Here is a 72,089-nt window from a genome sequence, read left to right as displayed (position 1 = left end):
TTGTGCAAAGCATGGAACTTCATTTTGTCCTTCAGCTAGCGCTAAAGAACCAATGCTATGATAGACAGGGACATGAACCTTAAAAGTATTTACACCTCTCCCACCATAATTAATAGTCTCATCGATATGGGCACCAAGAGACACAAATGCCAATGTATTATTATATCCCTGAATGTTTTGTAAGAACTGTCTACTTCTTCTTGTGGTTGAGCTCATCAAATCTTTCAATTCATTTGGTGGCTCATTCAAAGGAAGTAATCGAACTCTTCCATCATAGCATCAATATTTACCCACAAATGTTTGGATAGTCTTTCCTATGTTCTACCAAGCCTTTGCTCCACATTTGGAGAAAACAAAATCTAAGCTTCCTAAGTTGTGCAACACACACTTTTTGGATAGAACTGGTGCCCTACACTTGTGATGTAAAAGGAGAGAAGTTGGATATTCAAAGCAGATGGACAAACAATGCTTTTCCACTTTAGAATAGTTTCCCTCTCCTATGTTCATTGTTGTCCCAACATCAATGGCTTCAGAGTTCCTTCATGTACATCATGCATGCTCTACCTTTCATTGTACTCCAATAAAGTTCCAATAGTACTTTGTAGTGAATGCCTTGTTCTCTCTCGTGCTATTTGGTGTCTCGCCTTTCACGAATCATCACACAGTCGGCTACATCATGCATGACCATGTGATAATATACATGGTCTAGATACCATCTATGAAATCAGGTGCAAAAAGATCTCATATAAATATAATATAATTGCTATAATTTTGATCAGTCACTAAAAGGACATTCTTATGCATAATAAAAATCAATATAAACTGGGACATCTAATTATATCTTATAAACTAAATACATTTGACACATTGATAGTGACTAAATTAAAAAGTACAGTTTGATGAAGATATAGCATAGCATTACATATTTCTTCAATTAGGATTAGGTCGTTGAGAAACTTGACGCTGCTTTGGTCGAACTAATCTAGCCAAAGCACTTAATTTATTTGAGGTAGCTCAGATATTTGAAAGTCTTGAACTTCGAACCTTTGTCAAAGCACCCAGCTTGTTGATGATACTTCTCAATCTTGGCATGATTTGTCGTACAGTATTGTCTTGAATTTGTCCTTTTGATTCGTGTTGACTCCTTGAAGCCTCTTTTCAAAGATTCTCAATAGATGTCAATATCATCTTTTGAGAATCCTCAACTTTGGAAAGTTTCTGTCTCATGTATGCCTCACTCTCTAATCTCTGCAAGTTTGATGCTTTTGTCTCTTCTCGCAGTTTCCATAGTATCCCACTTTCAATCTCCAATGCAAAACTTAAAGTTTCAACCATATCAGAGACATTGGTTTGCATTGCCTCCATCCTATTGCAGGAGGCTTTGATCTCCAGCAAGGTTTCAATAATTTGCTTTTTAGAATTCCTCTCGACATTTTGAGCTGCTCTCTTAGCCGCACGCACATTGCGAATACGGAGAGATGAAAGCATCTCTCGTTCATTAGCTGATGCACTCTTCCTCCCGACATTTTGAGCTGCTCTCTTTGCTGCACGCACATTACGAATAGGAAGAGATGACAATATCTCCTCATCACCCGTTGATGCACTTACAACTATTCCAGAAGATATCAAGCCATTGGTTGCAATAACGAGTGGAATGGCACGACTAATCTCCATTTTACTATACACAAAAAACTACAGTGGTTGCAAAGAGAAATGTGACAACCAAAGAGAAAGGTTTGAATGCTTGTAAATTAAAAAATAACCCTCCTAGAATATTCACTTTTTAAGTGCTTTCTATATTAGAATATAAAAAAATACATCATCTCTATCTAGATGTGAAAAACAACAAAAGATTGCATGAGAAGTGGAAAACAAACCAAAATGCTCATGAATCACTTTTGTCAATAGATAAATTTTGCTCAATACATGATCAACCCCATTTACAGTTGAAAATGGAAAAACAGCATTTAGCGCTAGGATGCTTGAAAATAGGCTCCTTATGATTCTCTATCTTATCAGGTCCTACAATGCTCTTCAAAGCATCAATTTTGCTATAAACTTCAGATATAAAACAACAACCTAACTCTGAATCAAGGTAGAGGGCATATGGGTAACCCAAATTTATTCGAATTTGCAAAAGGCGTAGGTTGCAAAACCCTTGACTGGGATCATTCTGGATTCTAACAAACACCTGGTGAAAGGGTACCCCATCTTGAGTGATGGAAGTGCGATCGTAGGTTTTCGAAGCTTCTTCTATAGTAACACCTGGAAAGAAACCTCGAACAATGCTTTGAAAGAAGTCAGCTTTGTTTTCTGAAGAGTAGTGAATCGTTATATGATCCAATACTATCTCCATCGCTTCCAATCCATGACCAAAACATTCAGCAAATACCCTAGGTGCCATAAAGTTGTTAAGAAAAAAATAAGAGACATTGTAAGTGTAGTTGCACTAGGACTTCATCCACAAAACTTGACTTTATAGTATATCTCTTTAGATAAGTGCTCGAAGCGGTATAGATCTAGCTCTATTTCCCATCCCTCTCTCTTTCTCTCTCTCTCTCTCTCTCTCTCTCTCTCTCTCTCTCTCTCTCTCTCTCTCTCTCTCTGTGTGTGTGTGTATCTAAAATTTGTAGGGTTCGGAAGAAGCACTGGACCTTTCAATCACGTGTGTTATTCTCTCTATCTAACCCTTTTCGAAATCTATCTTGGTTTTATGTGATCTTCTATCCATGTGGTCACCTTTTGGTGATCAAACTGTGGTTTATTTTGAACTGTAATGCATATGTAATTGCATAAAGAGAGACGCCCTCATTTCGCATCATATGAAAAATAGACCAGTCCTTGTCCCTCTGGGACATGTCCCATTGTCAAAACACTTTAGAATAACAGGTTGAGTTCAAGACTCATAAAATAGAAATGTTTTTATTTCTATGATGCTAACATCATCTCCTCCCACAATTATCAAACACCACATGATGTATACAACAATCAAGTGTTTTATCTTATTGTTAAGAATAAGATGTTGATTATTCAAATGCCCTCTTGAATTTCATGCCTTCATTTCAAAACTCGTCAGAGTTCTTTATGAATAACAGTAGTTAAATGCTAGTGTCATGGCACTTACATCCTTGGGACCTTTTGAGACTATTCGTATGAAGAAGAAGAGAGTTTTAACGTCATATGAGAGTGACAAACTGGTTATGTTAATAATCACTGGAACAACATAGCTAGATTTGAAGCCCTATCATTAGATAGATCTTTCAATACTTCCATAGACATGACCCTAAAAACCTCTTCCTTATTAGGGTGAAAACAAAGATCCCATCTTGGTTCAGTATGAAGGTTCTCTTGGGATTGCCTTTTAAGTATCATGCCTTGATTTTCAAGACTACGCAAGAATTTCTAAGGTCTATTGGAATTGCTCTGGGCATTTACATCAAGCCCAAGATCTTTGAAAACCCTCTCTATGACATTAAAATCTACATCTTTGGATGGAATTGTCACTCACATTTAAATGTCCCTATGTCTCTCTCTCTCTCTCTCTCTCTCTCTCTCTCTCTCTCTCTCTCGTCTTTTATCTAGTCTAGGGGCACGTGTACTCTTTTGAGCACATTACCATTAGCAGAACATTTCATTTCATTGTCGTCTCTCTCTTTCTCTCTCCCACCTATTATTTTATTCACTTTGGTCTTTTTCTTCTCTCTTCCCCCCCCCCCCCCTGTGTGTGTGTGTGTGTGTGTGTGTCTGTGTGTGGTAGTGTAGTATGCACGCGTGTAAGTACCCTTCAAATTCAATTCATTTTCAACTCTTTGTCTCTCTATGTTTGTGTGTGTGTTTTATTTCTCTCTCTCTCTCTCTCTCTCTCTCTCTCTCCTTTTATTCTGTCTATGGTCACATTACCATAACATTTCATTTCACTGTCATCGCCCTCTTTCGCTTTGTCCCCATTTTTGTTTTACTCTTTGGTCTTTTTCCTCTCTCTCTCTCTCTCTCTCTCTCTCTCTCTCTCTCTCTCTCTACGGAGATCCAGATGCCACGATCGAGAAGTGGGGCTACATAGCATCGACCACGAGTACAACAAAGGATTTGAGCCATACTCTCTCAATAGCTAGAGTGCAAATGAGGATGGATTCTGGTAGTAGTAGTATTTTTGTTCTAGTCTTTTAGCACACAGACATGGTATCAGATTCACAGTTTTGTAACAGTTTGGACTCATTGGTGATTTTGGCCTTTTGAAGACATTAATATAACATCTCATTTCATTTTATTTCGTTTTCTCTATCTCTATCTTCAAAATTTTTGTAATAGTTTGGTCTCATAGGTCATTTTGGCCTTTTGGAGACGTTAATATCATTTCATTTCTTTCTCTTTATCTTGTATTTTTATGAATTAGTTTTTACCATAACATTAATTTGACAAAACATTTCTCTCTCTCTCTCTCTCTCTCTCTCTCTCTCTCTCTCTCTCTCTCTCGCAAGCAAATCATTCACAATTTTGTCACAGTTTTGTCTCACAGGTCATTTTTGTTACCATATACATGTGGTAGTGATGTTTGTGAACACACTAGGACCGCCGAGGCAATTTTTCCCTCTTTAGGAGGTTTTTTCCCCCGAACATTGTATATACGCCCATCACTCTAGGGCCATCTATCTTTCCATTGCACACTAAGTAACACACTCTCTATTGTGTGCCTTGAGCTTCCTTCGTCTTCTCCAAACTATGTGCGTTTCTCTGCAACCCTAATTCCAACAGTTGGTATCAGAGCAGGTTGCGCCCTCCAGGGCTTAGTCGCTAGCTGCTCTAGCACACGCCTGCTCACTTTCTTCGATTTCAGTGAGCTTTGGCAAGCATTCGCACGTCGACAAAAATTTCAGGAAAACTTGTAGAGCTTAATCTGCTCAGATTTTTTATTCGGGCTCATTTCGGCCTCCGTTTCCACTACAGGCAGTATTGCACATGCTATTTCGTCATTTTGTGCAGAATTTCTATAACTGCCGTTTTCTGCATAACAGGTGCCTCATAGTCTTCTACGGTTTGTGCTATATAGCACGCGTTGTTCCCGCTCCACTTCTCCTATTTTCGGGCAATTTTCACATCAGGTGCAACATTTACCATGGCTGACAACAACACAGATGTGTTCAAGATGTTTGTTGCCAAGGACAGGTTGGATGGGGACAACTACCCTATGTGGGCTTATATGATGCAACATGTTCTTGTGTCAAAGGGCGTCTGGAACATTGTGCAAGGCATTGATGTACGTCCTGGTTCTGAGGATGTAGGCGGTGTTGAGGATGTTGTAGGTCTTTCTGCAAGGATTGCTGCTATTAGAGTTGTTTTGCCTACGACGGAACAAGCTTGTTGGGATGTAAAGGATGCACAGGCTCATGCATTGATTGCGTTGTCTGTAAAGCGCACCATTGTTCCTCACATTCATTCAGCAAAATCTGCAAAACAGGCTTGGGATATTCTAGCAGGTCTTTATACAAGCCGCAATGAGGCTAAAATTGCTTTGCTTTGTAAAGAGCTGGAGTCGAAGATTATGCATGAGGAAGATGATATGGACACTTTTCTTGCTGGTGTTAAGGATATCAATGAGCAACTTATTTCTTCAGGTGAAGTCATTTCAGACAGTTCCCTTGTGCAGACTGTTCTTGATGCCTTACCAGATGCTTACCGAACTTTTGCTAGTACTTGGAGACTTATGACCCAAGGAAATCCTGAAGTTGTCAAGTTTGATGCATTATGCACATTGTTGTTGCAAGAGTCACTTTCTAGAAAAAACAGGACTAGGTAGCGTGCAGTTGAACAAGCTTTTATTGCTTCTCAAAGAAAGGGTGGTAATAGCAATGCAGCCACTTCTTATGGTTCTGCTGCGACGAGTGGCAAAAATTCTGTTCCTAATGCTTCTGCTGGCAACAATTCGTCTAGAAATTCTGGTGATAAGGGCAAAAAGAAGATGCGTTGCCACTATTGTAAAGCTAATGATCACTTGATCAAGTCGTGTCCTAAGTTGAAAGCCAAAGAGGCTAAGAAGAAAGAGGGTGGTTCCACTACAAATGCAGCCATTGTTGAGTCTTCTGTGAAAGGAGGGTTGTGTTGCTGATGTTGATGTAGAATGGGCTTTTAGCACAGAGTGCACTTACAATCCTGTTGTCCATGATGCATGCTTGTTAGTTGCTGCAGATTCACATGTGTGGTATTTCGACAGTGGTGGTACAAACCACATTACCTCACATCGTGAATTGTTTACCTCTCTTGAGTCTTCCCTCATGGGAATGCAGTCACTTGTGCCAACAATGCCTCTTCTCCGGTTCAGGGAGTTGGAAAGATTGTGCTTACTGCTGCAAATGGCAGTTCCTTCACACTTGTTGATGCACTTTATGTACCTGGGATCAAGAAGAATCTCTTGTCTGTATCCGCACTTGTTAGACTTCGACTTGTAGTCAAATTTGTGGATGATAGATGTACAATTCATGATCTCAATTTTGGTGATGAAATTGTTGGATCTGGCCTTTTGTGCCGTGGGTTGCATAAGCTCACTTTGTATGACAAGTGTGGACAAAATTTTGCAAATGCTGTTGCAGATTCAAGGGCTATTTCAGATGCAAAACTTTGGCATGCACATTTTGATCATCTGAATTTTGCCAGTTTGCTGCGTTTGCAGAAATTTGATATGGTTGCTTCTTTGCCGCCTCTTGAAGCACCTGTCAAACATGTTTGTGAAGGCTGTATTTTGGGTAAGATGCAACGTTCTAAGTTTCCAAAGGATGGTTCAGTTCGGGCCACATGCAGGTTGCAGCTTGTGCATAGTGATGTTTGTGGGCCCATGTAAACTCCGTCCTTGGGCAATTACCTTTACTTCGTGACTTTCATTGATGATTACTCCAGGCATGCATGGGTATTTCCGCTTAAAGCGAAGTCCGAAGTTTTTATGTGCTTCAAACAATTTCTGGCTATGGCTAAAAATGTCTCGAAATGTACTATGGGCACCCTCCGTTCCGATCGAGGGGGGAAGTATATGTCTCATGAATTTAATGCATTTTTGGCTAGTCGAAACACCAATGTACAGTGCCTTATACACCTCAACAAAATGGTGTTGCTGAGAGGAAACACAGGTCACTGACGGAAATGGCACGATGTATGGTCAAAAGTCAAGCTTTGCCGCATTCTTTTTGGCTTGAGGCCATCATGTGTGCCACTTATGTACTTAACAGGTGTCCTATGAAAGCTTTGTAGTCTATTACTCCATATGAAGCATGGCATGATAGAAACCCTTCTATTGAGCACCTGTGTGTTTTTGGATGTTTGGCATATGCTTTGGTGCCACAAACGCAGCGCAGAAAATTGGATGATAAGGCTGTCAAATGTATTTTTGTTGGTTATAGTGCTGAAAGCAAAGGTTACAGGTTATATCATCCGCAAACAAAATGTATTCTGGTTTCACGGGATGTAGTGTTTGTGGAAGATTCTGTTCAGCCCTTGCTGTCATGTACTAGAGACAGTAATGTAAGCTCACTGGACATTTATGACACTTTGTTGCCTCTTTTCAGTGGTGGAAATACGAATGTAATTTCCAATGAGGAAAATGTATAGCCTATGGGGGTTTCTGAAAATGTTACAAATCAGCCTATTACTCATGCAGATGTACATGATGGACTTGTGGAGGAAAGGGTTGAAAATGAGCAGGCTAGAGGTATGCCAAAATGGCTGGTGCACACTTTGCATGACAATAAATTGGATGCACCTTTGTCTAGTCGTACTCGTTCAGGCTCTCGCCATGCATCTTATGCATCAGATTGTCATGCTTTGGCTGTGTTTAACTTACATGATTTTGAGGAGCCTCTGTCTTTTGGTGAAGCACAAAATTCATAAAATTGGATGGCTGCCATGCAATCAAAATATGATGCACTTATAGAAAATGACACATGGACTTTATGTGATTTACCTCATGTGAAAAAAGGCCATTGGTACGAAGTGGGTTTACAAGTTGAAACGCAAGCCGAATGGTGAGATCGATCGTCATAAGGCTCGACTTGTTGCAAAGGGTTATGCACAACAAAAAGGCATAGATTATGAAGAGACTTTTGCTGCCACTTGTCGTATGACTACTGTGTGTTTTCTATGTGCATTGGCAGCTCATTTTGGTTGGGATGTTCATCAATCAGACATTGTTATTGCTTTCTTGAATGGTGACATATTTGAGGAAGTTTAAGTAACGCAGCCTCGCGGTTTTGTCATAAAAGGACAAGAGGACAAAGTGTGTACATGTAAGAAGGCTTTGTATGGGTTGAAGCAATCTCCTCGTGCTTGGTATGAGAAAGCTGACACTCATTTGGTTAAACGGGGCTTTCGTAACAGTCCAACAGAAAGCACATTGTATGTAAAGCGTGAGGGTGATGTACTTCTCATTATGGTTCTTTATGTCGATGATTTGCTAATCACTGGACCAAATGAGAGACATATTGCTGAATTTAAGGCTGATTTGAATGCTACTTTCAAGATGAAAGATTTGGGGCTCTTGCATCATTACTTGGGAATACAGTTTAAGTAGTGTGATGGTGGTATTGCCTTGTGTCAGAAAAGTTACATAGAGACATTGCTATGTAAGTTTGGACTTGAGGATTGCAAACCTATTGCCACTCCCATGGAAATAGGTTTGAAGTTGAGTCTACATGATGCTGGCGATCCTGCTGATGTCACTCTTTACCAAACTGCTGTTGGCTGCCTCATTTATGTATGCAACACGAGGCCAGATATTCAGTTTGCAGTCTCATAGGTCAACAGATTTATGCATAGCCCAGGGTCTAAGCATTGGCAGGCTGTCAAGAGGATTTTCCGCTACCTTAGTGGCACTTTACATCTTGGCTTGTTTTATTCCAAGGGGGGATCATTGCCGCAAGACTTACATGCTTTTTCGGACTCAGATTGGGCTGGTTGTTTTGACACGCGAGTGTCCACAAGTGGTTTTTGTTTCATGCTTGGGAGTTCATGTATATCATGGTTGAGCAAGAAGCAACCTACTGTGGCCACTTCGAGTTGTGAGGCTGAGTACAGGGCAGTCTTCACAGCTATGGTTGAGTGTGTATGGCTCAGACGCCTTATGGCTGATTTGGGTGTTGGACAGGACACTGCACTACCAACACTATCTACACTGACAGTCAGAGCGCATTGGCAGTTGCGAGGAACCTAGTTTTTCATGCTTGCACAAAGCACATTGAGGTGTATTACCACTTTGTCAGGGAGAGGCTCTCAGCAGGAGAGATCAACTTGGCTTATGTGCCAACACAGGACAACCTTGCAGATCTTTTCACAAAGGCATTGTCTCGTAAGAAGCTTGAAGCTTTCCGCAAAGCTTTGGGCTTACTCCTCTTTGTGGACTGATCATGTCCTCAGGGCATGGCACTTCCCTTTACTCATGTGCCAGCTCTCGTTCACTGCATCACTCCAGAGGGGGATTTGTTACCATATACATGTGGTAGTGATGTGTGTGAACACACTAGGACCGCCGGGGCATTTTTTCCCTCTTTAGGATGTTTTTCCCCCCGAGCATTGTATATATGCCCATCACTCTAGGGCTATCTATCTTTCCATTGCACATTAAGTAACACACTCTCTATTGTGTGCCTTGAGCTTCCTTCGTCTTCTCCAAGCTTTGTGTGTTTCTTTGCAACCCTAATTCCAACAATTTTGGCCTTTTAAAGACGTTAATATAACATTTCATTTCATTTCATTAACCTAATTTGTCTAAGTTCAGGTCAATTGTCATTTCCATTTCATTTCGTTCTCTCTATCTCTATCTTCACAATTTTTGTAATAGTTTGGTCTCATAGGTCTTTTGGCCTTTTGAAGACGTTAATATCATTTCATTTCTTTCTCTCTCTCTCTCTCGTATTTTTATGAATGAGCTTTTGCCATAACATTAATTTAACCAAACATTTCATTTCATTCATAATTTTGTAACAATTTGGTCGCATAGGTCATTTTGGCCTTTTAAAGATGTTAATATAACAGATCATTTCATTTCATTAACCTAGTTTACCTAAGTTCGGGTCAATTTTCATCTCTCCCTCTCTCTCTCTCTCCCTCTCTCTCTCTCTCTCTCTCTCTCTCTCTCTCTCTTTCATTCCATTTCATTTCATTCTCTCTATCTCTATCTTCACACTTTGTGTAACGGCTTGGTCTCATAGGCCATTTTACCCTTTTGAAGACAATATCATTTCATTTCTTTCTCTATATCTTGTATTTTTATGAGTTAGTTTTTACCTAACATTAATTTAACAAATCATTTCATTTCATTAACCTAATTTACCCAAGTTCGGGTCAAAACATTCACAATTTTGTAACATTTTAGTCTCATAAGTCATTTTGGCTTTTTAAAGACGTCAATATAACATTTCATTCCATTTCATAACCTAATTTCATTTCATTTCATTATCCTAATTTACCTAAGTTCGGGTCAATTGTCATCTCTCTCTCTCTCTCTCTCTCTTTGAGTGAATAAACAAATCAAATAATTAAATTGAAATTATAACTTAACCAAAACATTTACTTGGTTGAGCTACCTGGTTGAGCTTCACACACCTCGAGTCCACTCGTCTTGGCTTGTACACGTTGCTGTCTACAATAAAAAAGAGAATATTGAATATTGAATATTGAATCAAACTCATTAGAGTTGCTGAATATTGAATATTGACGGGGACAGAGAGAAAGAGAGCGAGAGGGTGCCCACAACTCGCAGAGCACCACCATGCAAGCAAGAGAGAGAGAGAGAGAGAGAGAGAGAGAGAGAGAGAGAGAGAGAGAGAGAGAGAGAGAGAGAGAGAGAGAGTTTTGCTGGACTGTGCCACGTCAATGGCGGGAGCAGAAGGGAGAGAGAGAGAGTGGGACTGCAACACGATAGACCACTGCGTTCTGCTGCGAGACGCACGTCACTTTGGCATTGGAGATATGCAAAGCCACGTACACGACGTGAGATGCAGAATGCAAAGTTCAAAGTGCAAGCATGGGCGATCGAGCTCGCGATTAGCGTTGGCGGCAGCGATGAGGTGTGGAGTATTGCATGCCAGCAGCGACGTGAGCGTGGCGCAGGTGCATGTGTCGAGCGTGCCGTCGCCGGTGGAGTGCAGTGAGGAGGGATGGTGCAAGGTGAGGAACTATCAGGGCGTGTGGATTGACAAAGACGCCTGCTTGGCAAGCAGAGTAGTGTACCCCTCAACCGAGGCAGAGCTCGTGAGAGCTGGTAGTTGTGGAGCAGGATATAACGGGGACAGAGAGAAAGAGAGCGAGAGGGTGCCCGCAGCTCGTAGAGCACCACCATGCAAGCAAGGGGGGAGAGAGAGAGAGAGAGAGAGAGAGAGAGAGAGAGAGAGAGAGAGAGAGAGAGAGAGAGAGAGAGAGAGAGAGAGAGAGAGAGAGAGAGAGCTAGACTGCGACATTGGTGAAGGTAGGGAGGAGGAGTACAAAGCAACGTGACGAAGTACGATGATGACAGGCCTTGGGACTGCGCGGAGGGAAAGTGTTCGTGGTGGGAGGAGAGAGCAGACATACCAAGGTGGAGAGCTGCTCGTCTGCGTCTTCTTCTTCTTCTTCTCTCTCTCTCTCTCTCTCTTTGTTGTACTTCACGGAGAGCAAGAAATGTGAGGTACTGAGATTCTCTCTCGATTGTACTGCACTGAGAGCAGGGAATGTGAGGTACTGAGGTTCCCTGCATAGCTTTCAAATTTCGGCCGTCGTACTTCAATTTACTTCAAAGCTAAGTAGAGCCACCACCAACGCAAAGCGCCGCAGTTTTTTTTTTTTTGCCCTACGCCTTCAGCTCGTAGAATTCGACACCTGATATTGGAGACCCTTCCGTCATATTATGTTAGTGGATGGGGTAGGGAAGTCCTCTTTACACGTGGCGCAAGCTGCGAGATGAAGGCTAGATTCCAAAAGAAGGAGGGAGAAAGAGAGAGGACACACGATAAAGAGGGGGAGAGAAATTAATATCAACATTTAAATAACATAGAAGTATGATGAAATGACATAGATAATTGGATTATAGAAACATTTCTAAAAAGTGACGGGGCTAAGCAATTTTGTGACAAAATTCAAATTATTATTGATAATAGTTCATGAAAATGACATTTTTTAATGGCATTTTTTTTCTTGCAACATTCTCTTGAACAAGTGTTAAGTGTGATATGTATATATGGATTTTTTTTGAAATGTATTTATTCAATATTAAGAATATCTAAATCTAATCCATAATAATAATACATGTCGCACTAAAGTAACAAGGTGATATTTGTATATTAAAAATCCAAAAAAATAAATTAAATCTTGATTATATATTTTTTCATTTAAAAGTGATTTATATATTTAAATTATAAATTATCTAAAAATATTTTTTTTATAATCAACAAAAATATGTTTTAAATTAAAAAATTAAAAAGAAAATCATTAGATCTTTAAATAAAGGGACCCATTTACAAACTAAACAAAGACAAAATAAAAAAATCAAGTAAATATTAAATGAAAAGACCAAATTACAATGATAAAAAAACTCACTTACATTATAAAAAAAAATATAATCTTTATAAAACTTTATTAAAAATAAAAATAAAAATCAAATAAACATTAAAGAGAAGATCAAATTACAATGATGAAAATACACATTTATATTATAAAAAAACATATAATATTTATAAGACTTTCTTTTCAACAAACAAAAAAGACAAGTGTCCACCATGGGCATCATGACTGCAAAATGTCACTATTTTTCCGCCACATATCTATAGCCTTATACACAGACCAATAGAATTCATTTTAGCCAAAGGAAAAAGGAAAGCATCTCTATAACCTTTGCCTTTTAGCCTGGACATACCAAAAAAGTACCACGTCGTAAGAGCTGTCTGGACTCTGGCACACTCCTTCCATAAACCATTCGTCGTAATTGCCAGATGCAGGTCCTTCAACCCATCTTCGGTGGCTTGATTATGTCCTGCAAAGCGCAGCGTGGCATCCTTCACAAGCAAACTTCTAGGCTCACTCAACATTGTCACGCCCAGATTCTCCCCGAACTCCCTTCGACACCTTCACCTTCAGCTATTTCCCCATTGTCATCCTCAAACTCGCCACCACTCCATGCTCTATTTAGTTTTGCTGCTTTGCCGGACTCTAAGCAGGAGAGCCCGCTTCCGTCACAGGATGTCTGCGCAAGGAAGGGCTTTTTGGAAAGCAAAGGAATTGCTCGGTTTCTCCTCCTCCTCGTCTCTGTGTTTTGGGGAACATATGGGCCAGCTGTTCGTTATGTGTATGCACAACCTCACCCACCGTCTCCCAGCATTTTGACTCTCGCTCGCAAAGGTACCGATTTTGTTGTATAGTCAGTGGCAATCTGGCTGATTACTCACAATCATATGCCTAAGTCAACTTAGGTGCACTTCTTAGCTCGAAGGTCTTGGTCCGCCTGGTCCACCAAGCCGAACTCTAGTCCCCGGTACTCCAAGTGACCGTGTATGCCTTGGTCCCCATCCTTGTAGACTGGCTACAGTGCTGTTATAGTCTGCCCCCAAATACTTTCTTGTGTTGTTCCTTTTCCTTTATGTAGCAGATTAAATTATTCTGTTTTAGCATTTTCGTATGTGTGTCTTTCAGTAGCCCTGGATGATGGTTTTCCAAGATCTTCCCTATTGGCCATTACAATGTAAGCTGCTTGAGTGTTAGCAAAATTGGTGCTTGTGTTGATTATATATTGTTGTGTTGTTCTCTGTGGGTTTAGCTGAAGTTTTCTGATTTCCAGCTTCCTATTGCATGTAGAAGTGGCTTAAATTTTTTTTTCCAAAACAATAAATTTTTCAAAAGATGTTTTATTAAACAATGCTTATGCAAAGTTTTCATAGCTAATTTGGTGCTAAATTAGTATATTACATATTATGATTTCAAAATTTGAATGGTCGAAAGTTGTCAGTATTTGTTATCACAAAATATTTTAAGGGTTCTTATATAACTTTTTGATGTCAAACTTATGTATTGTAAAGTAAATTCTCAAGAAATTAAATGACTTTTGTTAGTGGCTTAGCTACACACATTTTTCTTATTTAGCTCCCTTTGTTTGTTGTCATTTAGTATATTTGCTCTTACTTGGCAAATGCTAGCCGTTATCATGCTTATGGTCTATATAAAGTAGCTTTATACAAACCTGGACCTTCTCTTGTGCACCGATGATGTAAGTAGGGCGTTTTGATGACCAAACTTGTCTATTTGTGATTCCAAAATCATTAACTTGACAACAAAGGCTAACTTCAGGCTTTCTTTTGTAGCTGTGTCGGTGTTGTTTTTTCTCTGCTTCTTACCTCTGGAAACTTCATTTGCGGAACCTAAGCAAGTGGATGAAGAGCTTGCATCTCAAGAAGAAAACTTCTATGACCTCGATGGAGGAGGATCTTCCAACCAGGTCATCATTTTTCTTTCTTTATGCTATGTGCTTGGTGCAGCGTTGCAATATTTGCTAAAGTCATGACAGACTTCGATGTTGTGACAATAAAATTTGTTCAGCTGCCTGGATTTCTCACAGATGTTTTCGGAATAGAGTGGTTAGCAGCAATTGAACTAGGCTTATGGACATTCCTTGGCACTGCATGTCAGGTATGCTTGGGTCTACATGAAGGTTTTTGCGACAAATGCAACAATTTAAGTTTTGGCATTTAATTGCACGAACCGTAATAAATATATTCTGTTACCACAGACAGATGGTTTAGAGAATACTACTGCTACACGTGCTGGGTTTTTGCTGCAAAGTGTCACCGTGCTCGTACCCATCTTAAGTCCATTTTCTGGTGTTAGAGTTACACCAATTACGTGGCTTGCAACATTTCTGGCTTTGTTGGGCGTAACATGTATAAGCTTGCAGTCCCAATTCAGTGCTTCAGTGAGCACAATTTCAAGGTGGTTTTTTGCTTCCAGCTTTAGTGGGTGTTAAATTTTTTTTATAAGTACATGGATCATGTTGTTTCTGCTATGCATTTTAATTCAGACCCGAGATCTCACACTATCTCCTTCTGGCTTTGCTTTCAGAAATTTGCACAAGCAAACATTTGTACCCTTGCATTTGTGATGTAGGGTTCATTGGGTGAAGCGAGATCTGAAGAATTTTCAAATTTTTTATGGTTCAAACAAAGCATTCTTTCTGTGCATGCATTTGCTTTTGAACCCATTTATCCCATGGTTTGATGTCATCAGTACGTTTGCTAGAATATCCCCATATGCCCAACATATTTCCTTTGAATCCTTAGTCTATGCTAGCGTTGACAATGTCCTTGCATTACATTTGTGGAACTCATTGGACCACCCTTCAGTTAAAAGGATTAATTTTGTGAAGAAACATCTCTTCTTACAGAAAAGAAGGTTCAAAAGACTTTGATTTATGAGGAAATATTTAGAACAATGGGCACCCTTTTGGATGGTGCATTTGACATGCTAGATGCACATCAGTGTTCAGATAGGAGTCTAGTACTTCTCCGGATGACAGTAAGGCCCTACCATGGTTACTCGGAGGGGGAATTGTGAATACGTACTATTGATAAGATCATACATAATGCTGTGTTGACTTAGACATGCCTGAACTCTTTCTTTTTACCACAGTTAATCATGCCATTGGTTTGGGGTATTGCAAGAAAGAGATTGACTTAAGAGTCAATGTAGGAGAAAATTGATAACTACAGGAAAGTAGCTGGCATGCAGAAGAGAAAATAGTTGGAGTATGCAACAGTTTTTGAATTTAGGATCAACCAGAGTGCAATATCAAGGAGTTTGGTTCATCAAGTGGCACAATGCTGCTTTATCTGTAACTGCAGCAGGTAGCAAAGTACAGTGGAATATGGAGTGGGGTCATAGAGTTGGCGCAGTGCTGCTCGATATTGATGATAGCTAGTTTCAAATGTTTTTTTTTTTCTTTGGTTTGTTTGATTAGTATCATGTCTCTCAAAGCTTAAACTTTTGGCAGTATTTTTGACATATCAAAAGGAGATTTGGAGATACTGGCGGCAGCATTTTTTTATGCATTGTGTACAGTGCGGCTGGGTAGCTATGCTGCAAGAGTGCAGGCCATTCAGTTGAGCACAAAACTTATGCTCATCTCCACGCTTTTGGCTGCATCATGGGTTTTCCTCGATCACACAGGTTTTCCCCCCCCCCTCTCTCTCTCTCTCTCTCTCTCTCTCTCTCTCTCTCTCATGCAGGCATGTGCACACACTCAGCTCTCTAAATTGCAGACTTTGTATCAACAGGAAATGAACTACGTGATATTCCAAGTGGAAACATAGTATTGGCCATTATCTTCTCAGCTCTTGTCCCAGGAACCTTAGCTTCACTTGGTCAAACGATAGGGCAGAGATATGTTTCTGCTGCCGAAGCGCAGGTGAGCTGATAGCCTGGATGTGCATGGTAATTTGGACGTAAATTATTTGTCATGTGTCAAAAATTTGATCAGTGTGTCAAGGGGAAATGTGGTGTATGTGATTGTCTAGACACCTTCGTGTGTATGCACTTGCCCAATTTGAAAGCTTCAAGGAAAAGGAGAGAGAACAAAATAAAATGGAATTAAAGGAGTCTTGTCTATACACCTCCTCGAGACAACGCCCACTTGAAGGATAAAGATACTAGGCTAGCTAAGTGCTAACCACACCCCTCATTTGTATGGCAAGGTTGGTGCTATGCAATGTGGTAATTAAACAAGGTTGCTTGTTACACTCAAAGATCTTCGAGGATAATGCTCAATCAAGTGTAGTAGGCAGATAAGTACTAACCACACCCCTCATCTGTCCCTTGTTAGAATCCCTACGTAACCCTTTGTAGAGGAGGTTTCTTAAAACCACACAAAAATTTCTAAATCATAAGGCCCCAAAAGCTTGTTCCCATGTTCTTGGATCAGGAGGATCAATTTTTGTCAGTATCATCAAAAGGTTGCTCAGAGGCATTGACTAATGAGAGCTCTGCTCAAATCTCAGAAAAAGCTAAGTGAAGTTCTAAGAAGGCTGATGATGTGTGAAAATATACTTGATACATGCTCAGTGCTCACTCTTCAAGACAAAATTGCTTGCAAAAGAACCATGAACCGACCTTTGGCACCACCGCAAGGCGATAAAAGAAAAAATGGAACCAAACCCTTTTGTCTACGTTTCCTTGGAAATATTTGACACAAGGTTGTTGGGAACCTAACTTGTCTAGCACACCACATATAGAGTTCAAGAGAGGGATTTGGGAAAGAAAAGAACGACACCTTGTACTTCCGGCTCAGTTTGACCATTTGGAGAGGAAGAGAAAGAAGACCAAGGAGTTCAAGGACGGAGGATAGACAGTGAAGTTTGATACGTCCTTAGGCTTCAAGGATATCCATGGAGTCCTTGCTGTCATACAGCAGTTTGACATCGCTTTTTCTGGGAGGCCTTTTCTCACATGCCTCCAAGGTATGAAAGGCTGCGACATTTCTAGAAGGTAACGCCTTGACATGGTTGTCTACCCTATTGTTACACAGGGAAGAACCTAAAAGTGGATTAAATTCAAAAGAATCTTCACTTCAGCTTGGTTAACATAAGAGTAGGATGAGGATGTCATTACTGCTTGGCATCATTAGAGAATGGTCAAGAAAGACATCTTGGTTACATATTGCCAAAGGGTTTGGGATACCTCCTTGCCAATGGCTTCCTTTTGGAAGATCACTTTTAAGGATCAGCTAGAGCAGTTTTGCTGCGAACTCCCAAAAGGGATTCGGTGTTATTGTCTCAAGCAAAAGTCAGACTCCATTCAACGGCTCATGGGACATGCCAAGGAAGGTTTTGGGATGCATTCTGGCTTTCTGACCTATCTTGTAGACAAGCGAGTGTCCGCCTAAATAGGGCAAGATTCTTCCGATGGTAGCAAGAAGAAAAGAAAGCTGCAAAAGAAGAAACCCACAGGACTAAAACTATCAGTAGAGTAACGTGCCGAGTACTATAAAGAGGGTAAGTATTACAGTTGTGGGGAACAGGGGCACATTCTTACTAAGTGTCCTAACAAAGCACCAAAGGAATAGACTGAAGACAAACCAGGCTTTCAAATCGGCTGATGAGCGTGCAAAGAAAGGGAAGACAATGGTAGGACTAGTTTCAGATTTTGTGGGAGCGGCTTTAGATTCAGAGGACTGGAGTAAACTGAGTTGTAACAGGCTTGCAAAAAATCTTGTCATTCCTTTTTGAGGTCAGTCATATTTGACCCTTGATCATCATTCAATTCTTTCAAAAAGATTGGATTCGGACTCTCCTTTTAGTTTTACATCAAGTACAATCTCTTTGCCCTTCTCAATCTTCAAGATGGCTTTCCTTGCCCTATAATAGACCACGACACTGTTTTTGGGAAACCAAGGGATTCCTTGGAGGACGTCACACGCTTCCAAAGGCATGATGTAAAAGTCCTCGTGCCCTAAATACCCCTGACAATGCAAATGTAGTTTGCCAATGACAAGTGTAATGGCAACATCCCGTTCGGGTGCCTCTAGAACAGCCTCAACCAGTGGCCCCATTTCCTCGGGCGTAATTCCAAGTCAAGCCGCCGATTCGGTTGAAGTTGGCCTTGGCTTCTCGGTCTCGCACTTTGCCCCATGCTCTGCAAAGTTTGGTATTTTGGGTCATCTAATCAGGGACGACGGTCTCCACAAAATTTGGTACCAGTCCTGATATCATCTTTCCTTTTCTTCCGCGCTCGGCTATTGCTCTGTAACTTTGTGGCTTATCTTCTCGTGGTCCTCTAGTTCATCTTCTCAAGAATTCAATCCAACTCTTTCTACGAGTACAGTTCCACTTTTTTTGCACTCTCCTGTCATTTCAGCTTTCCTCCCGACTTAAGAGGAGAATTAACGGCCTCTCGCCATCTTGAGTAGATCTCATCAATTGGGTAATTCTTCAGGTGTTTCGCAAATCTTCGGTCCTTGGAGTATGAAACCGGCCGGTAGGGCGGTAGGCTTTTGGCTCTCACCCGAAATTCTTTATTTTAGACACACACAAAGGAACTTTACGAATAAGCCTGTGACTGGAATTCAACACTTCAAGACAAACCACGGCCTGGCAGCTAGAGCCCTACCAAGCAGACAACGACACCCTGTTGGCCCCAAAGATTGGCGCCCCTTTCGGTATTTCTTTATTCTTATTATACTTGAGAAAAACCTGTAAACTTCTACAAGCTGTCCCACTTTTATCGGGCTGAAATTCCTCTACTCCAACCCGATTTGGGCAACATGACCACAATAGACGTCTCCACGGACAAAATCCCAAGCAAACATAGACTTTCCACGCACTTTAGAGCTCTTTGCAAAACCTGGCGAAAAATTGCAGCTCGCTGAATACTCTGTTTTGCGCTCCGATTTGCGTGGCGATCACTTTTCTGGGTAGCCCTCCAGCTCTCGCACCTATAGGGTCACTTGCCCCTTGAATTAGATGAGATTCCTCACTGGAAATCTCTCTAAATTGTCTTGTACAAGCACCCAATGCTTTCCCGAGGCTCCCCTGACAAATAAACGATCTGAACGCTTCCACCTAACTCTCACTGAGCTGTCCAAACCTGTCCATGGCTGACCCAATTTCGCCAGCATAATGGCGCAAATATCTGTGTAGGTCAAAAGTATACATCAAGGACACTTTCCCTTGTGGAATGGAAGCTTTCCAGTGAGCTGCAAGTCAATTTCAGCATGCTGTAATTTTCTGTTTTGCCACTGTTAGGTGCCTACTGCCCTGTACACGCATCCCAAGGCCTTTCTGAGGCTCCCCTAGCAATTCCCTGCAGTTTAGGTGCGAAACCCTAAACCTGCAAAAAAACACAGCAGGCTGTTATTCTCTGTTTTGGACCGTTTCGAGCAGAGCGAGCACGTCTACGCGTCTCAGGTGCTCCCGCACGCAATGGGACAGTTCTCTTTCAAATCGGACGAGTTTTCACGCGAGAAAACTCTCCGTTTCTGCATTCCTTCGCGTTGGAACTGTGCGTACTTGAAGGGGATTAGCAATTAGCTAATCCGGTTCATGTACAAAAGGCTCTTGCCTTGGCAAACGTGCATAAACCCCCCATAATTGTACATGGTCATCTGAGAAGCCCAACTAGTGGGGCATTACCATATGTGCAAAAGGAGAGAGAGATGCGCGAGAGCAAATCCTCGCGCTACATAGAGCAAGGGAGAAGGCAAGCTTTCCTTTAAAGCTGCGATCACCTGCACTGACTACTCACACACACAATAGCACTTAATGGGTGAAAATCAGCCCCCTCTCTCAATTTGGGCGCCCCCTCTTCATGCAAATGTGGCAGATGCATCTGGAGCCGCCATGTGTCCACTTTGCCTCTTTTGAGTTAATACCCTAGTATCCACCAACTTATAAGTGTAGCGAGGGGCCTAAATGACTTTGAACTGAGCGTAGACACCCTTTCACTGTTCGGATTTGAGTGCCGATTGGCCCGACCAACTCGTGGTGACCTACCCTTCCCGACTGCGGGTGAAACTTTTAGCCGTCGGCCATTTCACACTGGCCATACAATGTCCGACCATTTGCAACTTCAAAAAGAGGGTCCCACAAATCAAACAAAAATCATCGGAAAGAAACCAACAACTTAAGTTAGCAATTGCCACGTCCTCGTGACAGAGTACTTGATCAATCTTTTCACACATGTGTCAACCTGCAGTTGACGTTTGTACTCCGCTCTGGCAAACTTTTCCGCCAAGAATTTGTCCAAATCTTCATTTGCGTTGGTTTTCAACTTTTCTTTGCCTACCCACCGAGAGGGGTTATCTGTTAGATTCACCGCGAGAACCCATGTGTAATCTGGGGTGGTTCTTTATGGCCTATGTCCTGTAAGACAGAGCGATGAAGACGCATGAAGTAAGGGTGGGAGTCTCTAATAAGTCCCGGGTGAGGGCACGAAAATCTTTCAAATACAGGTAACATTTCGACTGTTCTGTCATGTTCTCCTCGAGATCTGTGCGTGTTGTAGAAGAGATCGGATCCTCCGTAGAAGAAGAATCTTTGTGAGCTTTGATACGACTGTAATAGGCTTGGACACTCCAAGCGAGAAATGAATAGCAACACACGAACAGAAACTTCAAAATCACCGAACTTTAATAGAGAGAGAGAGAGAGAGGGATACAGGTAACATCTTGACTATTCTGTCATGTTCTCCTCGAGTATCCGTGTGTGTTGCAGAAGAGATCGGATCCTCCGTGGAAGAAGAATCTTTCTGAGCTCTGATACGACTATAATAGGCTTGGACACTCCAAGCGAGAAATGAATAGCAACACACGAACAGAAACTTCAAAATTACTGAACTTTAATATATATATATATATATATATATATATAGAGAGAGAGAGAGAGAGAGAGAGAGAGAGAGAGAGAGAGAGAGAGAGAGAGAGAGAGAGAGAGAGAGAGAGAGAGAGAGAGAGAGAGAGAGCCGACACTGCCCGACGTAGTTCCGTGCCCAGAGGTATTGGCCCCAGAGTCTTGCACCCCTACACCATCCAAGTTTGTCTGTAACCAACAAGGGCATCATTAATCCAATAGGCAGTTCATTTTTTGCAAGTAGATACATCATCACCATCCTTGTGTTTTGGACAATTCCACATCACCTAGGGGAGCCTCTCTCTTAAAAGTTGCCGTGGAGCAAGGTGGAAAGGTACGTATTCGGTACGTCTTGTACGTAATACCGAATCGATTTAAGGAGTTAGGTACGTTAAATTTGTATGGTTTTTTTTTGAAAGCCAAAAACCTACAATACAGTCTGTACTTGATAGTATATTCGTAAGTATCACTCCAGAGTCTAGGGATGTTAGTTCAGTGCTCTACAAACCAACTTCCAAGGCTTCCATAACTACACATCTGAGGCTTTCACACGAATACTAACGAGGGATGACTCCTAAGTCTTGACCATTGACCACTTGCTCGGCATGCAACATTCAAGAACAGATACAGTTCAAAGCTTCAGTCTCTCTCAAATATAAATACTCTAAAATTTGAAATTTAATAACAAACCACAAAGAACTCATGACTTACACATTGCATACTATAAGGTGCAGCGGAATGAACGTTTGAACTTTGCTCAAGATGAGTGCTCCGAACTGTGCTCAAGGTTCCTTTTGTTCTTATGGAAGGGAGAGCCTTCCGTTCTTAGTGAGAGTGCTATGATCACAAACAAAGTGAATGGACACTGTGCGTGCAGTGTATGAGACTGAGAGATAGAGAGAGAAGAGAGATACGACACCAGAGACGTAAAACCCTCCTCCGAAGGCCCCACTCTCGTCGGCGAGAGTGGTCTACTATTGATGGCACAAATTGGTACAAACTGAATGCATGGGACTCATGCAAGTCTAGGCTATGTCGGCGATGACGACGGTGATGACAAAACCGACCTAAGGCTGAAATCTGCAATCTTTATCTGCTGAATTCTGACTCTATGTCGATGGCGACGATGCGACGACGACGTGCTGAAAACGCAGATGCTGAAATCTGCGTTTTCCGGGCTGAATCTGTAAACTTCGATGGATCCCACCGTGCGACGAGGAACTGTTGCGGGAAGGTGAGATCTGCGAGGTTCGGGACTTGTTTTGCGAGTGCTAAAGGCTGAAAACTGAAAACGCTGGTCCTAGGGCTGATCTTGTCGCGATGATCTGCAAATATGCTGAGGTTGTGCTGCAAACCAAAAACGCTAGGGCTGAAATTGGTCCTGTTCGCCGGTGGTTCTGCAAATGTAAAACGCTAGGCTGATCTGCTGTGTCGTGATGACGCCGGGGCTGATTTGCTGTGCAAAAAACGCCAAGGCTGATCTGATGTAAAAACGCTAGGTCTTGCAATCTGCAAAACGCTAGGCCTTCTGATGGGGTTCTGTTGAGAAGTTGCCTGTTGAGCAAGGTGCTCCTGCTGCCTCTTCTGCCAGAAAGTGCTAGCGCTAGGTTTTTATTTATACAAACTTAGCAAAATTGCCCTACCTACTTTCCAACAAAAGTCACTTAAAAATAATAAGTGAAACATGTCAAAAATAGGGAAAATAGGCCTATGCACTGTAAAAATGGTACTGATGGGATCTGACTGGAATCTGATGGTCACGCTGTGTGCAACCAGAGGATATGCATCTAATCTAAGTGTCTGGACATGCACGGTCTACGAACAAACACAAAAGTGCCAGATTACTTCCTATTCTAGAGTGACTTGACTGAACTAAACCTTGATCATGCTGTAGCTTGTCCACGAACACATAGGGTTGGATGTGTCACGTGACATCCCCTCCTTTTCAAAGTGAGGTACTGGTACCGAACTGTATGGCGTCGAGGGAGATCGCCAATAACATCGGGAATCTTGGAAGGGACTCTTCGCCGGCCCACTCTGATGTGTGGGTCGTGCGATACTTGAACTTCATAAAGGTCTGCAACACTTGCTTCTTTTGGCCGCGCCGAAAGCGACAAAAGCTTCTGTAGCTCCTTCAATGCTTCAACTTCATCTATGGACGTAGGTCCACCTTCTTCAAGAATCTCCATGGCTGAAAATTCCTGAAACCATTTCCAACAAAAACATGAACATACCCATTCCCCGTAAAGTGAATGGAAAAAATCTTGTCTTCCTAAAAGACTGTGCATGGAATGTAGATGAACAAGGAGATGGAGTGCAAAACCGTTCACCACACACACGCAAACTATGAGATCAAATCTTTCTCTTTTGATCTAAAGCAATCAACTGTGGCAATTCACAACGGAAATGCCCATGCTTGGTGCTCATACTTTCATGTGCTCTTTCTACAACTGTGTCGTGCCAAGGAAGAGACATGAAATGTGACTTCCTTGAATGCATACTTTTTAGCTTTTCATGAACAATCCGCATACATCTGTGCTCATTCATGAGTGAAACGTGCTCAACGTACAATATGTCAGGCCTAGGAAAAGGGATCACATAAAGACGCTGACTAAAATATAGGAAATGATCACGAATGAAACACTCGAACAATGCGTGCGTATCAATCATGCGAACACATAATACTTCATGTGAGGGTTCTTTGGACCGAGACTCGAGAGCCAAGATCGGTTCTTCTTGAGGGGGTTCTTTGGACCTAGGCTCGATAGCCAAGATCGGTTCTTTGTGATTGATCGAATCTGCAATGAGTGCAACGAGGTTAGCTTCGCTAGAAAAAGCATCAACTAACTCATCATCCTTGTGAACAATCACAACATCTTCATGCAACTCATCCTGCTTGTGAGAAATCACATCTTGATCATGCAAATCATCATGCTTGTCAGTGTTATCGAAATCATCATGCTCATCATTGTCATTCAAATCATCATGCAAATCATTGGCATTCAAATCCTGTGTGTCATGCTTTGGAGAAGAAGAGATTGAGAGAGTCTCCTTTCTTCAAATCTCTTGCATCTGTGCCTGAACTTGAGAAAAGAGTCGCCAGAACTCTTGCTCACGCTCTATGACTGCCTTTCTTTCTGCTTTGCTTTCTGCGTGTCTGCGATCCATTTCTGCTTTTCTTTCCGCGTGTTTGCGATCCATTTCTGCTTTTCTTTCTTTGCATTCACGATCAAATTCTGCCATTCTTTGTGCATTTCTTGCTTCGCATTCTAACTTCCTTTCCATAAACATCTGCTCCAAAGCCTCCATAGGAGTTAGTGCAATCCTTGTCGTAGATGGGGAAAGGGGAGGGTCGGAAAAACCTCCTGGTGGGGAAAATTCTTCTTCGCCTCTCTCATGCTCATCACCTTCAAGCGAAGTATCCATTCCGCTTCGAGTGATGACCATCCACTGAAGTCGTGGGTTCTTATGGTCTTGGGTTCTTAAGTTCACAAGGAACTTGGGTTCTTGGGTTCTTGAGGGTCTTGAGGTTTTTGAGGTTTTCTTTCGTTTGCAATCTGTGTTTGAGAAGGATCTTCTCTTCACCCGAGTTCTACTCTTTTCCGCGGGCGCACCCCTTGGCGGCCTTGCGCTCACACCAAGGTTGCTTTTTCCCAACAGTCCGCTCTCAATGAGTGAAAAGAGACACAAGGGGAGGCTGGACAAGCCCTTCTTTCTTGGGATTCCTGTCACTCCTCGGAAGGCCCCACTCTCGTCGGCAAGAGTGGTCTACTATTGATGGCACAAATTGGTACAAACTGAATGCATGGGATTGATGCAAGTCTAGGCTATGTCGGCGATGACGACGGTTTGACGACGAAACCGACCTAAGGCTGAAATCTGCAATCTTTATCTGCTGAATTCTGACTCTATGTCGATGACGATGCCGATGGCGACGAAGCGACGACGACACGCTGAAAACGCAGATGCCGAAATCTGCGTTTTTCGGGCTGAATCTGTAAACTTCGATGGATCCCACTGTGCGGTGAGAAACTGCTGCGGGAAGGTGAGATTTGCGAGGTTCGGGACTTGTTCTGCGAGTGCTAAAGGCTGAAAACTGAAAACGCTGGTCCTAGGGCTGATCCTGTCGCGATGATCTGCAAAAACGCTGAGGTTGTGCTGCAAACCAAAAACGCTAGGGCTGAAATTGGTCCTTCTATCGCCGGTGGTTCTGCAAATGCAAAACGCTAGGCTGATCTGCCGTGTCGTGACGTCGGGGCTGATTTGCTGTGCACAAAACGCCAAGGCTGATCTGATGTAAAAACGCTAGGTCTTGGAATCTGCAAAACGCTAGGCCTTCTGATGGGGTTCTGCTGAGAAGTTTTTTGTTGAGCAAGGTGCTCCTGCTGCCTCTTCTGCCAGAAAGTGCTAGCGCTAGGTTTTTATTTATACAAACTTAGCAAAATTGCCCTACCTACTTTCCAACAAAAGTCACTTAAAAATAATAAGTGAAAAATGTCAAAAATAGAGAAAATAGGCCTATGCACTGTAAAAATGCTACTAATGGGATCTGACTGGAATCTGATGGTCATGCTGTGTGCAACCAGAGGATATGCATCTAATCCAAGTGTCTGGACATGCACGGTCTACGAACAGACTCACAAAAGTGCCAGATCACTTCCTATTCTAGACTGACTTGACTGAACTGAACCCTGATCATGTTGTAGCTTGTCCACGGACACATAGGGTTGGATGTGTCATGTGACACATACTATGCGACAGACAAGACTCAAAAGGCAATACAATTCATAAAAGTTTAAAGTAGTGGTATGACATACTACATAAACGGTAAATCATAATCTTGATTCTCATAAAAATACCAAAATGATAGAATCCATAAAACAAAAAGTACATCTAATGATTCAGAATAAACAAAGGTGGAACAAAGCACGAGTCCTGACTCAATAAAAAAGTAAACTAGGAAGCATGCTATGATGCTAGCAGCGGCAAAGTACATACTACATGGCAATTAAGATACTCAAACATCCCTATCGGCTTTTGAAGATGAGGAGGCCACGTCTCCTTCTGTCAAGACATCGCCCTCCTCATCAAACTCTGGTTCAACAATGGTGGGGTTTCCCTAAGCACGTGCCTCCAGCAGCTCAACTGGGTCATCCTCCTCCGCAGTCAGAATGAGATGCACTGTCTCATTCGCTCGACCACGACTACTACGTGCAGGCAACTTGCCTCTGCGAATGCTCTCCCGTGGTGCCCTCTGTGGATCTGCAACCTCGTGGCAAAGAGGGATGGCTAGGGGTCGTGCTCGTGATCTAGTGACCCGCCGATCCATGCTCTCAAGCTCTCTATGAAGCTCTCGAGAATCTCCTCCTGCTCATCTCAAATCCAACAATCTATCTCCTGTGCAGTAGGGTCAGGAACCATCTTCACTTTGAGTCGGATCTACCTGCTCAAAAGTATAAGTAGCCAAGTATTAACTTTAACATCGAGTCTCTCATAACCAAGACTCAAGTAACAATGATCTATTATTAAGACTTACCTGCTTGTGTGACCCCAAAGCATGAAAACTACGCGCGAGCTTCATGTTCGCTCGACAATAGACCAATTTCTCCAATTGCATAGTGCTTAAGTGGTATCGAATCTTCGTGTGTATGAGAGAGTAGACGCTCCAATTGCGCTCACAAGCTCCAACTGAGCAATCCTATAGACACATGTCATATACACAAGATAAAGGAATAAATGAAAACCACGAAAACACCGAGCGTAGTACGCACTGATTGGTTTATGCGAAAAATTAGAATACCTGTGAGAGAATACGTAGCGCAAGATTGCACAAGTTTGGAAGCCCGGCTCTTCCATAGTTTTGTAACCAAGTGAGCGGAAGCTTGGTAGCTTCCTGCCTCAAAGACACACTCCTCAAGAAAACGGTCCCAGATTGTTCATGTAGCTGCTCATCTCGTTGTCAAGGTCCAATTGCTCATCCTCATTGAATATCCGGTCTAGGTACTCTGATTGCAAGTTGAACAACCGCTCTCTGTAAAAAGCTCTGGAGTCTTGTAGAGAGGATGGAGTATAGCAGCCATCCCATGAATAGGACGTATATGAATAGGACGACTCATATACGTCCATCTACTCTCCACAATAGCGAGGATGTCATCGCGCCTGCAATTCACAAGACTTCACAGAAGACTTAAAACAAATACAACATCCAACTTTCCAAGGATCAAGCGAGACGGCCGAACCAAAATATAGTACCAATTTTCAAATGCATCGACTTATTGCTCTGATGTCACGGAGGTACATGTTGCTATGTGCTGCCTCATCTGCATGAATAGATGATACACAAGGCCAAGAGTCGACCCCTCCATGTCTGTCACACGCAAGAGAACATAGAGAGGCTGGAGAGCCACTGCCAAAGAGTGCACCTCTACCCAAAAGCTCTCATCAAGCACTTTTCTCTGTATGTACTTGGTAGGCTCAGTCTGCGCCGCATGGTGCATCAACCGTCACTTAGGGTCCACAAATGTCTGCAACAGTGGATCCCTCAACCTGTAAAGCCTCTGAAGTACTAGGTACATGTATGCAAACCTAGCCTTCGAGGACGCACCATGTCTAGTGTGCTGTGACTCCTGAATACGGCAAGTGCTTGATGTTTCTTGCGGAAGAAAGTAGTCATCTTTGATGCATTAGAAACAATAGGTTGTACCCAAGTCAACTTGCCAATATCCTCCTTGAGCAAGTCGAGGTAATGTGCAGCACATGGAGTCCAAACTATGCGAGGGAACTCCGCTTCAACCATCTCCCCCATGGCCTTGCATTTGGACGCTTTGTTCGAGACAACTTACAAAACCAATGACCATTATACGACCAATATCTTGTTAGCGCAAGAGATTTGACAAACTAAAAAACGCAAGAGATTCCACTCTCGAGAATGATAGAGTACCTGTCACAAACAGCTGACGTGTCAAAGCCCTGAAGAAAGGAGCCAACTTGCAGATGTCGGTGTCACGTGACACCAAGGTAGTACCGTACGTACGTACGGATGACATCCTTACGGTACGTCCGTACAGTACGGATCCGTACCGTACGGATTGCATCCGTACGGTGCAGTATTTAAAAAAAAAAAAATTTTGGGCAGCACGTGCGGCGTCCGTTGCAGCGATAGGGTAGCGTTTTATTTTTTGGGTAAAGCTCTTTACAGAGAGTGTGCGCTTCTATGAAAGTTGCAGAGCAAGTCTGTGAGCGCCTTTCTTGCGAAGAAAACACCATGCCTCGCGAAGCCAACCCCCTCTGGAACATTCACACTAATGTCATTGAGATTGTGAAGACTCCAGGGCAATCCGGATCAGGTACACGACTTTGGCAATGCAAGTACTGTGGGATGCAGAAGACTAGTACGGTCACTCGTGTCGTCGGGCACTTGACGGGAATAGGATGTACAGCCAATTGTGGAGCATGCAAGAAGGTGTCGCCTGCTGTAAAAGATCAACTAATTGCATGAAAATTTCCAGCAATGGCAGGAGTAAACAAAGGTAGGGGAAAACAATCTACACAAGATGCTCTTCATGATGCCCTTCTCGGAGACCTTGGGGACACGGACACTCAAGATCAAACGGTGGGAAGTAGTGAACCTAGTGCATAGGCTCAGTCTAACAGGAAGAGGGCTCGTGTCATGCAGGATGTTGAGGATGTGTTTTCTGAGGATGTTAATGATACGGAGGATGTCATAGGGCCTAGGCAGACCACCTTGCCCTCGCGTGTGCATACTCAATCTTGGCTCAAGGAGCGACAAAAGGTGGCGGAGATGGAGATTGCTCGCACTCTTATTGAGTGCAACATCTCCTTCAATGTATTGAGGTTGACCAATGGAAAAGGATGGTGAAGGCTATTGCTCAGGTTGGTTCCACAGAAACATGGACTGGCTTAGAGTACAAGAAAATGCGCACGACAATGCTTGATGAGCAAAAGGCTTTGATTGACAAGGCTTTGGTTCCAGTGAAGGCAGGATGGAAACAATTTGGGTGCACAATCATTTCAGATGGTTGGAGTGACATACGTCGACGACACATCATCAACATTCTTGTGTCATCTTGCCTTGGCACATATTTTTTTGCGAGCCGTGGATGCAGGGAAGGTAGGGGAACATATCACAGGTCAGTTCATTTACACGCACATTCGGCAGGCCATTAAAGACGTTGGCGCAGAGAATGTGGTACAGGTTGTCAGTGATAATGCATCAAATTGCAAAGCAATGGGTGACTTGATTTCAGCAGAGTTTCCATCCATAGTTTGGACCCCCTGTGCTGCACATTGCCTTGATTTACTCATGGAGGGGATAGGGAAACTCCCTTGGGTGCTGTCTATTGTGTCTGATGCAACAAAGATCACCACTTTCTTCCGCAAGAAGCACCAAGCACTTGCCATCTTTAGGAGCCACAGCCAGTTGGATATGGTACGGCCTTCAAAAACCAGGTTTGCCTATATGTATTTGGTGCTCCATAGGCTCTTCAAGCTAAGGGATTCCCTGATGCAAACAGTGGTGGATCCCAAATGGAGAGACATGCGCAATTCCCAACAGGAGAATTCTAAGTACATCCAGAGGCGTGTTCTTGATGAGAGCTTTTGGACAGAGGTGCAGTCTCTCACAGTGGCTTTGCAGCCTGTTCACGTGTTGCTGCGTGTCACGGATATGGAGGGGTCCACACTGGGGTTGGTTTACCATCTGTTCTTGCAGATGAAGAGCCACATTGCAGAGTGTCCTTCTTTGTCTCAGCAGCGGTATGTTTCCTTGATTGTATCATTGACAATTGTTGGCAATTGTTTTTTTTAGGTAGCTCGGAGCTGCTACACTGAGATGCTTCTTTTTTGATGGCTGTGTGCAGACGAGATGACATACTGGCTATTGTGGAGAGTCGGTGGACGTTCATGAGCCGTCCTATACATGGAATGGATACATGTCTCCATCCTCTCTACAAAAAGCCAGAACTATTCCATGATAGAGATTTGCTTGCAGTGCGCGATTCATACATCTCGTTGAGGTATGACGAGAACACACAACTGGAGATTGATGTTGAGATGACGAGCTTCATCAATAGCTTAGGTCCTTCCTTTGTGCGGCCAGTGGCACTGAGACAAGAGGCCACCAAGTTTCCTTTGACTTGGTGGCAGAGCTATGGGAGACAGGGTCTTCCCAAGCTTACGGATCTTGCATTACGCCTACTTTCGTAGGTAAATACTAAACCTAAACAATTGCCACTCTTGCAGGTAAATACTAAAAAACCCTAAATCATTGTAATTTCCCAATTGAAGGATTGCTCTGCGGGTGCTTGTGAGCGCAACTGGAGTGCCTACTCATTGATCCACACCAAAATACGCAATAGGCTAAGCACTGCGCAACTAGAGAGGTTGGTTTACTGTAGAGCCAACATGAAGCTTGTGCGAGCCTACCATGCTTTGGGGACACCAAAGCAGGTAATATTAAATATGTGGTTTTGTTAACTCGTCGATTTTACTTATGACGATATGATCGAACTCTTTGTAACGTACGTTCGGTTATTTCTATGAGCAGGTAGATCCCACGTAGGGTAAGATGGTGCCTGATCCCACTATAGAGAACATTGAGCAGTAGACGAGAGATGAGCAGGAGGAGATTCTTCGACTACTTCATAGAGAGTTGGAGAGTGTGGATCGGCGTGTGACCAGATCGCGAGCATGGGCATACAGCATTCCACTCCTAGAGCGAGCTCCAGATCCAGATATTGCACGACGTGAGAGCATTCGCAAAGGAAAGCTTCCTGTCCGCAAAGCACGAGGCCGTGCAAATGAGGCTGTTCGTCTCATTCACGCCACAGAGGAGGAGGATCTTGAGGATGTTGCAGAGCAGCCACAGGTGTCTATGGTTGTGGAGCTAGAGTACGATGACGAGGGCAATGTCTTGTCACATGGAGACATTCTCTCCTCTGCAGAGAGCTCATCTTCATCCGATGATGAGTTCTAGGCTAGTTGTCTTGGGAGACAGAGACTTGAGTCTCTTGATTGAGGACTCCATTGGGTTTTTTCTAGTATTATTCATGCTATGTATTAGTTTTAACTTTTGGCATTTGCACCTTGCTAGTTTATGAGCTTTTGTAGTTGGCATCAGACATTGGTCATGATTGCTATGTCATTCTCATTGGTCATGATTGATATGCCATTTTCATGCCGGGATGATTGTAGTGTTGAGTTTTGTATTTGCAGTATTATAATCATCATTAGTCAATCTTTGGATCTTCACTCTTGTATGATCATTGATGTACATTGTCTCTTACCTTACAATGCTATGTTGCTTTTGAGATTATGGTATCGAGTCTGTCATGCTATTACTGAAATCGGGTATTGTGTCCCATGTTCGTATCATGGACCATGGTAGGTCACTTGATTGATGTTTAATGCAGGTAGGCCTTTTCATTTAGCCATATAGATTGATAGTTTATATATTTGTAGGCTTCTTTTGTGAAATTTCAAATGTTTTTCCTAATTTTTAAGGGTTTTTTACCAATAGTGCGTATTTTTACGTACCTTAAACCTCAATCCATACAGGACTGCGTACCTTACGTACAATATTTTACGTTTGGTTCCACCTTGCGTGACACATCCCAACCCTATGTGTCCGTGGACAAGCTACACCACAACAGGGTTCAGTCAGTTCAGTCAAGTCTAGATTAGCAGTGACCTGGCACTTTTGTGAGTCTATTCGTAGACCGTGCATGCCCAGTCACTTAGCATAGATGCATATCCTCCGGTTGCACACATCATGATCATTGGAATTCCCATCAGAATCCAGTAGCATCAGTTAGGGGAATTTTCCAGTGCATTTAGCCTATTTTCCTATTTATTGGTATTTTCACTTATTACTTCGTTAGCGTAGCATGGATTTCAAAAAACTCCGCCTCTCAGTTACCCACGTGGCCAACGCTTAGGGCTAAAAAAAACCATGACTAAAAGCTACGCCGTGAAAAGCTACGCCGTCAACTTAAAAACTGCAGAAGCAGCTCGCAACAGAAGCAGTTCGCAGGCACAGAGGAAGTCCTTCACAGGGAGCAGACGGTTGTTGGAGAAGATAAAACACCCGGGTCCCGGTGCCTCAGTTACGTCGTTGCATGCAGCGCTTCAAAAATTATCCTACAGTTTTGCTTGGTAAAAGGTACTTCTTTGATCTGGTCGTTCTCATGACTTCTTCATTTAGAGAGATGCAACATGTTCAGTTTGAAGAACTCTAGTCATGCTCTCATGATTTGAAGTACAGACTTAAACCAAACATATTCACAATTTGGGTATGCAAAGATGCTCACGTTAGCCATCTGTTTCCATTATGTACAGATGTCGAACATTGGGGATAGTGTGTTACCAAGCTTTTTTTGTATTGTGTACAACTGTCTAGAAGGCTCAGCACCTGTACATAGTTGGAAACTTGGAAGAGACTTCAGACTTGCCGAAAATAGACTACGCCCTTGCTTTGTACCCATAGGTACACCAAGATTACCTATCATCTAGAATCAGGATATTTGAACTTGTTATGTCAATGACCACCTGCATCCTTAAGCCGGCCCTTCTATGCGACTTCTTAGTCCAAAAAAAATGCTTGTGAGACACACACACACACACAAGCACCTCATGACACAACTCATCTACAACAGTGTTCGGGAAAATTCATTTTCACAAACATACAAAAATCCCTCCAAGACAAATCTGAATCGGAAATTTTACAATACTAGCGAGTATTTTTACAAAATTAAGCTATTTTTCATGTATTTCCTTGGTCCGAGCCTGCAACTCGACAGAGAGCAGTACTCTCGTGGGACACAAAAGCCATGTGGTTGCATTCAAGGCTTTCCAATCAATCGGTCACAAGGCCAATCAGCTCTTGCACAATTTGTTCTCCCACTTTGCACCATACATCTCTCGAAAATTCATTGCTCTAGGGTTTGTGGCGATGATGCAGGGTGTGGTACTAGCGTTGATGCAATATGATCTACTGCATGTTGTCGGTAGGAGTAGTTGGAGGACCTCGAGGGCCATGGAGTACACAGATGGCGTTAGCAGACCTGGGCTAGTCACAGTGCACAACACTACTAGCAAATCCCTCATTGCTCCAGTGTTTGTGGCGATGATGCAGGGTGTGGTACTAGCGTTGATGCAACACGATCTACTGCATGCTGTCGGTAGGAGTAGTTGGAGGACCTCGAGGGCCATGGAGTACACAGATGGCGTTAGCAGACCAGGGCTAGTCACAGCGCACAACACTACTAGCAAATCCCTCTTATCAGCTCTAATTGTTTGCTTGGTGATTACTTGTTTCACAATGCTGCCAATTGTCCTGTAGATCTTCATTACTTGCTGGTGCATCTTGCTTCGATAACTTATTTGATGTTTTGTGACCATGTCCACCTTGTGCAGCGTCTAGGAGGGGAGAGTTATTATGCACGAGCAGGGGGTGTCCATGCTGAGGATAAAGAGGTCTCGCTAGAAGGAATGGCAGTAGTGTTCACGATAATAACTAGGCCTTCTCGCTCGTAGAAAAAAAGCCTACCTCGTCGACATAGCAAGAGCATTCTTCAATATCACAGATTCTGTAGGCCAAGCTCCTCCCTATTCATTCCAGCAGTAGAAGGTCGACAATGTCATTGTTTGCCTCGTCGCCATAATGAATTGACCTTCATCTGCAGTAAAGCCTGTGCGCCTTCCCGGTGTAGCAATCATAGCAGCTTTGTGTGTATGTCCACCTTCAACTGCCTTACTCAGCTCGTTTCTGCATGCGCAACTACTTATGGTCTAACTCTACCGTGGTTCACTGCAAACAGTTCAAGAGAAACTTCGACACATCTCCTCTGCATTTGCAACGACATATTCCAGCGTGCGGTGAGTAAGAAGTGCCACATTTTAATCTTGAACGCTAAGGACACAGTAAAAAGGAACACACCGAAAATTGCATGCTGCCGTGGGAATGGCACGTTCCCTCGTATTATAAAAATTGGGGAGGACTGTGCAAACTCCCCCGTGCAGGGACACCAACACGTTTTCTTTTTTTTCTATAACATAAGAAGTAAAGAACATATACAAATAATGAGATTATGCTTAGAACCTTCAACATTGTGCTATTACTTTTCTAACGCTTCGTACTTATTCTTTGCAAGGGACATTCAGGAAATCAGCTATCGCTTGCCTCTTCCCAGTTCGAAACCCCACAACAGCACAATCCAGCACCAGGTACATGGTTGTTTCAAACGCTTGAACCGTTCGTTGCTCGGACGTGACTAGTAAGTAAATATCACAAGGTTCTCATCGCATTGAATCATTAAGATTGAGTACGACTTAAGCCTCCAATGGACCATCATCGAAAGCATAGGATACACCTCAGCAGATCAAAAGCGAGACATCGCACTTCAATCAAGAGGAAGGCTAGATTTCTACCATGCTCACAATCATGGATTGATATCGTCAATTTAGTATACCGATGGAGTTCAGACGTTGCAGCGATATTCAGACCTTTAAGCATATGCTTTGTTTGTGGTGTAGTTTGTAAGCTCTAAAAAAATAACTAGAGTGACTTCTACTCCCTTGCGCTAACAAGATTTGTCGGAAAAAAACATAAGCACACTTCCTCCCCCCCCCCCCCCCCCCCCCTCTCTCGCTCTCTCTCTCTCTCTCTCTCTGCTTTCACTTCTATGTTCTTTTTACTAATCTATACTCTTCTTCAATGCTTCGATGCTTCTACCACTTCCGATTATACAAGCTGACGAAGCACTCTAGTTATTTTTAAGTGACTTTCCAACAAAAGTAGGTAGGGCAATTTTGCTAAGTTAATATATAAGCAAACCCAAGTTGGCACTTTCTGGCAGAAGAGGCAGCGGGAGCTTCCCGCTCAATAGGCAACTTCTCAGCAGTACCCCCCCACCATCAAGATCCATCGCCATCCTTGCCTAGCCTTGGCGTTTTTCCACAGCATCAGCATCGCCTGGAAGCTTCTACCTTCTGGCGCATTGTCCCCCCTTGCATGATCGCCCTACAATGCTAATTCAGCCAGCGTTTTTCATTTGCAGAAAAGCACCAAATCAGCCAGCGTTTTTCATGCAAAAACGCCAGCCCAACCTTCAGCTTCTCCAGCGTTTTCAACCCCATCTACGAAGGCTAGGGAATCTGCAGTTCAGCCTTGAAGAAAATGCAGGTTTTCAGCCTGTGACTGAGTAGCAGAACCATCCCAAGACGGTTGCAGATGATGCCCCATTTTCAGCCATAAAAACGCAGCCAAAACAGTCATTTTCAGCCATCGAACAGTCCCCGAAATCAGCGATTAGAAGATCCCAGATTTCAGCCATCAAGTCGTCGTCGTCATCACCGTCGTCGTCATCGGCATAGTCCCATTGCATCAGTCCATTGCATACGCATTGTACACCTTTGTGCAATCAAGTAGACCACTCTCGCCGACGAGAGTGGGGCCTTCGGAGGAGGGTTTTACAACCTCTCGGGTGTCGTATCTCTTCTCTCTCCTTCTCTCAGTCTCATTCACTTGCACGCACAATCCACTCACTTTGTTCGTGACCACAACAGTCTACAAGACGGAAAGCTCTCTCTTTCCCTAAGAACTAAAAGGAACCTTGAGCAAATAAAGATCACTAATCTTGAGAAAATACAACATTCATTCCGCTGCACCTAACATTGGTATTGGAGCTTTGGAAGTGTTCTGCATTACTCAAGGAAAGAACCACAATAATTTTTTTTGCTTGTTGTGATCGCATGAACCCAAGTTTACTTGGGCGTGGCGATTCCTAATCGTGTTTGGTTGAAGAGTGACAGGAATCCCAAGAAAGAAGGGCTTGTCTAGTCTCCCCTTGTGTCTCTTTTCACTCATTGAGAGCGGAGCGTGCACTTAGCGGCCGGCCAATCGACGTGAGGTGGGAAAAAGCAACCTTGGTGTGAGCGCAAGGCCGCCAAGGGGTGCGTCCGCAGAAAGGAGTAGAACTCGGGTGAAGAGAAGATCCTTCTCCAATGCGATTTGCAAGCGAAAGAACCCCTCAAGAACCCAAGATTCTCACGAATCAAGGACCTCAAGAACCTCAAGACCCTCAAGAAGCCAAGTTCCTCGCGAGCTTCAGACCCCAATATCATAGTGCCTGGTCGTCACCCGAAGCGGCATGGATACTTCGCATTCAGGTGATGAGCATGAGAGAGGCGACGAAGGATTTTCCCCACCAGGAGATTTTTCCAACCCTCCCCCTTTGCCATCTACGCCAGACCCTATGGAGGCAATGATGAAGCAAATATGGCAATGATGGATAGACAAGAAGACAAGCGCCTTGCGAGCGCGACGCAAGAAAAGAAAGAAAAGAACTAAGGAAGGAAGAAGCGGCAGCACGAAACGCAGCATTGGAGGCCAATCGTGCCGCTCATAGATTGGCCTTGGAGGCCGAGCATGAGGCTCAACGAGAGCTACGTACTCAAGAATTGATTGCCCAAGTCCTAGCCTCGAAGACCGAACCACCCAAAGATCGTGGAAGTTCGTCAGGTGGCGCCAGCCACGACGGGGATTCCAACCATCTAGTTACAGAAAAGTTGATTTTCAGTAATTATGACGGTAAGATGGATGCTACTTGTAATCTCATTGTTTGCATATATTTGATGAACGGGTTGTCACTCCGTCTATTTGTTTATCTACATTGCATACACAGTCTTTAGAGAAGACAAGATTTTTTTCCTTCACTTTACATGGAATGGGTATGTTCATGGTTTTGTGTTGGAGGTGGTTTCAGGAATTTTCAGCCATGAAGATTCTTGAGGACGGAAGAAGCAGGACTCGAGACGAAGTTGAAGCATCTAAGGAGCCACCGAAGACTTTGTGTCTCTTTCGGCGCGGCCCAAAGAAGAAAGCGTTGTTGACCTTTATGAAGTTCAAGTACCGCACGACCCACACATCAGAGTGGGCCGGCGAAGAGTCCCTTCCACGATTCCAGATCGCTCGACGCCATATAGTTCGGTACCAGTATCTCACTTTGAAAAGGAGGGGCTGTCACGTGTCACATCCCAACCCTTTGTGTCCGTGGACAAGCTACACCACAGCAGGGTTCTGTCAGTTCAGTCAAGTCTAGATTAGCAGTGATCTGGCACTTTTGTGAGTCTATTCGTAGACCATGCATGCCCAGTAAATTAGCATAGATGCATATCCTCCGGTTGCACACAACATGATGATCGGAATTCCCATCAGAATCCATTAGCATCAGTTAGGGGAATTTTCGAGTGCATTTAGCCTATTTTCCTATTTATTGGTATTTTCACTTATTATTTTTAAGCGACTTTCCAATAAAAGTAGGTAGGGCAATTTTGCTAAGTTAATATATAAGCAAACCCAAGTTAGCACTTTCTGGCAGAAGAGGCAGTAGGAGCTTCCCGCTCAACAGGCAACTTCTCAGCAGTCCCCCCCACCATCAAGATCCATCGCCATCCTTGCCTAGCCTTGGCGTTTTTCCACAGTATCAGCATCGCCTGGAAGCTTCTACCTTCTGGCGCATTGTCCCCCCTTGCATGATCGCCCTACAATGCTATTTCAGCCAGCGTTTTTCATTTGCAGAAAAGCACCAAATCAGCCAGCGTTTTTCATGCAAAAACGCCAGCCCAACCTAGCTTCTCCAGCGTTTTCAACCCCATCTACGAAGGCTAGGGAATCTGCAGTTCAGCCTTGAAGAAAATGCAGGTTTTCAGCCTGTGACTCAGTAGCAGAACCATCCCAAGACGGTTGCAGATGATGCCCCATTTTCAGCCATAAAAACGCAGCCAAAACAGTCATTTTCAGCCACCGAACAATCCCCGAAATCAGCGATTAGAAGATCCCAGATTTCAGCCATCAAGTTGTCGTCGTCATCACCGTCGTCGTCATCGGCATAGTCCCATTGCATTAGTCCATTGCATACGCATTGTACACCTTTGTGCAATCAAAGTAGACCACTCTCGCCGACGAGAGTGGGGCCTTCGGAGGAGGGTTTTACAACCTCTCGGGTGTCGTATCTCTTCTCTCTCCTTCTCTCAGTCTCATTCACTTGCACGCACAATCCACTCACTTTGTTCGTGACCACAACACTCTACAAGACGGAAAGCTCTCTCTTTTCCTAAGAACTAAAAGGAAATAAAGAACCTTGAGCAAATAAAGATCACTAATCTTGAGAAAATACAACATTCATTCCGCTGCACCTAAGAGTTGGCCGAGGGGCCTAAACCCTAAGAAGAACAAGTAAAAGAAGAAGAAGTCCTCCCAACTTATGGGGACCTCATTCGATGGGGCCCCAAGTGACATAAAGGATGCAGGACCCACACACAGAGAAAGAAGCGTAGAAACTGATGACGTGGCAGATTTTTCGAAAATTCCACTGACTGTTGTCGTGGCAGAACTGTATGGATTTTCGCTTTTCACGCTAGCAGTGCTGACGTGGCAGGACTGTACGGATTTTCGCAAATTACGTTGGCAGCTTTTTGGCATTGCTTTTGGACCAGAAGCTTTTGAGTTTTGAAGGCTTTTCACTGTAACTACTTTTTAGGCCAAGGGCCTTTAAATATGAGGTTAGGGCTCATTCTCTGGCATGCTTCCTGGAGAAGGTGCAGAGTCTGGGGTACTGGCTTGTACCGAGTTGATGCAATATAAAGAAATACTGAAAGGGGCGCTAAGGTTTGGGGCCAATACGCTGTGGGGTGGAATTTCGCCACTCCTGTTGCGTGTCGTCTCTCTCTCTCTCTCTCTCTCTCTCAGTTCAGTTGTTATTGAAGAGCTAAAAGTCTGTTTAGTCTGTTCTTTTCTATTGGCACGTGGTGCTTGTGTTGTGATCGTGGTATCAGAGCATCAGCTGTGCGCTTTTCTGAAAGCATACCGGTCCTACCAAAGAGCAGACAGAGCAAGATCGCACTTCCAAAGTTCATTGGAAATTTTAGCTTCGTGCTCCGACCTCGGACCTCTCAATCACTCTCACCCTTACTTCATCGCGCATCGGGCACGCTCCCGTCTTCACCGCTCATGTCTTATAGGGTAAGCCAAAAAGATCACTTGCAAGAGAAGGATCCAAGATTTGTTTTGAGTCACTGTTTTTCTCAATAGTAGTGCCATGCAGATGTTTATGTCTACAGCTACCAAGCCGCACACTCCAAGGACTTGGCAAGCTTTCAAGAAATTTTTTGCCCGAAGTTATATGGTTTCTGACATCTTCCTTCGGAGTGCAGCTTATGGCAGAGTGGGGTATCCTGAAATGCTTGCCATGGAAACCCTAGCAGATTATAACTTGAATTTTCTCGCCATCTCTTAGTAGATGTCTCTTCACGAGCAGATGACCTTGGAGATCCAGTGGATTGCTATCTTGGGACTACCATCGCCACCAAAGAAAACACTGTCTGTCCAAGAGCTGATGGACTATGCTGTGCTCTACGACCTTATGGAATGAACCTAACCCTAACTTTTGGTGCAAGTTGTAGGATGGAAAGTAAGTCGACTTTTTGAGCTTGACTGATGTCGAGATTGCTTTTTAAGTTTGAAATCTGTTTGAAAACTTGTTTGGTGATCTTGTTGGAATTTGTTTGAAATGGATGATATCTGTTTTGAACCTGTTTTGGTGCCAATTTGAAATTATTGACTCTGGTTTTAATACTGGTTTCATTGAAGCATGTGGCAACATCAACAACCAGCGGGCACTCATATTGTTTGATCCAGGCAGTACGGATAACTGCATCTCTACGAAGCTTGCCGAAGATCTCAATTTACAGCCCAACCGCTTAAGAGTTTCTCTATTCAAGCATCATCTTCTTTCAAAGGACAAACTCTAGTTCTACTCCTATTATAGGGAAGCTGAAGTTAAAGGTAGACAACTACAAAGATCAAGCATTTTTCTTATTAGCTTCACTCGAGGGATGTGATGTAATCCTGGGAATGCCTTGGCACTACAAGATGCACCCAATCCCTGATTGTAACAAACTTGGACACCCACGTCAAGATTCTCTCGCGACACGAGAGAGAATCACTTACAACACTTCACAACTTTAAAATCACAGTTCGATTTGGTTGACACGGCCCGGCGTAGTTCCCTGCCTAGAGAAATTGGCCCCAAAGACTAGCCCCTTTCGGTATTTCTTTTATATCAATCTTTGAGCAAAGTACAACTCCCGTAGGGTCCTCTGCTCTCAGACTTTGCGTGCAGATACTCTGAAGAGCGAGGCCCTTAGGGCTCTTTTATTCTTACTAGGGATGCCAAAAGTAGAGCCCTAAAAGCAATTAAACTCAAAAGCAACTAGTCCCTTAAAGCAATTTGTTCCAAAAGCAACTGATCCCGAAAATCTGTCCAGAAAAGCATCAACGCAAAATACGGAATTCCGTACAGCTATGCCAACGTAAAAAGCGGAAATCCGTTCAACTGTCCGTACGCCTGCCACGTCAGCATGTCAACGGATTTTGTGCTGTAAAATGCGGAGATCCGTACTGTGGCCACGTCAGCCTGCCACGTGTCACTGTGTGTGTCCGGACAGAAATGCCACGCCATCAATTTGTGACAGTGATTATGTTCAAAAAACCTTGCCTTTGATCATAAAGGAAAGCAATATGTTATATTTGCGAATGCAGGTGATTGGCATATTCCCATCGCCTACCACGTTGCAATCAAGATAGAAATGAAAAGTGTGTTTCAACGTACTTAATTTTTGCAAGAGAGAGATGTGTCTTTTTCACAACTATCTTCCTCTTTAGAGCAAAATAGAATTAAGTTGTTAGAAAGTTTTGAAGATTGTTTTGCAGATGAACTTTCAAATAAACTTCCACCTTTGCGACCTGAGGATCATACAATTGATTTGATCCCAGGGAGTTCTCCTCCCCCTAATAGAGTCAGTCTAATGCAGCAGGAGGAGATACTCAAACATGTTAATGAACTTTTGGAGAAGGGTTTAATAAGGCCTAGTACTTCTCCATATTGTTCACCTATCCTATTAGTACAGAACGAGGATGGCACATTTTGCATGTGCATAGATTATAGATCTTTAAACAAGATCACAGTCAAGAATCGATTCCCAATCTCCCAGATTGATGACATTCTTGATAAGTTACAAGGAGCAAGTGTTTTAAGTCGTATAGACTTGAAGAGCGGATATCATCAAATCCGCATTGCTCGTCAGGATGTGCATAAGACTTCATTTAGAACAACCTTTGGTTTATGAATTCTTAGTGTTGCCTTTTGGACTCACTAACGCACCCGCAACATTCAACAGAATGATGGATAGAATTTTCCATTCATATAGAAGATTTACAGCAGTCTTCTTTAATGACGTCTTAATCTTCTTAGAGACGGAAGAAGAACATTACAAACATCTCGCAACAGTATTTGAAGAATCACGCAAACACAAGTTATTTGTGAATGCTAAGAAAAGTGAATTCTTTTTAAAGAAATTCATTACTTGCGTCATATAGTATCTCACAATAAGGTGAGAATGGATTCTGACAAGATTCAAGCAATCGTAGAATGGCCTACTCCAACTATAGTGCATGCTTTTAACCTTCGTCTTGCAGTAAAAATCTGGTCAAAACCATGCTCCGAAAAAACCCTGAGCATCGCCCCACTGTGAGTTTCATTGATTTTTCGACATAAAATCAGTTAATTCTCTCTTTTGCCAGCCACCAAATATCTGAAAATAATGTACTCCTGCTTTCAGGCTTCTGAGCTACTGAAGAATCCTCATGTCAAACCTTATGTGGCAAAATGCAGACTTCAAAGCGGTCTCATCTTGGCTGGAACTCCAGAGCGAGCTCTGCGTAACTTTCATCTCGACGACGAAATCATCGACATAAGCCATGACACAAGCCTCTTTAGTAGCGATAGGGAGAACCTCTGTTCCTATTATTGGCGGTTCATTCGAGCTTTTTCTGCCATAATCAATCCTCTCCATGATTTGACAAAGAAGCGGATTCCATTCCATTGGGGACCTAGACAAAAACAAGCTTTTGAAAAGCTTAAGTATTTTACTCAATCACGGACCCGTCCTCACCGTCCCTGATCTACGCAAACCTTTTGAGGTGTACTGCGATGCATCTGGAGATTGTGTAGGAGCAGTTTTGAACCAAGAAGGTCTCGCCATAGCTTATGAAAGCCGACGCCTTAAAGACACAGAATTGCATGCTTCCATTTATGAGAAAGAGCTAATGGCAGTAATTCATGCTTTTTCTACATGGAAACATTATCTTTTAGGAGCTGATTTTGTAATAAAGACAGATCATCAATCTTTGCTATTTTCTCACATAGAGAAAGTTATAAGAAAAGCAGATGAGATGGGCCAACTTTCTTTCAATGTTTCTTTTTCAGATTTTGCACACTTCTGGAAACAAGAATGCTGTCGTAGATGCCCTCTCCAGACGTCCTAAGGCCGTTGCTTAAACAACTATTTATCATGAGGAACTAGAATCTCTTGGTGATATGTATCCTCACGATCCAAATTTTGCTACAATCTGGACCGATCTTCAAGCAAGACATTCAAGCCCACCTTATTCTATTAAAGGTAATACACTATACCATCAACAGACTATATGCATAGCTCAACCCTCACGAAAAAAGGTGATGGAAGAAGCACATAATTCTCTCTATGCAGGCCATCGAAGGATTTTTGCAACTACTAATGCTCTCGAAAGGTTTTTCTTTTGGCTAACACTCTGGGCGGACATTGAAAAATATGTTCGTGAGTGTTTAGTATGTCAAAAGTTGAAATATGACAGACATAAAGTTTATGGCAAGCTTCAGTCTCTCCTTGTGCCTGACACGCCATGGGAGAGTATTGCCATGGATTTTATTACAGACCTTCCTAAATCAAAGAATGGAAATGATGCAATCTGGACTAGTATAGACAGATTCAACGGCAAGCACATTTCCTTTCTGTTAAGAAAACAATCAAAGCTGATCACATGACTAGAATCTTTCTAGCTTAGATTTTTAAACATCATGGATTGCCAAAAACTATTGTCAGCGATAGATATCCTCGCATGACTAGTTTATTTTGGCAAGCAGTATTCGAGAATTTGGGAACTAAGCTTGCTTTTTCGTGAGCTTATCATCCTCAAACAAATGGTCAAAGCGAATTGCTAATGCCACTATTTTAGATCTTCTGAAGTCCTATGTTTTGGAAAGACAATCTGAATGGGAGCAGTACTTACCATTAGTTGAATTCGCGTATAATAATACTGTATATTCCTAATTGGTAAAGCTCGCTTCGAAATTATATATGGGAAGCCACTTTTACTTCCTGTTTTGGTTACCAAAGAAAACATCTTTGCAGCAAACGAATTTGTGCGCGATATTGATACCGCCTATCAATAAGTCAAACAAGCAATTCTTTGCACTCAAGAGCAACAGAAGAGAAAAGCAGAGAAGCACAAAAGAAATCTCAACCTTGAAAAAGGACAATATGTCCTCTACGTAAGTTGGAAAAAGCTAGATTGAAAAAGCAGGTTGGAAAAGGGAAAGTTGTTGAACTTTTCCATAGATTTTACGACCCTTTCAAAATTACAGATAAAGTCAACGAAGTGACTTTCAGATTGGATTTGCCTTCTCATTGGCGCATCCATAATGCTTTTCATGTAAATCTCCTCCGACCATATGTTGGTTCTCCTCCCATGGCTCCTGTATAGGAAGACCCTCCAAAAGTCTAACAGACTGAGGAAATCGTAGCCAGAACAAGATAATACATCAGTCAGAGAGACAACTAAAGTCCGGGAGACTACATGAAAAGTATTTAGTCAAGCTTAAAAATTACACCCCTTCAGATGCAAAGTGGATGATTGAGTCAGATCTCAAGGATTACCCAGATATCTTGCAGAGTTATCTTGACGCTCTACAGTTGAGGTCAACTGTTTAGAACCAAGAGGGATGTAACTATGTCAGTCTTTGTAAATAATTAATTTATAAATAAACATTTAATAAGTTGTGTACACATCAGAATAGAACTAGTACTTCTAGGGCCTTATGTGCGCCTAAACGCGGGCTAAAGCACCTTAGGGAGACCCTAGCAAAAATATACGTTGAAGCCGTCGTGATCGAGAAATCGGGCCTTCAAAAGGGGTAGACAACAGCCTCAGATTTTAAGGTTCAGAAATTTTGCGCGTCAGTGAGAGCACATGAATGAGATGGGGTCCTTAGAACAATGATCCTAAGGTCTGGATTATCTTTAATAAGGCCTTGGGATAAGCGAGTTAAATTAAGTTTAATTATTTGAGAGAGAGAGAGAGAGAGAGAGAGAGAGAGAGAGAGAGAGAGAGAGCTTCACCACTTGATTACAATATCTTTTACCCTAGATGTATCCTGTGGTTTGATTTGGGATTTTTCCCCATGATCTCCTTGTATATAGTATTTCCCATTTTCTTGTATATGGAACTATGATTGATTTTATTTAATGCGAAGGGTCAAACCCCCACTTTAGTGCAGAGAGAGAGAGAGAGAGAGGGTCAAACCCCCACTTTAGTGCAGAGAGAGAGAGAGAGAGAGAGAGAGAGAGAGAGAGAGAGAGCTAAACTGTTGGTACTGCAGGTGTATTTCTCTTTGCAGCCCTTTTTTTCAGCTATCTTTGCTGCTGTCATTTTGAAGGAGGATATTGATATGACCACATGGGTAGCTGGATTGGTCCTTTTTATAGCTACATCTATGGTTAGTATCGAAAGCCTATGTAAAAAGCCATAGGCTTTTTAGATTTATGGAATGTAAATTCTATACTCATCATTTCTCGCACTTGACTCGCCACTCGTGAAAGTTTGAGGCTTATCAGCCACCTGCATGTGACCCTTTCATGCGACCATGGTGAGTGGAGTTGATTGGTTGAGGGGTTTTGCTGAGAAACCTCATACTTGAGATCAAAGCAGTGAAGAGTGCTGATCTGGCAGTATTTATGTGTGTTAAGAGTAGGATAAGACTAAAGGCGATGGCTTTAAGCGTGCCCGCTATGGTTCAACCCGTGCGATGTGTGGGGTGCAATCCTGTAAAACTAGCTGATACGGCGCATTGGATCGCAAAAAAAAAAAAAAAAAAGAGTAGGATAAGATTGCGTGTAGTTCAAAAGCTTTTTTGTCTTTCGACTTTCTTGCACATCCCTACTGACATCATCAATGCTATGATATCCCTACTCGTGTCATCAATCGCCAAGAGTCTGCATTTCAAACGCAAACAACAACATGGACTTGAGACAAAAGATCAAGAGACAAAAGATCAAGTTCTTAGCTAAAGACTAAGATGTTACTCTACAATGAACTGACCAGACGAGAAGCGTGTTGTTAAATCGTGAACAACCATTTTTTTCACTTCTGAAAGTAAGAGGTTCTCTCACCAAGTCTTGTTTAAACTTGAATTTGGGCGTATTTGATATAAAATCTTCATAAACTTCCTGAGTATCGGTTTAAGATGTGAATAAGACTTCCAGAGCCATCCTTGAAATCAGAGGTCCAAGGCTAGAAAATTCACTATTCTAGAAATAGCAAATTTTGCATTAAATTGCAATTTGCTGCTTAACTTTGCATTGAATGTCATTGGCCTGCATTCGTCTATCGTGGCAGTTCCATAAACTATTACATGCGTATAGAGGGTTTCTCAAATACGTTTCAGCTTGCTTAAAAATTTTCGACCTACCTTTCGGAGAGCTTTATTGTTTCGAAAAAATAGTAGGTCTCTTGAGAATTGTTGGCGGTTTGTAAAAAACAAGGCACTTAAGCCACAAATATTGGCTTTTCTGTTTATAGGACTAGTATGTAAGAGCAAAGTGTAGTGATAGATTGATTGATTGATTGACACACATTGATTTGGGACGGGGTGGAGAGCAAGAGAGTGAGAACGATCGAGCTGATTAACAATTTTAGTTAGGAGATGATGCTAGAAGCTATCTTGTGTGGTCCTTTTAATTGCTTGTGACAGTTGGAGTTGATACTACGAGCCTTTTTACAAGGCTTTGCTTTGTGACTGAGACATTACCATGGGTTTAGTTGTGTAATGTTCGAGTGCAATAGTTAGGGGTACGTCTATCTGCATGCAATTATCGACTAATAGCGTACATTGGAGCAGCACATGTGAATGTAGTTATCACCATTGTGCCAAAAGGTCACCCCTTCGTTTGAGGTTCCTAAAAGTGAGGTTGCTAGCATTGTCTTTCAAAGTGTGGTCAATGGTGCATAATCTCATGTGGCACTTCTTACAGAGAAATGCCTACTTGGTGTGGTGAATGTCTTATTGGTATAAATAAATAAATAAATAAATAAATAGAGAGAGAGAGAGAGAGAGAGAGAGAGAGAGAGAGAGAACAATTAGAGAAAGGCCATGAAAAAAATTGATGTACAAAGATATCCATGTTTGTGTGCATCATGAGACAAATGCAACATGCAATATCTCTATGATAGCACAACCTCAACCTCTCTAGCTCCATATATAGTATGTGTTAGTGTGGTTATTGAAGACCCATGGAAAATCATAGCCTTGGTCATGCTGATGTTTGGTGTAAGCCCACTCTCCCAAAAAATGTTTCTAGATCTATCAAAAGCTTATAGGCCTCAAAACGTTGGCTCTCGAGAGACCACCTCCTCCCTCCCTCTCTATTGACGAGCGGCTCAATTTTTTTAATATATAGCTCCAAGTGCAGAAAAGAGAGGGTGTCCATACTTTGTTGCAATCTCATAAAGTGCTACAATGCCCCATGTTCTCCGTGACAACATTCAAAATACTTGATGCCAAGTGGTCTTGTGGAATGAGATATACATTTTGTGAAAATGGACAAAGAAACTATTTAACCTCTCTATTGCTCTATTGCTCTTCACAAAGGAAAGACATGGTATAGAGTGAGACATGCTTGGTGGGCCATGAACATTATTATCCCAACTCAAAAATCTACAAAGCACAAGGACCCGCATGACTTTCAGACAGCATGGTGGGCCCTCAACACTATCTTACACATACATGTTCAAGTGGGATCAAGGGTGGAGGTGAAAAAAGGGGTGCGTGTGGATTCTAGATGTTTGAATGCAAGGCCAAAATTGTCAACTTTTCATCCCAAGAATATTTGCAAAATTAGTAAAAAAGTCGATAGTGTCCAAGTTAAGTGAGTGCCATACAGAGTTAGCTCAACGTCTCTCCAAAGTTTATAAGAAACAAAAGCCATGCCCTACCCCGTAGTCCATACTCCACTAATGGGCAAACAATAAAGATGATAGTAGCAAACTTGAATCCTACTTGGTTCACAAGCCACAATCGATTTGCATGTTACCATTTTTGGCTTCCCAACACCATCGCACTCATCATCACATGTTGGTCCTTACATATAGAAACTTGCTCTTTCTCACCTTTGTTCCTATCTTCTCGCACCCTTGCAATGTTCCTTGGTTACAGAAGACGTTTTGTATTTACCCCTTCTGCCTTTACACATCCACTTCTCGCACTTAGCCAAAAACATGCCACCTAAAGTGTTCATTAGCTTGATTCCATGTGATTGAGAGCACCAAAAAGAAGTTGGTGTGTAAGTCGAAAAGAAGCCTATATGGTTTGAGGAAGGAGCCAAGGGAATAGTTTGATGGTTTTACGAAGTCTCAAGCATAAAAGCAAACTGAGATTAATAATTGCCTCTACACACAAAAATCTATAAATGGTAATCACTTGATTTTGATCCTTTTTGTGGATGATATGCTCATGGTTGGAAAGATTAGTCTTGAGGTAGATGCATTGAAGGTGAAGTTACATGAGAACTCTGACATGAAGGATTTGGGAGAAGAAACGAACCATATTATTTGCATGCACATTATGCAAAACAGGTTGAAGAATTCTTGTTACTTTTCACAAAAAAAGATTCATTTACAATGTATTGAAGCATTTCAATGTGGATTGAAAACGCAGATTTCTACTCTAGTACTTAGCCAAGAGATTTGTCCCAAATTTGATGAGGAAATAGTTGGGATGCCAACATAACATATTAATTTGTTCTTTGTTGTTTAATACACGATAATTGGGACTTAGGTACATAACATGTGCATTTGTTCTTTGTTGTTTAATATACACGATAATTGGGACTTATGTACATTGTGAATCCTGGCAAGAAGCATTGGGTAGTAGTGAAATGTTTAACAAGATACATAGATGGTACCAAAGAGTTGTCCATTCGCTTTGAAAGAAAGCATGTGTAGTGGGCTATAATAATGCACATTATGCAAGGAATCTAGACAAAAGAAGTTCTTTGTAAGGCTACACACGTCTTTACATTCATGGGTGGTGCAATTTCATGGAGATCTTGTTTGCAAGATTGTATATCTCAATCTACCTTAGAAGTTGAGTATGTTGCGGCATGAGATGCCACTAAGGAGGCTATCTGAGCATTAATGCAAAAGTTCTAGTTATGCATTATGAAAGTCATTGGGCTTGCATTCTAGCACGAAATCCAATGTCCCTCCAATGATTGCAAGGAGCAAAGGTCTATCCAAGAAGAAGGAAACTTCTATCAAGTGCTGATGGGGATTGGGTAGAGATCCATACTTTACATAGCCTGTATATATGTCCCATAACTTGCTTAAAGGCACATTGGCCTTTAAGCGGGATGTTGTTGAGTAAAGGGTTGTTGTGCTTGGGTGGACTAATGCCAACCAACCTACATAAGATTGACCAATCCAACCTATTCATTATCTCTGCCAAGTTAATCAGGGATCTTAATACAACCCCTCCAATGATTGCAAGGAGCTTTGCCCACATTGTGTGTGCGTGTGCGTGCGCGCACGCGCACAATGAACGCACAATAGTTAAGCAAAAGAATAGAAAATTTACAAAATTTTCAAGAATTGGATTTATTATGAGATGGATGTGAATGGTGGCTTGTAAGAAGAGGTGTATATGGAGTAGCCACAAGGATAAGAGGATGTGAGTTACCCCAAATATGTATGTAAGCCAAAAAAAATATTGTAGGGGCTGAAGCAACCCTACGAGCTTGGAATGAAAGGATTTACAACATATTTGATTGCTATTGATTTTCATTTGACGAATGCAAATCACTTGTTGTATGTGGGCAAATGAGGCAGTTATTGTAATAGTTTGCATCTATGTGGATAATTTGATTGTTGGAGGTAATCATGAAGCTAAAACAAATCATGTAAAAAATCATTTAAAGGAGTAATCTGGCATGAAATATTTGGGCGAGCTCCAATAACTTTTTGGACATCAAGATTATTCACAAGAGAAAACATATAACGATTGCCACAAAGGCATCATGCATTGGATATATTGGCTAAGTATGATATGGATGATTGTATGCATATTGCTATGCCTGTAGAAGATGAAGACAATCCCAATAGGCGGGAACAGTCTCCTAGAAAGCCAAACAGTGGATCAATCACACATCAATAATTACCACGGCAGTTACCACAGTAACTTCTAGAAGGCTACAAATAGGACCCTTTACATTGTAATTGGGCTTCTTACTTCTTACTTCTTAGCTCTGTTGGTTATTAGCCTTCCAAGTATTTCCTGAGTTATAATCCCTTCGCCTGTAACTTCACCTTGTAATCATTACTACTGCTGTAATCATTTGAGCTTCAATCCGTTATACCTTGTACTGGTTGTTCCTGAACTATGAATCTGAAACTACAAACACTTTTCTAGTTGTCCAGTTTGTCTCTTATTTCAGTATACTATTTCAGTTCAGATAACTATTTCAGTCAAGTCTCTAGTCTCTATTCCAATTTCAATGACTGAACTGATGACTTACCAGTAGCTCTAAATTCTAACACTGGAATCAGCTATCTGAAGAGATTAGCTCCAATTCCATTTTGGCAATCACGGTGGTTAGAGCTGTTTGCTCGTTGACCAGAAAAATCTTCTCCTAGTTAGAATTTTCAGCTGTAGTGATGGCGCCCAAAACCAGTTGTGGTCGTAAACTATCACACCGCGTTGACCCTGTTCCTAAGGAATTAGAACGAGACTCTGATCCTAAGAAGGACCCGGTGACTGAGACTGAGGCTCAGGAGGAGCACAATCATGTTGATGAGATGAAGGACTCTCATCACTCCAGTCAGTCCAGAAGGAGAAGGGCTAAAAGAGAAGAACGCAAGGCCAGGAGTTCTCGGACCACACATAGGGATAGTGGGGCCAAAGGCAACAAGGGTAGTCATCACAATTCCAATAGAAAATCCAGAGAAGAGACAAAAACTGAGACTGACGAAGACATTGATTGGGATGCTGATACGGACCATTACCAAAAGTCCTCAAGACGGAGTCAAGTTCCGAAGGTCACAAGTGGCAAAGAAGATGCTGACCGGCATGATTAAACCTCTTCATTGAAAATTTCTTTCCCAGTGTTCAAAGGTGGGAAGAAAGATGATCCAGATGTTCATATCCAACGTTCCACTGGGTTTTGCCTCCTAACTAGTTTCTCTCTCTCTCTCTCTCTCACACACACACACACACACACACACACACACACACACACACACACACACACACACACACACACACACACACACACACACACACACACACACACACACACACACACACACACACATCGAGGCTATCTCTTCTCCTCCCTGGCCAGCCAGTCCGATGGTGGAGGAGCATGCATTTTCCGTGTTGTGAGCCTTTTCCAAATAGAGAGCTTCCATCCACTGTGTGTATGTGTGTGTTACCTAAGGCAAGGCAAAGGCATTGAAGGTTGAATGTGAGATGAATTCTCGCTTTGAGGCTTGCCTACATGCTTAATGTATGATCGAGAGCCATTGCGAGCTCACGCTCTGCATTGGCAACAATAGTAGGGGGCATGGTATAGAAATAGTTGTAAGCCCAACATGCTAAAATAGGGGTGATACCACACGAGTTGTCAAGGAGGTTTGAACCCTTAGGGACTGTTCCCCACTGGTCCATATGATGGGTTGGCCAACCTTATCCGGCTGGGATGCTCCACCTCACGGAGTCGGGTGTGTGAGTTGTAATTTCAAGTTCTACTCTCTCTAAAAAAAATAAAAAAATAAAAATAGGGGTGATGCCTTTTCATGATTCACCCTTCAACCTTGTCTTTGCAATGAGTATCCTCTGTGTGCTTGGCTAATAAAAACATTTGCATTTCTGGGCAGGCCAAAAAATTAAAATATATATTTCAAAAAAATTATTCTCTTTTTCATTAGCAAAAAGGGAAACCATCACTAAGGCCTCCCCCTTTTGGGGCAGGCAAAAAGGTGAGGAGATGAGTTTTGACACTTTTGCTTTCTCCTAATACAAAGAAAATTTTCATCATTAATGCAATCCTATCTTTTAAAGAATTGTTCCCTACAGCACACTAAACTTCTAAAATCTGTGTCCACTTGTTGATTGATGGTACAAGTGTGAGATCCATCCTGGTTGGGGGTGAGGGTGGTGGTGACAATGGCAACCGAGAGAGAGAGAGAGAGAGAGAGAGAGAGAGAGAGAGAGAGAGAGAGAGAGAGAGAGAGAGAGAGAGAGAGAGAGAGAGAGAGAGAGAGAGAGAGAGAGGAAGGATGACCTTTTTGGATTCGTTGTACAAATATTTATGTGGATTTCTTCCTCACTTCTCTCTTCCATTTGTTAAGGTGGGCATAATTCCCAACTTCTATGTCTGCCACATCTTTGAAGATAAAAAATACATTTTTTTTTGCAAATCTTTTCCAATCATAGTTATTTTGTAAATGAATGTCATGAAACAATATTCTCAGACTCAAAGTTTGGTAACCTTACTATTCTCAATGTTGAATCCGTCCATGCCCTCCTTTCTCTTCCCCTCCCTCCCTCTTTGTTCGTGCCCCCCACCCCTTCTGTTAAAGTTATGGCATCTCAAGTAACTACCCAATGTGATCCCAATATTTATTTTGGCTTTTAGGCATTTCTTTCACTTATCTGTCAAAGTTTGGGTAGGAAAATATATTGAGGTGGGTATATATACAACCCAATGCCCCCATTGTATTATGCATCAACTATTCATTGCCAAGGTTGGTTGGTTCAGGAGACTCTCTCTCTCTCTCTCTCTCTCTCTCTCTCTCTCTCTCTCTCTCTCTCTCTCTGTCTGTCATGCATTCTCCCCTTGGTCTCTATGCTTCCACAATGTTGACTTTGACATGGTATCAGAGCCTTGGTTGAGGACCAACATGTGTTGAGAAGAAGGATTTGCTTTGGGCTTGCTTCCCGGAAAGGTGCCGAAAGATACATTTCAAAACGCTAACGTTTTTGGAAGACTTGTAGCAGCAAACTTGGAGACTGATGTGCATTTTAAAACGTTGGAGAACAGACGTAGCGTGAGCCAAGGAAGGAGCCAAAATGCCAACGTCATCTTCTACCTACTAGGCATTGTAGAGCGCAAGCAAGGCGAAGTATTGATCAAAGCCCAACATTTTGAGATGCTTTGGCCATGCGTTAGTCATTGCAGTGCAGAGTGTGCAGAGTGTTGAGACATTTACAAAAGGAGGTCTTGAGTACAATGTTTTAAAATAATGAGAGAAGTTACCTTAACCTTAGGCAACGACTTGAAGCTACGAGTGAAGTCGGCAAGGATGGGCAATGTGTGCATAATGAAATGCATTGGGTGGAAGTTCTCGGAGCTCTTCAAAGACCTCCTTTGGAGAGTTTTCATGAAGGCCTCCTTGAGGATAGTTTTGGCATAACTTCACCCTCAAATGACCAATAGCAATGAGAGGCTATGGATAGTGGATCGACCAGCATCTGGTTAGCGGCCTATGCTCGATTGAAGCTCTCAAGGAAACCATCAATTTGTTTTGCTCGAGATTATGAGGTCAAAATCAAATGCATGAGTTCGTTAGAGGACAAAGCTAAAGGCAAGCTTAACAAGTACTCAGTAAGGGGTCAGTTAGTTGCCTCGACACCCACGAGGTTCGACAACCCCTAATATAAATGTGACATGATGCTGTGTTTGGCTCTGGAGTTTAGTGCCAAAGACAGAAGTAGGAGCTTACAAAGAGATAAAGAAAAGGCAAGCTAGATAAAGATAATGATGACAAACATTTTGACAGAGGAGATCGGCATGGCACATGTGGTGGCAACCACAACGCCCATGACACCAAATTTCTAGTAATGAAGCACTTGTCGCCACTAGCTTCAACTAGAGAGAGGCTTGCGAGTGGCAGAGAGGGGGAAGTAGTGTTCCCTATAAATAGTTTGGAACCTTGTGTTTGAGTTCAAGTTCTAGCTATTTGAACCCGTGGGTCGGAGTTCAAGGCACATGCATCTAGTAGGGAACCAATGACACATATCTAAAACACTATGGATGAGCGCACCAATCCATTGTTGTTCACTTGGAGTATTTTGGATGTGATGCGTTTACAGTTCATGAATGGGGATTTTTGGACATAGTGTGGCCTATAGTTCAATTTTCTACAAAGAAACCAATTCTCAAGATGGCATTCTTCTAAGGTACAAAGTTGAGGGTAGCATAACTGAGGAGAGAGAGAGAGAGAGAGAGAGAGAGAGAGAGAGAGAGAGAGAGAGAGAGAGAGAGAGAGAGAGAGAGAGAAGGAAGGAAGAAGGTACTAAAAAAGATATGTGGAGGCAAGGGGAGGGGGAGAGTAGGAGAGGTATGTAATGGGAGGGCAAGGAGGTGAGATTGAGGGGGATCTGGTGAGAGAGAGAGAGAGAGAGAGAGAGAGAGAGAGAGAGAGAGAGAGAGAGAGAGAGAGAGAGAGAGAGAGAGAGAGAGTTGGGTGCAAGGGAGGGAAGAATTGATTGAGAAAGATATGTAGAGGTGGAGGGGGGCAAAGCAAAATACGCAAGTAGCAGCACAGGAGGATAGGAAGGAGGAGAGGAGGTAGGTGGAGGTCATGGAGGAGGAGAGGGTGGAGGATGAGAAGAGGTTGGAGGAGAAGAGTGGGTGGTTGGTGGCCAAGGAGGGTGGCACTAGTGGTGCAAAAACTGCCCTCAAAAAAACAAAAAATTCACTCCAAAACTAGCTCCATATCTCAACTCTAGGTAGGCACGCAAGGGCAAAGTATACCCATTAAAAGGCCCAAGTAAGCCAAGTTGTTGCAAAGGGAAAAATTAAACCAAGTGGCTGTACATGCATAAGGAAACCATGGGGTCATTAAGATGCATAGATTAACCAGAACACCATCACATTGTATGCCATGATCTCGAGACGAGTCACAAAAGCGGAGAATTTACCAAGAGGGGGGAGGAGAGCAGTATGTCCAAGCTTTGAGAACACCATGATACATCGGAGTTCATAGCAAAAGGAGAGAGGATGCCAAATGTATTAAAGCTCTTCATATGAAGTATAGACAAGTAATAGGCAAAGCAATGAATCATTGACTTGTTCATGCAGAGGCATTGAAAGAAGAGAAAAAAAACAGAGCCGGTGACCACCATGGTACAGAGAGGGGAAGGAAAGCCACGAGACTAAGTGACACACGAAATTCAATGTGGAGGGGTAAGGGGATCGACAGTTCGGAAGTGGGAGGTTGGATCTTGAGGCGGGCTAAACCCGGGCAGCATGAAAATCAAGGCGAAATGGAACATGGGCAGCGCAAAATTTCAAGCCTCCGCCGAATGGTTTTGAACCTACCACCCTCCGGCCTAGGTTTTGGGTCACATGGGCTATCCAACACACCAGCACGCACATGTTGTATTGATCCCTGTTTTTATGATGTATTATGCTTAAAGACATGCATTGCTCGGGTTTAGGGGGCCCAATTTGTGGCCACGTTTAGTTTTGATAGGACTGCTACGGATACGATTGCATAAAATCTTGTGTGTGGGCTTGGGAACCATGGATCCCCTTACCACACTGCATTCAATTTTGTGTGTTACTTAGTCTAGAGGGAAAGAAAGTGCACGGCCTTCGAGATGGTAGTGAAGGCACCACAAAAAACCAAGGCACATCAACGTTCAAGCCAAAGGTCTTGAGAGGTCTAGTTCCCACCATGCTAAGAAGCAACACATTAAAAATGGGAAATAATTTGGGGTTTCACACTAGATCCTTTAATATAAATGTTTAAATCAGCAAGGATACCATCGCATACAAACCCATTCAAGGCAAGGCAGTGGATTAACAATGAAATTTTACTTGATTAATTTTTAGTAATGACATTGCAAGCACATGGATCTATAAGGTGTCCCACTACTCAAAAGGATTTGGAAGCGGATGTTACCATTTCAAGGATAGGCAACCAATTAAATGGGAGAGAGATTTAGAAGGAGTTTTTAACCTAAGAAAGCACCTCCATTAGAGGTAACTCAAAGACACCTAACTTGCTATAAGCAAGTCCATGCAGGGAAAATAATTATAAAAAGTATTCTATCCAATAATTCTTAGTGGATTTTTTAACAAACCGACGAGCTACTTGCAAGGTCAAAAGGTTCTCAAGTGATGTGGATAATATCGATAATTTCATGCAAAATAAACAATAGGGAAAATGAAGTTCTAAAATAGAGTAGGGCAGTAATGTTTTTTATTCCAATTTTTTAAAGGCATCAATAAGCCTGGTCTAGAAAGAGTTCCTGTCATAAAATCTAATATCTAACCAACCCAAATGATTTCTCATATTAAACTGATCATTTAATGTGGGAGAATAGACGGGAACAAGGGTTAGAATATAGACATGTGCTTTACGGGGTCTATCTCAACACGGGATCAATGGTAAAGGGGTCCAAATGAGAGATGATCTGTCAAAGAGCAAGGCTAGCTAATGGAGCTTAAAGACCTTAGGGTGAACTTCATTAAAGACCTCCAATAGTTAGTGATAAAATTCCTTTGAACTTAGGTAAGCTAGGGCCGAGCTTGAGGTGGGAACCCTACCCAAGCTTGAGGTGCTTGTCGTGCTTGATGGCTAAGGTGCTTGAGGTGATTGCTGACTAAGATCCAACAATTCTTAGTGGGGTTTTTAACAAAACAACCGTCTACTTGCAAGGTCAAAAGGTTCTCAAGTGATGTGGATAATATCTATAATTTCATGCGAAATACACAATAGGGAAAATGAAGTTCTAAAATAGAGTAGGGTAGTAATGCTTTTTATTTTAGTTTTTTAAAAGGCATCAATAAGCCTGCTCTAGAAAGAGTTCCTGTCATAAAATCTAATATCTAACCAACCCAAATGATTTCTCATATTAAACTGATCATTTAATGTGGGAGAATAGATGGGAACAAGGGTTAGAATATAGACATGTGCTTACAGGGTCTTGTTGGGGTATAAAGCCCAATGTGGTCGCCCAGGTAAGTGGGCGGGCCGCCAGGTATGTACACATATTCTTTTGTAAAAACCTAATAAGAACTCACTATGCTCTACACATTACAGTAGAGCGAGTTCACCATATCGTCGTGCTCTTCTTCTCGCACTCTCTCTCGCGTTGCACTTCCGCTCGTACTCCTTCAACTGGTATCAGAGCTTAGATCGAGGCTCAGGGCAACATTTGCAGGTAGCTAGAGTCACCTGCTCAGATTGGAGTGAGATTCGACAGGCGAAGACATGGCTGCCATCCGGCTTCGACAAAGTTCTGCGCATGCCATTTTCGACTACGTGGTCTCAGCGGGTGCAGATCCGACTCTGCAAATTTGGGGTTTTCGGCCTACGAATGTAGGTGCTGAGGATATTGGCACTCCCAGAGTGTTGATTTGTGGCTGTCTACACATCGAAGGACGGCTCACAGTTCTTGAAGGCGTGTCACATACGACACGGGCGCATCTACACACAGACTATAGGCGATATCCACTAGTTCATCAGGTAGCTTGTGTTTGCTGCTTGATATTCCAGATTTCATCCTGACATTGCAGGTACTTCCGCATGGGATGTATTGTCAGAGAGGATGTATGTCTGTTGAGGGTTTGCTGGCTGTGAGTCATGCAGCAAACAACCGCCGCAGCGGTTACAACATACAGTGGGAAATTTGTGGATGTATGACTTTGTGGAAAGCTATGTATTGTCAGATTTATTGCAGCCTTTGTTGAGGGTCGAGTGAGGTTTTATTGAGCTAGGGGATTCTCGAATGTTGAGATCCTTTCGGTGATACAGGTCTTGGAGCGATCCCTCGAGCACCCCCTTAGATAGGCAGCTAGGAAGTATTGACTGTGAGTTAGACAGTTGGGATTGCATCTTTGCTTTACTGCCGTTGAGGCATTGTCGCAGTCTATGCTTACAGGACAGTGACAGGACAGTGCAGGACAGTGAGAGACAGTACAGGTGCAGGACAGGTTTACCCACAACTTACAGTGTTAGAGAGATAGTGGTTTTTTGAGCTGTTTTTGGTCTGTTTTTTGAGTACACCAGAGCCATTTTACAAAGGAGACTCTGCCAAAATTTCTGCAGAATCTGAAGCTTTCTTGGTTCATTTGACAGGTTGATATTGGTTCAGAGGTCAGTTTACAGGGGAAACTCTGCCGAATTTTTCCCAGGAAAGTAAACTACTGTGAAGCGTAGCTATGGCTGGATCACAGGACACTGCTCTTTACAATATCAAGAAGCTGGATGGAACCAATTTCCCATTGTGGAAGAAGCAGATTTGGCACGTGTTGGTACAAAAGAAGCAGATAAAACCTATAAAGCTCAAGGGGATAAAACCAGAAGATATGGACGAAGATGAATGGAGCAAAATGGATGAATTGGCACTTTCTACCATTATGCTGACTTTGGCAGAAAGCGTTTACTTCAATGTAGCAGACGAGATGTCGGCTTATCAAGCATGGTTAAAGCTGAGTGATCTTTATGAGAAGCAGAGTGCAGCTTCACATGTATACTGGATTAAGAAGCTTGTTGACTTGAAGATGAAAGAAGGGACACCTATGTCCAATCATCTGAATGAATTCAACACAATCTATAGTCAGTTGTCAGCTCAAGGTGTCAAGTTTGATGAACCTGTTAGAGCTATGTTCCTATTGATCACATTGCCGGAAAGTTGGGACACTTTTCGCACAGCTTTGAGTAATTCTGCACCTCCAGATGGTTTGAACATAGCAAGTGTAGAAGGAAGTCTGCTTACTGAAGAAACCAATAGAAAGACAATGGACAAAGGCAAAGGAACAGCCTTAGTTGTCAGGGGAAGGACCAAAGAAAAGTACAAAGGTGGAAAGAGGAATGAGTCTCGTAGCAAGTCCCGCAGTGCTAAAGGCAAGAGTGACATAGAATGCTACCATTGTGGCAAGAAAGGTCACAGGAAAAGAGACTGCAGAGAATGGAAAGGAGAAAAAGACAAAGAGAAAGCAGAAGACCATGGTGAGAAGAACAAGTCCTCAGTGAAGATTCAAGAAATAAGTGTGACAAACACTGTTGCAGAGGATGACAGTCTAGTGTCAGGAGATATCTACTTCTTGGAAAAATACAATGGACTCAACTCTTCTTACAACATCTGATGGAAATGCACTGAGTGGCTGGATTATAGACTCAGGGGCATCACTTCATGTGTCTCCAAACAAGGAGTGGTTTACCTCTTATCTGACCACTAAAGATCATGTTCGGCTAGGCAATGGGCAGACATGTGAGATCTTAGGTGTTGGAGATGTTCAATTGAAGTTTCAGAATGGCTCTTCTTTCATGCGGAAGAATGTGAGACATGTTCCCGCAATTACAAAGAGCTTGATCAGCACAGGTTTACTTGATGATGCTGGCTACGTCACCACTTTTGGACAGAATATGTGGAAGACATCCAAGGGTTCTATGACAGTAGCACATGGAGTAAAGCCTGGCGGACTTTACATGATTTATGTATCAAATGTCTCTAACAATGTAATCAATGTAACCGAGCAGCCGAACGTTTCTTTGTGGCATAGGCGGTTAGGACATATGTCCAAGAAGGGAATGGAAATCTTGTCTCGTTATGGTTATTTGCCTGGTTTGTCATTTAATGATTTTGAATTCTGTGAACATTGTCTGTATGGTAAGCAAACACAGAAGCCACATAAGCATAGAAGCAATAGAAGAGATACACAGTTGGCACTTGTTCATAGTGATTTGTGTGGACCTATGCCTAACCTATCTCTAGGGGGAGCTTCTTACTTTATGACATTTATAGATAATTACTCGAGGAAAGTATGGGTTTACTTTCTCAAGCACAAGGATGAAGCGTTTAGTGTTTTCAAAACGTTTGTGACACTTGTGGAGAATCAGAGTGGCAAGAAGCTTAAATGCTTACGCAGTGACAATGGTGGAGAGTATGTTTCAAAGGCCTTTCAGGACTTTTGTGAGTCAAAAGGTATAAAACGTGAACTTACTGCTCCTTACAATCCTCCTCAAAATGATGTCACTGAGAGGATGAATAGGACCATACAAGAGAAGGTTAGAAGTATGTTGTCTAATGCACATCTGCCAAATGGGTTTTGGGCTGAAGCTTTATCAACAGTTGTTCATCTTATAAATAGATCTCCTAGCAAGGTTTTGCAGAAGGATTTAGTGGCAGAGATGGTATGGTTAGGCAAAGTGCCCTCATACAAGCATCTCAGAGTCTTTGGCTGTGAGGCATATACTCACGTTGCAAAGGAATTTAGGAACAAACTTGAGCCAAAGAGTAGAAAGTGCATCTTTCTGGGCTATAGTAATTCTGGTGAGATGGGGTACACACTTTGGGATCCCGAATCCAAAAAGGTTATCCGCAGCAATGATGTTCACTTTATTGAAGCCAAATATCATTCTAAACCAGAGAGGGTTGAGGAGATTAGAAGAGTTGTCTTCCAAGAAGATGGACCTGCACGTGCAAGACAAAATGTCAAGGCTCAAGAGGAGCAAGGACAGGATATAGTGGAACCACAGGTTGTGGCTGAGCCTGAGCCACCTATTGTGCGTAGATCTGGACGTATCACGCGACCTCCTGATAGGTTTGTTCCATCTATGAACTATGTCATGTTGACTGATTGCAATGAGCCTTCATGTTACAAGGAAGCAGTGCAAATGAAGGACTCCGGGAATTGGCAATTGGCCATGCAGTCAGAGATGACAGATTTGCATAAAAACCAGACATGGAAACTAGTTAAATTACCACAGGGCAAAAAGGCTCTACCTTGTAAATGGGTTTACAGGTATAAGATCACCGCTCATGATAGTCAGCCAAAGTACAAAGCAAGGCTTGTTGCCAAGGGCTTTAAGCAAGAACAAGGCATTGACTTTGATGAAGTCTTCTCTCCGGTGGTCAAGATGACTACATTGAGATGCTTTCTTGCATTGGTTGCCATATTAGATTTGGTGTTGCACCAAATGGATGTCAAGACATCGTTCTTGCATGGTGATTTAGATGTGAAAATTTACATGTAGCAGCCAGAAGGGTTTGTTGAGAAAGGCAAGGAAGATTTGGTATGCCAGTTGTTAAAGAGTCTTTATGGCTTAAAACAATCACCGAGGGCATGGTACCATAAGTTCCACAAGTTTATGCTTTCTCAAGGCTACAAACGTAGTGAGTTTGATCACTATCTATATACAAAGAAGGCTAAGGATGGTAGTTGGCTGATCCTTATTTTGTATGTGGATGACATGTTGATTGCTGGCAAGCACTTGGAAGAAATTTCAGCTTTGAAGTCAAAGATGGAAAAATCGTTTGACTTGAAAGACATGGATGAGGCAAGTCATATACTTGGTATGTGCATTGAGAGAGACAGATCAAAGAAGTTGATTTGGTTATCTCAAACAGAGTATATTGACAAGGTTTTGCAACGCTTCAATATGGAGAAGGGAAAGGCATTGAGTGTTCCATTGCCACCATATGTGAAACTTAGCAAACAAGTTTATCCTGTGTCTGAGGAAGAACAAGCTGAAATGGATAAGATTCCATATGCGTCTGCAGTCGGTAGTTTGATGTATGCAATGATTGCTACTCGCCCAGACATTGCATTTGCAGTGGGAGTAGTAAGTCGATACATGTCAAACCCAGGCAAGAAACATTGGGAGGCAGTGAAAGGAATATTGAGATACCTGAAAGCTACAAAGAGTATGCGCCTATGTTATGGGAGTGAGGAGCTAAGTGTAAAGGGTTTTACAGACTCAGATTATGCAGGTGACTTAGACAACCGAAGGTCTACGTCAGGGTATGTCTTTACATTGGATGGTGGACCAGTATTATGGCGTTCTAGATTACAAGATTGTGTTACTTAGTCTACTACAGAGGCTGAATATGTTGCAGCATCAGAGGCATGCAAAGAATCAATTTGGCTTAATCGACTAGTAACAGATTTGGGAATCAAAGAAGAGATGCCTGTGTTATATTGTGATAGTCAAAGTGCTATACAATTGGCTCGTAATCCAGTTTATCACTCAAAGACAAAGCATGTGGATGTGAAGTATCATTTCATCAGGGAAATGCTCGAGGATAAGCAACTTCAGCTTGTCAAAGTTCACACCACAGAAAATCTTGCTGATCTACTTACAAAAGGACTTCCCTCAGAGAGCTTTGCGCATTTTCGCAAGCAGTTAGGTGTAGGGTAGTACATCACTTCTCTACATCTCTTGTATATTAGCTTGTATAGTAGCTTCTCTCACACTTAAAGTACCACATTGGACTTTAAGTGGGAGGTTGTTGGGGTATAAAGCCCAGTGTGGTCGCCTAGGTAAGTGGGCGGGCCGCCAGGTATGTACACATGTTCTTTTGTAAAAACCTAATAAGAACTCACTATGCTCTACACATTACAGTAGAGCGAGTTCACCATATCATTGTGCTCTTCTTCTCACACTCTCTCTCGCATCGCACTTCCGCTCATACTCCTTGAGGTCTATCTCAACACGGGGCCAATGGTAAAGGGGTCCAAATGAGAGATGATCTGTCAAAGAGAAAGGCTAGCTAATGGAGCTTAAAGACCTTAGGGTTAGCTTCATTAAAGACCTCCAATAGTTAATGATAAAAGTCCTTTGACCTTAGGTAATAAGCTAGGGCCGAGCTTGAGGTGGGAACCCTGCCCAAGCTTGAGATGCTTGTCGTGCTTGATGACTAAGGTGCTTGAGGTGCTTGCTGACTAAGATGCTGAGGTGTTTGTCGTGCTTGCCGACTAGGGAACTTGATGTGCTTGTGGGAACACTACCCAAGCTTGAGGTGCTTTGTCATGCTTGCTGACTAAGGTTGTGTCTCATAAGTCAAAGGCATCCCTACAAAGGAGGGGGAAAGACCCAAAGCTAGGGAGATGAAAGAGCGTGCACGTGCGTGCGCGCACGCACACACACACACACACACACACACACACACACACACACAAAAGGTAAGCCAAGCCTCAAGAGGCAGCAAGGACACATGTCAAGCCCCTATCCATGCTACCCTCATGAAGTGCATGAATCCTATTGGATAGGCTTAAAAGGGGTCCAATGAGCATTTAGATTAATTAATTAATTATCTAAGTAATTATCAAGTCTCTCTCCCTCAAAGGGGAAAGAAGGACACTTGTCCAGAACCTACCCTTGTTGCTTGATATGCCTCTTGCATGTGATTGGCTAGAGGCTTGGAGGGGTCCAGTGAGCTTCAAGCATGAGCTACAAGGGGGGATTGGCCAAAGTAAGAAGGGGGGTTGTTGGGGGGTATACTCTCCCACACACACTCACACACACTCTCGTTGTGTGAAGTGCAAAGTGCAAGAGCCCCATCTCCTTCTCCAAGCTAGTAGAGAAGTTGATAGCCTACACCAACACTCTTGGCTATGGAATGCAAATCCAACCAAGAGCCATGCTTCAATGCTTAAGCTTGCCATCTTCTCCATATTTATTAATATGCTATTATGTATGCTAGCAAGAAGAGTGATGCTAAGTGAGGAACTATTTCTTTCTCCTATGAATGTTTATTCTTTCTCTTCCCTACCCTCATTCCCCATTAGCTCTCTCCACCTTCGAAGGTGTTTGAGGCCTTGGGACTGAGGCTTGGGATAGTTAATGCTTTTTACAAAGGCTATGTTATGCTCGTGATGCATGTAGCTTTCCATCTTCATTGCATCACCTAGGTCACAAGAAACAAAAATATTGTATTGTACCAAGTCTCTCTTGATGGGAGAATCTATAATACAAATGCTTATTGGAGGGGCGACCGGCTCCACATAAATCCGGTCCTCAATTGTTGTCAAGTTCTCTAAACTCTCTCTCTTGCAAAAGTATTGTTCATGCCAAGTAATTAAGTACTATGATTATGTTGCTACTATCAATTAAGTTCACCCTATATGTTCTCAAAGTAGTCTCACAAAAATGCTCTCTTTAATTCTCCTAATTCCGCTATTCTCAAAGGTCATAGGCCAATTTCATTACATTGGTATGAGAGCATTTGGTTTCTCTTTTCTTGCTTAAGAAGAGAGGTCCTTAAGTAGTCTATTAATGGTTGATATTGTTAATCATATTAGGATAAGTGGGACTGGAATCTATTATCGGTTTTGTTGAGCCCACTATGTGGGATATGGTGCACACCTTGGGAGCTCTGGTGTTAATAATGGGGTCTTTTTAGACTTGCCTATGGATTTATCATTATTGAGCCATAAGAAGTCTAAAAGGAGCTATCTCTCGATAATTTTGCAATATTAGACCCACTCCACTACTCTCTATAATTAACCAATTCGAGCCGTGGGTGTATATGCTCAAGTGCTGATTTTCAAAGGTTAAGAGGAGTAGCAACTAAGGTTTTGAATTGCCAAAGAATACACTAAGTAAACACACAAAGTATTCTATACATAAGTATAATTAGCATACACACAAAGTATTCTATACATAAGTATAATTAGCATGGTTGATAATAACCAAGAAAGTAGAATGAACATTGATAACTTTGATTTTGCACATGTAGGTGCTAATGATGATGCCCCCATGTTTTTCAATTATCTTGTTACTAGGTTGCAGCAAGCTATGGGCAACCTTCGGGCAACCTTCGTGCTTATGGGATTTCCTTTCCTCTACAAGAGGAGAGAGAGCTTAGGAGGCCTCTTGATGAGACCCCCAAAAGAAGATCTCTCCCATACGAGAGGAGGAATCCAAAGAACGGGAAAGTAATGAATCCCTAAATTCCTCTGAAGATGTGGCTCCACGACGATGGCCATCCAAACTATCGATAAATCCTCCCAAGAGGAAATGGTCAACCCAGAGTCCTTCTCCTCATGACTCTGAAAGGGAAGAGAGGAAACAAAGAGAGAAAAGGGCAAGAAAGAGGCCACCCTCTTCTCCTTCTTCTTCACCTTCCTCCTCTTTCGATGAAAGCTATGACTATTCTCCTAGAGAATACAAGAGGAGAGGACATCGCAAATCTTACCCTGCATGGCAAAGGTCACAAAAACTCAAGAAGTTCAAAGAGGGAGGAAAGAGTATCTCTTTTCTCACCTATGATGACACCTTTGGTGCCACCAAAAAATTATTGTCCTTCATCCAACAATTTGATGCGGCCTTTGGAGACGAGGTCTTTACGGAGTCCTCCAAGCTACACCATGTAGCTATGCACTTCCAGAAATTGGCTCGTCAATGGTGGACTAGCCTTCATGACAACAGTGAATCCCCAAAGACATGGAAAACTCTACGAGTTTCCATAATGAAGAAATTCCTTGCAAGCGATGCAAAGGACAAAGTGCTTATCGAAAAGCGAAGTTTGAAGCTTCTCTCCCATGAGTCTATTCACAAATATATGGACAAGTTTTGGGATTTACATCTCAAGGCTATTGTCTTTCAAAAGATAGACTTCGCCGAGCAAAAGCAACAATTCTATGCGGGATTACTTGAAGAGATGGCCGAGTACGTCAACTCTCAAAGGCGTGGTTCTATCACCGAAGTAATCCACCACACCATGGTTGCTTCACACATCAATTCCCAACAAGGGGCTAGATGGAATTTCAAGCCCATGGAAAACAAAGACAAGACGAATTTCAAGCCCATGGAAAACAAAGACAAGAGTGATGAAAAGGGGAAAACCAATGCGCAAAATTTTTCCCAAGGCAATTTCAAAAATAACAACAACAACAACAATCGGTCCAAGAAGGGAGTCTACAAAGGCAAAAATAAACTCTCTCCTGAAGAGCTTGAAGCTTTTTGCCATGACCACAAATAGTTTAAGTGTGGGGAGCAAATTAAATTTAGATGGTAGGAATCAAGAAGAGTTAGACTTGTCTAATTTTCTAAAAGGATTCCAAGATGTGTTCATCGATGATATCCCTATGGACTTACCTCCAAAACGAGGGGATGATGACCATCAAATTGAGCTCCTACCAGGAAGCTCACCGCCTAACAAGCCATTTATTGAGTTTTCCAAGCTCAACAAGGAGATCATGAGGCAAGTACAAGAATTGGTAGACAAAGGGATGGTGAGGCCTAGCTCCTCTCCCTTTTGTTCTCCAGTCTTTTTAGTGCAAAAGAAAGATGGTACATACCGTATGTGTGTGGACTATCGAGCACTAAACCATATCACTATCAAAAACAGATTTCCCGTGCCTCGGGTAGAAGATTTGTTTGATAAGCTTACAAGGCTCTACCTACTTCAGTAGGATTGACCTTAAAAGTGGCTATCATCAAATAAGGATCGTGGATGAAGATATCCTAAAGACCATGTTTTGTACAATATTTGGTCTTCATGAATATCTACTCATGCCTTTTGGCTTGACCAATGCACGGGCCATGTTTAATCGTCTAATGGAGAAAATATTTAGACCCTATCGCAAATTCACTGGAGTGTTCTTTGATGATATCATCATTTACTCCAAGTCCTTGAAGGAACACAAGCAACATCTCCAAGTGATTTTTCAAGCATTGAGGGAGAACAAGCTTTTTCTCAACCAAAAGCAAAGAGAATTTTTCCTTCAAGAGATTCAATACTTAGGTCATATTATCTCTCAAGATGGTATCCGTATGGATCCATCAAAGTCAGAGGTAATAAAAGCATGGTCTAATCCAAGGAATCTACATGAGCTAAGAAGCTTTATTGGTATGTGTGCATACTATAGACGCTTCATAGCAAAATTTTCTCAAATAGCAAGACCATTACATGACTTAACAAATAAGGACGAAGTATTCATGGACTAATAAGGAGAAAAGTTCTTTCGACAAACTCAAAGAGAAGCTTACCTCCCAACTAGTCCTCATGCTTCCGGATCTCTCAAAGCCATTTGAGGTCCAATGTGATGCTTGTGGTGATTGCCTTGGAGCAGTATTTCTTCAAGAAGGGCATGCCATAGCATATGAGAGCCGCAGGCTCAATACGGATGAACGGGTCTTTGGCATTTATGAGAAAGAGCTTTTAGGTGTTCTACATGCCCTAGACACATGGAAGCACTATCTATCAGGGACTCCATTTATTTTATGAACCGACCACCAAAGTCTCAAGTACTTCATGACGCAAACCAAGATTATGACAAACAAATGAGATGGGAAAATTTTCTTTTGCAATTTTATTTTCATATTGCTCACGTTGCTGGTAAGCACAATCAAGTGGCCGATGCGCTTTCACAACGACCAAAAGTTAATACAGTGTATATAGCAACTCACATTGATCTATCTTCTATGATAGATGAGTATGCTACTGACCCTGACATTAAAGACATAATGTCAGCCCTTGTTTTGGGGAGGAAAGACGAACCATTCACCTTGCTGGATGGTTAATTTTCTCCACTGAAATAGGCTATGTGTTTTCCACTCCCTTCGTGCGAAAGTTATATATGAATCCCATGCTCCTCCCTATGCGGGGCATAGAGGCATTCAACATACTCTTTGAGGAGTAGAGACATACTTCTATTGGCCTACCATGAAAGCCGACATACAAGAGTATGTTTCAAAATGTGTGGTATGCCAAAAGACTAAGTATGATAGAGGGAAGCAACCTGGATTACTCCAGCCATAGCCAATCTCTAATTCACCATGGGAGAGTATATCCATGAATTTTATCTTTGGATTACCCAAGTCTATCCATGGGAATACAAGAATATGGACAATAGTCAATAGGTTTAGCAAGCAAGCACACTTTATTCTTGTCAAAAATACTATTAAGGCACACCAAATGGTAACTCTCTTCATATCTTAGATTTTCAAACACCATGGATCGCCAACATCCATTGTGTCAGATAGAGATCCTAGAATGACCAGTAATTTTTGAAAAGGTTCCTTTGAAAATCTAGGTACTCTTAGGGCCAACAAATTTATGCTGTTGGATCATAAGGCCACCTCGTATGCCATTTTGACCTGATTACCCTCTTGGCATGCAGCTTACAGGAGATGTCGTCTTGGAGTAATTGCACTAGTGTATCTTCTTAGGTTCTGTAATGCCATTAGTTCAAAGTGTCGTATTATGACAGAATCATTTTGTTCCTCCATTATTTCCTTGACTGCTCGAGAGAAGGCCACTTTAGGGATGATGGACTCAATGCCCTTTTGATATTTTCTTGTCTCTCGCACATACATTGTCACTAGCCTTCATCTTTGATTCTTTGAGTTGTTAGTGGCAATGGTGGAGCTAACTGCAAGGCCGATTGAGGAGGGCCATTCTAGTGCTTGGTTCTCCTCACCTCTTATGCATACTACCTCCATCTCCCTGACTACTCAAGAGAAGGCCACTTTAGGGATGATGGGGTCAATGCCAATTTGATATTTTCTTATTCTCAGAGAATTTATTACCAACCTCCATCTCCGTTCTTTTGAGTTTTGAGTGGCAGTTGTGGAGCTATTTGCAAGGCCCATTGAGGAGGGTCATTCTTGTACTTGGTCCTCCACACCCCTTGTGCCTACTTCTCTTCAGGCATCAACTTTCCTTCTTTCTTCTTTGCACATTGTTTTGCACGTTGCAAAAAGGTAGTGGGTTTTGAGCTAAAAAATGCACCTTACTGGGAAGCTCGTGCCATGTCCTTTGTGGCCTTCTTCTCTACCTCTACTCTGGCTTGTAAATTGGCAAGATGATCTCTCTCTACCTATGCGCTTGCCCACTCCTCTTACTCCTTATGTGTTCTATTCTCCACCAGCTTCTTTTGAGCTTCTTTCTCTACTTCCTCTTCCTTTGCTTCTCCTCATCTCTCTTTATTTGCTTTTGATTCTTGTGCTTCTAATATAGGGTCACATTTTATGAGCTTCTTAAATTCTTTTTTCGGGCGTGGGCCAAACTTTTGGGGCATGTCTTGGTTGGTAGCTTGAGCTTCAGGTTGTGGGACGTGTGACAATATCTCCGCAATAAGAAGATACCCCCAATATTCAGGTTCCATGTACCTTGTTTCCACCTTGCTCTTTTGCTCTCCATAACCCTTCTATCTTCCTCCCTCTCCCTGTGGATCTGGAGCTCTTCTTCCGTTTGTAGTCCTAAAAAGGGGGGAGGGGAGCCCGACAAAGGTGTGTGGGTGGATGCATTAATGGTGGAAGATCATCAAAAATCTATTGCCTACTTGATTGATCCTCTCTATTTGATGGTGGTGGAGACTGTGGGGGTTCAATAACAAGTTTTGCAGGTTGGTTCCCACCATTGGTGAAGGTTGCAGGTTCTTTATGATGGATGCCACTTGTGGTGGAAACTTTCCCAATGGACTCTATCAAGGTATACCATTTGAGGGATTCCGTCATGGTTGCAAAAATACATCTTTTTAATTTTTGACATAAATAGGGAAGATTGTCAAAAATGGGCAACATGAGAGAGAAAGTTTCATTACAAAGAGAATCACTAGCTAGAGCCTCTAGAGGTGATTATGTTAAGGGAGACCCCAACCACTACATGGATGCCTTCAACACCTTGAAACACTTCCTCACCAATGCACATGAACTTCATGGCCACCCTCATTATGGCCATTCCTCTAACACATTGATGGTAGCAGCTTCATGCAATCCCTCATTGATTTTCATGTTGGTTTAATAGCAAAGAATCTATAGTTTGCACACTTTCCTAGGTATATTATCGTAAACTTTGCATACATTAAGGTTGGAAATGTGGAGATTCAATAGGTAGTATAAGAGTAGGAGATGTTGAGAGGTGTTAATGGTCTCAAAGAGGTTACAAAAAGAAGCTCTATAATGGAAAGCTTAAGCATTGAAGCATGGCTCTTGGTTGGATTTGCATTCCATAGCCAAGAGTGTTGGTGTAGGCTCTCAACTTCTCAACAATCTTGGAGAAGGAGATGGAGTTCTTGCACTTTCACCAAGTGAAAATGTGTGAAAAATGAGTGTGTAAGAGAGTGTATACTCCCAAGCACACCCCTTGCTTGCTTTGGTCGACCCCTCCTCGTAGCTCAAACTTGAAGCTCATTGGACCCCTCTAAGCCTAGCCAATCACATACATAATTCATTTCAAGAAACATGGGTAGCATTAGGACGTGTCCTCCTTACCTTTTTGAGAGCGAGAACTTGAAAATATCTAGATATTTGTTGAATTGAACTAGAATCTCATTGGACCCCTCTTTAGCCAAGCCAATAGGATTCAAACACACCATGTGGCTAAGCATAGGCAGAGCTTGACATGTGTCCATGTGCCCCTTGAGAAAGGGGTGCCCTTTGGGTGAGTGGGATGTTAAGTCAAAGATTCCTCTAACTTTGGGGATTTCCCCCTCCTTTCTATGGTCTCTTTTTGACTCAAGCACCTTACCCCCCATGCATGGGAAGCATCTCAAGCACCTTCCTCATCAAGCACCTCAAGAACCTTAGTCAACAAGCATGAAAAGCACCTCAAGCACCTTACTCATCAAGCATGACAAGCACCGCAAGCACCTTAGTCACCAAGAATGACAAGCACCTCAAGCTTGGGCGAGATTCCCACCGCAAGCACAACTTGCCTAAGGTCTAAGGACTTTTAGCACTAACCTTTGGAGGTCTTTAATGAAGCTAACCCTAAAGTCTTTTAAGCTCCATTAGATGCACTTTGCTCTTTGATAGACTACCTCCTTTTGGACCCTTATTGAGATGTAACCATCTCTCCTCTTGGTCCCATGCTGAGGTAAGTCTAGAAGCAGTTATTGCACATATCTCTTTGGTAGACCGTCTCCTTTTGGACCCCTATTAAGATGTAACCATCTCTCCTCTTGTTCCCCTGCTGAGATAAGTCTAGAAGCACTTATTACACATTGCTCTTTGGTAGACAATCTCCTTTTGGACCCCTATTGAGATGTAACCATCTCTCCTCTTGGTCCCCTACTGAGATAAGTCTAGTAGCACTTATTACACATTGCTCTTTGGTAGACAATCTCCTTTTGGACCCCTATTGAGATGCAACCTTCTCTCCTTTTGGTCCCCTGGGATAGGTCTAGAAGCACATGTCTCTATTCTAACTCTTTTTTGCATTTATTCTCCCACATTAAATGATTAGTTTACTACGAGGAAATCATTTGGGTTAGCTAAATATTGGATTTTATGACATTACCTCTCTCTTGAAATCATAGGCGTCCTCAACTATGAGGTAGAGAAGATAAAGCCTAGTCATTAGTCCATGTTTCTTAGCGGGTAGAGGATCCCTTTTTACCTTACGACATCATTCCAGAATGGATGACTAATCCATTTGGTGCTTGGGAGACTTAGCTGCCTGAAGCATGTCTGCTCTTTAGTCTATATCATACTTCAAAAGTAGAGTGACAAGTTCTACTTGGTGTTTGGGAGATGTCGTCACCACAAACATGATCCTAAGCATGCATAATTCTTAACATGCACAATAAAAGCAAGAGAACGACTCTTATAAGACAAAAACATTGTTCATTTAAAATGCATTTTCATATGCTTACTTTGAGGCATGATTGTAAGCATTGACAAGGTTCATATTATCCTTAAGCTAGGTTCCTTGTATCCATTTAACATATTTAAAAGGATAATTCTTGAAATTAATAAGATATCATCAGATAATCTTACCGCTTCTTAATACCTTGTCTTCATGTCATAGGATGGACTCAAATTGAAGTACTTCTTCTTGATCTTTGATTTTTGGAGGGTTTGCAACCATTGCTTCTTTTGGTGGCGCTCCTTTGTAAAGCTTACGTAGGCTCTTATGAAAAACATTGTGCATGAGCCAATGGTTGGGCAACTTTAACTAATAAGCCATCTCATTGATTGGCTTAAGAATTTAAAAATGGCTATAATATCTTTTTGCTAATTTAGCATAATACTCTTGGTGGCCCGTAGGATTCTTGCCCGTAGTATGCCTTAGACAAGCCTTGAGAAACTTTAGTAAGACCCATTTATTTTCCTTAAAGGCTAAGGCTCTTCTGTGCTTATTAGCAACAACCCTTTTTGCCTTTGTTGTGAGATGGATATAACCTCTTTAATCTTTGGAAAAGATTCTTGTGAGTCTCGGCTATATTCATCAGTAGCGAAGATCTTCCCATGTACTTTAAGTAGTAAGGGACTTTTGGATCTTCCCTCTTTAACCTCAAAAGGTGCTTTCCCCATAGAAGTATGTACAATGTTATTGTACGCATACTCTATAAGAGGCAGGTATTCTGTCATTGAGAACATCGATCTTCTTCAATGACATAGGCTAGTAGATCAAGAATCGTTAGATTAGTTATTTCAATTTGGTCATCCGTTTGTGGATGATAGGCCAAAAGATAAATTTAATCTAATTCCTAGATTCTCAACGAGACCCTTCTAGAAATTACTGGTCATTCTAGGATCTTTGTCCGACACTACTGTGGACGTTGGTAAGCCATGATACTTGAAAACTTTAGATCTGAAGAGGGTTGCCATTTGATGTGCCTTAATAGTCTTTTTGACAGACATAGAGTGTGTTTTCTTGTTAAGCCTGTTGACTAAAACAATCCAAGTTGCTTCCCTCAGTCAAATTTTGACTTTTGGCATAACACACATTTTGGAACATACTCTTCATGGTATGTTTACTTTTCATGGTAACCCAACATAAATACATTTATACTCCTCGAAGAGTAGATTATGGAATTCCTCTTTGCCCCGCATAAAGA

At 42.3% G+C, this 72,089-nt stretch overlaps 1 protein-coding gene across 3 annotated transcripts; it reads left to right on the top strand.

Moving 5' to 3' along the window:
- Positions 1-12,857: 12,857 nt before the first annotated feature.
- On the top strand, positions 12,858-45,258 carry LOC147451017 (uncharacterized). Of its 3 annotated transcripts, none has more exons than XM_086519967.1 (8): positions 12,858-13,347; positions 14,304-14,437; positions 14,539-14,628; positions 14,729-14,928; positions 15,986-16,161; positions 16,269-16,399; positions 34,512-34,574; positions 44,888-45,258. In XM_086519967.1, the coding sequence occupies exons 1-8, from the start codon at positions 12,942-12,944 to the stop codon at positions 45,035-45,037; spliced, it is 1,350 nt and encodes a 449-aa protein (XP_086376093.1). In that variant the 5' UTR covers positions 12,858-12,941; the 3' UTR covers positions 45,038-45,258. The 3 variants fall into 3 exon arrangements, with proteins under 3 accessions (XP_086376093.1, XP_086376095.1, XP_086376094.1); XM_086519969.1 differs by having other exon boundaries at positions 34,502-34,574; XM_086519968.1 differs by lacking the exon at positions 34,512-34,574 and having other exon boundaries at positions 12,861-13,347.
- Positions 45,259-72,089: the final 26,831 nt, after the last annotated feature.

This window comes from Adiantum capillus-veneris, chromosome 9 (genome assembly GCF_014529385.1).
Source record: "Adiantum capillus-veneris isolate H3 chromosome 9, ASM1452938v2, whole genome shotgun sequence".
Lineage (NCBI taxonomy): Eukaryota > Viridiplantae > Streptophyta > Polypodiopsida > Polypodiales > Pteridaceae > Adiantum > Adiantum capillus-veneris.
Note: the sequence above shows the minus strand (reverse complement) of the source record. Positions and strands in the feature narration are given on the sequence as shown.

Excerpts from the sequence above, each read along its gene's own strand:
- LOC147451017 (XM_086519967.1), top strand. The coding sequence starts at position 12,942 with ATGCAGGTCCTTCAACCCATCTTCGGTGGCTTGATTATGTCCTGCAAA. Across the intron at positions 14,929-15,985 it reads TCAGTGAGCACAATTTCAAG|TATTTTTGACATATCAAAAG; the intron begins GTGGTTTTTTGC and ends AACTTTTGGCAG. Across the intron at positions 16,162-16,268 it reads GGTTTTCCTCGATCACACAG|GAAATGAACTACGTGATATT; the intron begins GTTTTCCCCCCC and ends TTGTATCAACAG.